Raw genomic sequence first — 72,089 nt, 5'->3', positions numbered from 1 at the left:
TGTGATGTTATTGCTTGATAAAAAGTCTATAATATGATGCTACTGTTTTACTTCATTTACTGTTTTGCATCATTTTGAGATATTTCACAAGACTTTGAGGATAACTGATCTACTTTTTTAATTTACCTATGCATGGTATTATTAATTTTATTAATGCCTTAAAGTTGCTTTACGATTAATGATTTATGCTATAATTGAAGTTATTCATAATTTCTCTTATGATGATACTAAGTTAAAACATTTTTCACTTAAAAATATGATTAGAAAAATATGGTTTTGACTTTCATCAAGGGGAGATTGAAAATTCAACTCTTTTAAATGATGGTAATTCAAATAATTTATTTTAGAAAATCGAAAAATAATTTTAATGATTATTTATTGGTTAAGTCGGTTTTAAATAAATTATTGGACTTCGGAAAATATTATAAATACTAGGTTATTGCTATTTTTAGAACGAACATTGCAGGGTTGAATTGGTCAAAAAAAAGCCAAAAATTTTAATCCGCTATACTCTCTCTTCACCCCTATTTAGAGAGTTATAGACCTTCTATCAACCTTCAATAGGGTATACTTTGAATTGCATTTTCAGTTTTACTACTTTAATTTTAAATCGTTGATTAAGCTCTTTTTATATGCTTGTTTGGTTGCCTTCATGGGTTTTGTAACAAATGAAGTACCCATTTTTATGCAGCATTGCAGCTCATTTTGGCATGATTTATGATAGCGTTGTGCATGTTTAAGGATTCATACTTGTTACATAGCACACTAATTTCAGTCTTTACCTCAAACCATGCAATTCTGAAATCTGGGAGTGAGACCAAGCTAAAATTCAAAGAATAATATCCATAAACATTCTGTAGCATTCAGAACTTCAGTATACACTGTGATTTCAATAACATTCATATACATTTATATATATATATATACACTGTGCAAATGAACTTGAATAGCATTCTTATTTACGCATTTTGATTTAGACATTCTAATTTATGTACGTACTTTTGGACATTTAGAGTGGATAAGACCTAGAATATATATACTACATACTAAATATAGTAGTGGGACAATATGCAATAAAGAGCAAGTCCAAAATATACCTAATAAGTAAAAACACGAATTGAAAACAGTGAGAAAGTAGCGACTTGTCGCCGCTTGTTGAAATCAGGGACTCAAAATGAGACAGAACCCAAAGCCAAGTCGACTTTTGGAGGAAAGCCGAGTCGGCTTTCAGGCGACGACTCATCGCCATCCTGTGGCGACTCGTCGCTTGCCCTTTGTCTAGCTTTTTGTGGTTAGTTTATTTCATTAGTGTTGTTTGCTTTCAATCATCACTAATGATGGATAACCTCTATATGGTGGTTAAATATGATGAAACATTCATCATGTTTCATTGATAAGCTTTGGTGAATCATCCTTTTGGTTCATAGGCTTGTTTGATGAAACAGACTTATTTCATAAAGAGGCATAGGTTGATACTTTCCTCTATAGATAGAGGAAGTATGCAAGGGACATTCCATCCATAATCTCATAGCAAAATTTTGAATTCTGTTTGAACATTTCTTTTGTTCTTGCTTCTTCTATACATGAGATTATAATTGAGAGAGTAATTAACTTTCATTATAATCAAAGATCATAATCATTACAATACTTGTCTTTACTCTTGCAATATTCTTTGTGCTAGAATACAGTTATATCTCATTTTAAGTTTCATCATCATCCCATGCATCCTTGTAGGAAAAATTTCACAATAAAAAAGTGCACTCACGCCTCCTACAAATATCGAGTTTCCGAGCGACTTGAATTCTTTGTTGCAAACAAATCTTCATTGTGTTCTTTTGGTGATTAGAAGAGTTTTAAGGCCAACTTCAAGGGTTTACAAATAGTGTAGAATACTTTCTTGTAACACATTTACAATACACATTACTTGTTATAGACACCGTGTAGATAAATTGTGCAGATGAACTACATGTGAAGACTCTAAACTTAATTTATATACAAATCCGGAACATTAGCTACATTGCCGACTTCATATACATATACGTTGTGCAGATGAAATTCAATAGCATTTTGATTTTTCATATACTGCTGAAGAAAATTTTGAGTCATTATGGTTTTTCGTATTAGATTGGAGTCAAAAATTATTAGTGTTTTAATGTTTGATGAAGAAGAAGAAGGTAAATGAGAGATTGAATGGTTTGTTTACTGATTTTGATGGAGGAAATATCATGGGAAGAAGATTTAAATAGGAAGAAGAATTGCGAACTAAAGATCAAGAACTGACCTAATGTAACCGGTTGTTTAACCTGCAACAATGTCACTGAAAATAAGTAACAATACATGAGATTATTCATGGTTAATCGGTACTTGAAATTATTGTAGGGAAATTAGATAAATATTGAATTATTCTATGCAATTTTTCTATTTTTTTTGCAATATAATTTATTGTACAGCAAAAAGTTACTTTGGTATAAGCACCCTTCTGGTTGGGATTATATATGTTTAATTAGAAGTTACACTATGGAAATAAGTAAAATATTGGATTTTTCATTTAAAGAATTGGATTTGTAACTCTGTGTTTCTTCTCCTTGTGTTATTTAGAGTTTGAAGTGTTTAAAAAGAAGTCCCAACTCCTAAGAATAGAAAACCCAGAAAACAATCTGATCAACCATGGAAACTCCAGCTTCGGAGCATCACCATCATCATGAATCCACTACAAACGAATCCTGCGAACCTCAACCACAACCACCGCCACACATCTCTTCCCCATCTTGTCTCAAATGCGGAGCACCCACCGCTTTCTCTCCTCCTCCTCTACCCGACCCAAATTCCCTTCCTGCTTACCGCCCGATCCGTTTCCCCGCCATTAATCTTCCACCTGATTCTGCTACCAAAACTCAGCAATCCATCATTCTTTCCCCTGTTCCTCAACCTTCTCCTGTCCCACCTCTTTCTCCTCCTTTCAATTTCATTCCTCCTACCAAGCGTATTTCTTCTCCTAAAGATGCTTCCTATTTCGTCAATTCCTCTACCGGAAAGTCTTTCCTTGGTTTCATTGCTTTCCTTTCATACTCCATTCGTGGCCACAAAATATCCGATCCATGCCCAATTTCACATACCCTTTCCCAAATCATATCGTTCCTTGATTCCCTTATTTCATTGATTCATTCCATTCCTCCTGCTCAACAATCATCTAGGTATGGGAACCTTTCCTTTAGGGTTTGGCATGAGGAATTTTCCCAACTTTCCCACAAATTTATGCTTGATATTCTTCCCAACGAAATTAAGGGTTCTTCAGTTGAAATCCTCCCCTATTTCCTTGATAGTTTCGGCAATTCATCTCGTATTGATTATGGAACTGGTCATGAAACCAATTTTGCTGCCTGGTTGTATTGTTTAGCTAGGTTAGGATTGATTAAAGAGGAGGATTATCAAGCTGTGGTTTCTAGGGTTTTTGTTAAGTATTTGGATTTGATGAGGAAATTGCAGCTTGTTTATTGTCTTGAACCTGCTGGGTCTCATGGTGTTTGGGGTCTTGATGATTATCATTTTTTGCCTTTTGTTTTTGGTTCTGCTCAGCTTATTGATCATAAGTATATGAAACCAAAATCAATACATAATGATGATATTCTTGAGAATTTCTCCAAGGAGTATATGTACCTATCTTGCATTGCATTTATTAAGAAGGTTAAGAAAGGGCCATTTTCCGAGCATTCCCCTTTGTTGGATGATATTAGTGGTGTGCCAAATTGGAATAAGGTTAATAGTGGTATGCTTAAGATGTATCGAGCTGAGGTCCTTGAGAAGGTGCCTGTTGTGCAACATTTTCTGTTCGGCTCCATTATTCCATGGTATGGACTATTCAACTCTCTGTTTTGAGAATTGAGATTACTTGTTTGTTCAAATTGAAATTAATTATGAATTAGTTAAATAAGTGCTTTTTCTTTTTATTTTATCTCTGTGTATGTTTATCTTGTAATCTAGCATTTCAACTTTGGTTGATGATAGTAATAATCACTTTTTGCAAGTTGTGGAATTATTCTGCTGATATAGAATTAAGAAATCATTTGGTTGACATCTAGGAATTTAGAATTCCTCGGATATACATTTATACATACTTGTTTGGTTCACAAAATGAGAGAAAATGCAAATTCCTAAGAAGTTCTAATTTCTACAATGTGGGGGAAGTCAATCACCATCCCCCTTGCAATTAGTAGATTCAGATGTAGAGTATCCCGAATAAGAAATTAGTCCATTATGTACTATTGGACACCTAACTGCTAGATTGATGATTTTAGGATCCTTAGCTAATGGATTGGATTCGCTTGTCAGTGTTTAGCTTTAGTGGTTGTTAACTGCTTTTATGTGGTTTTAATTTGTATTATTGGCCACAAATATGAAAATGAGGCCTATTGCTCTTAGTGATTATTGGGAATATTATTTGCCACACAATTGAGCTTTTAGTCTAGTTGTTTATTTCTTAGTCATGTGGGCTTTGAGTGTCATGCATTTGTTGTGGGATTTGGACGTGGATACAAACTACTCCCTCATATCCTTGTGCAATGTCCCATTTAGAATTTGAAACTATTCATCAATTAGTTTTAGTTTTTATTTTATTATTTTGTTTGGATTTTAAAATATAGTCAAGCGAGGGCATATTTAATTCGTATGGTAGGATTTGTAGAAATTGATACAAATGGAAACACTTGAGAAATGCCAACAACATTGATAAGGATACTTAATATTATTTGTTTGAAAACACCTGAGGGTAAAGATCAATGGGAGATAAACACAATGATAACAAGAGGAGAAGAAAAATCAATTGTTATCGGGGGTGGAGGAGATGTAACAAATAAAAAATTAGTTTCGTACTTGAACTGGAATTAGATATTGATCTTAAAAAAAAACAACCGAGAATGGAGTTTATTTCTTGATTTCATTTCCAATCTTAATTTTTGGCAAACTAAACTTAATCTTTTTTTTTTTTGATACTTAAACTAAACATACTCTTAGAGATAGTATGGATTGAATTATTGCATTGGCAAGCGAGCAATCCCTAATGGGTTATTTAGCAAGGATAAGAGGTAGTATTATTTCAGGGTGGCCTAACCCGTTGGTATGCAAATGTCTTTTTGATATGGATACGATACACATATTATTTTCTTCGGTGATTTGAATTCGATCCATTTAATGATGAATGTGTAATGTAATTATAGATTAAAGAAAGTGCTCATTTTTCTCTTTGTAGTTGATATTGAGAGTTACAAAAGCTAACACATGATTATCTCTCTAAATATAAGATTGTGATGATTAATTTTTTTTTTTTTATGTTGTTTAGTTCTTTGGTTTAAGATTATAATAGATTATAGTAAAATAACTTATCAACTCATGTGTACTTATATATATGGACTTGCAGTTGATGTTTACTATAAAGTTTAATAAGAAACAATCTTTTTCATATAACAGCTGTAAGGTGGCTTACGTCAATTTTAAACATTGCCTATGTAAGAGTCACTTTAGGGCTTTGAGATATTGAAATGTTGTTTAGTGTAGATTCTTGGTTTAATATACAAATCATTAATTACTAGGAGTACTTGTTTACTTGTATATTTTCGCTGGAGCCATGGACTTAAGTTATTTACACGCATGGAATAAAAACTCCCCCGTTACGTTACATAACGCCCGTTATATAACTTGTTTGAAAGTTGTCGCGACGTTAAATCCCATTATATAACGCTGCATGAAATTTAACGGTCAAAATGCCGCGTTGATCGTTATATAACGTGTAATCCCCGTTATTTTACCGTTATAACGATATATCACCGTTACAACGTTATTTTTCTTCCTGTAAAAATTTTATTAGTACCAATTAACTTTAATTATTACGATTACTTAAAATATAATTACTCATAATTTTAGTTGATAAACAAAATAATTAATTAATAACTAAAGTTAATTAATTATACACTAAAACAATCTCAAATATTGCAATTATAATAGCTAGTTGCATATTATTGCATAATAATATTAGTTCAACAACAAAAATGCAATTATAAGTTTAAAACCCTTTATGAGATTTTTTTTTCAAAAATCACACTGCATCGGCCGTGATTCACGTTATTTCTCCGTTATAGCCGTTTTCCGCGACACCGTGACCGTTTCCGCATATGCATCCGCGACCACGATTTTTTTCCATGGCTACACGCTTACATAAACTGTTAAAGACATGATGTTAATCTGCAAATTTCGTAATGTCCTAAAGATTTTTTCGTTTATACATTCTATTTATGTAAATTGTGTTTGGTGGCTATTTAGAATTATACAGTGGTGTTGATGGTATGATTCTTTAGTTCGTGAATGGAGCTATGGATGTTTGAAATTAACCATCTGTTTTTGAGAACATGGATGAAACTGCTTACATGAAGTTTATCCTGGTTGGTTGTTAGTTGTACAAAATTTTAGGCGGTGCTGAGTTCTATACCTATTTTGCGCACATTTTTTTTTGATTTATGAAACTAACCAGGTTTCTTGACCATAAATCAGTGGGTCATGATCTGATAATTGACTCGTGACACGAAACGTGCACACCTGAAAAACTAAAAAAAATTGGGTAACCCGATTGAAAACCAGATCAACTGTTTTCACCCGTTTTCAATTTCACTTTAGTATTTTTAGTTGCACATCATCATTGTTAGTCGGGACCCACTACATTGTTGGTCAATTTTACAAAATTTTATTTTAATATTTCTTTTTTATAGCTCTAAATATGCATATTGGTCTTTTTTGAAAAAAATTAAAGATGAAAAAAACTATAGAAATCCTTGACTCGTTGGGTCGACCTGAATGCAACACGTCTCGACACAGAGCCGACTACACCCGACTTGAAAATGAGCAACCGAAAATTGACCTAACAGAAAATGACCTGACTCGGTGTGCCGATCAACCGAATGTTTTGACATTACATTTTGACTATTTAATAGTTACTACTTAGGTCATGCTTGTATTAATAATAATTATTTATGGAGTAAATAAAAGTCAAACTAAGAAAATATGGTATTGGAATAGAAAATTAAGAGAATATTATTGTTGTCAAATATACAAAACAATTGTAAAGTAATGTATAAGAGGAAATAGAGATATCAATCCCCTTATTTTGGGGGTAAATATTTACCCTATTGAAATGGAGGAGAAATATTTTCGTCCTCCCAATAAGGTTAATCCTCTTCCTTTTCCTCCATCTTCCACATACTATCATATTTTTTATCCTTCACCCCCTTTTAAATTCACCTCTACTTACCTTTACTTGTATAGCTTGACTTTTATTTTCTCATTAAATATTTACCCTCAATACAAGTATGCCCTTATTAGAGGTTTTATTCCTAAAACTCTTAATATATTTTATAGGACAACTTGTATTTGAAGGGAAAACTTTTGAATTCCTTTTCAACTTTGTAAAGGAACAAAAAAAGCTACTACATAATCCTAAAAGATTAATAGATTGAGGTACTCTACATGAACCAAAATATTAGTTCTAATGGTCGTTTATATGGATTCTTCTTCTCCGTTCATTCTGATTTTCTACCATCTCTATTTGTATATCTAGATCTTTCATATTTTTTTCACTCCTACTCTCCCAAGTCATCTTCGGTTTTTCTTGCCCTCTTTTTAAGTCTTTTGAGCTCTAATTTTCTATCTTCCATACTGCTTCGCTAACACTTCGCCTTTGCACATGCTGAAACCATCTTTGACGATTTTTTTCATTTTTTCCTCAGCATTTGCAGCTTCTAAACTCTTTCTTATATCGTGGTTTCGAATTCAATCCCTGAAGATATGCCTACTCATCCATTGAAGCATTCGCATTATTGATATTCCCACTTTTCTACTATGATTCTTTCTAAACGCTCAACATTTTGATTTATATAGTAGCATCAATCTAATAGTCATTCGATAAAACTTGCCCTTTAATTTAAAGGCACAACACAATCACATAATATTCCAGTAGCCACTCTCTATTTTTGCCACCCACATCTAATTATATGGGTCATATCTTGTTGGATGTCCTCACTCCCCCACTACTCTGAAATATGGACCAAAATCCATTCAAAGCGATTCCTTTCTCTTTTAGCTCTATAGTGTTGTTCCGACTTAATTTGAAACCTAGTGATTCCAACTCTTGTCTACATCGTTTTAACATTACTTTCGAATGATATTTACTTTCTAATTTAGTTCCTTTCTCATATTTTGGAAAAATTCGATAAATTGAGGAACCAAAAGCTTAATTTATCTACCTATTATGATTTCTTTTTCCGTCGGGTTTGGTTTCAAACCATTAAGAATGGTAAAAGTTGATGGTCTATGTTCATAATCTTGAAAATGGCCTTCTTGGGATTTAAGAAGGCATTCCCTGTGATGTTTCCCCTTTTAGGATCTTTTTTTTTTTTTCCTTTATCTTGTCCTTTCTTTATGTCATTGTATACTTTCACCTTGTCTCCCCTTACTCATATAGCCGAATTGGTAGTAGTTTGCATCTCTTGAAATATTTGCATCTTAGCTTGCTTCTTTTTGGAGGTTTAGGCATACTAGGTTAAGACTATTTTAGACTTGCTCTTTACTAGTAGAGTTGTGGTAGTTGATACATTTAGGTGTCAGGACAAATTGTATAATGATGTGCACCTTGCGAAATGACTGATGAACACTAGAACCCTGGAGATGGTAATTGCTGTTGGTTGGTGAGTCTCTGAAGTACCAGTGATTCTACCTCATAATAGTCACGTCCTCAATTAGAACAATGATCCTGATGAAGTTTGAATGATTGTTTGGTTAGGAAAGTTATTGATGGTTGAAACTACTTATCAATGTCTGAGGAGAATGATGGAGTTGCTCACAGGTTTATTTTTTCGCTTTTTCACTGCTTAGTGCTTTCTTACTGGTGCAAATTTTTTTTTCTAATCGTCCAGTTAGGATATCTTTTTCTTATTTTTTGGCTCTAGTTGGTTGGGTAAAGGTTTTGATTTTTTGTGCTACATCCTGAAAGTTGCCTTCATAGGGTCTGAGAGGACATTGCTTAATATAGAGTTTCCTTTTTACCATATTAAGAGTATTTTTCTGTGTACCGTGCAACTGTTCTCCCTGCATTGGTATTTGGACTATGGTTTAGTATATGCTAATCTGGGCTCAGATGGTTCTTTGTTTTGGAATGTGCTATGAACTAACTAATTGGATTAAACAGTTCAATGGAAATCAAATGCTAAAGGAGATAAAGATGAAATTATATTAAAAATATTGATGATAAAAGTATGATTACAAGCTTAAAATTATTATAAAAAAAAGATAGATCAAGCAATTCAAGAAGCTTAAGATCTCCCAAAATGAGCATAAAACCCACCACTAAGTGTTTATAATTTTCATGATGCATATAACTCCCTAATTTCCTTTATTTATAATAAAGACCCCTCTTAATACTAACTTATTCCCTAAGTCACCGCTATCATATTAATCACTTAAATTACCCCTTCGTAAACTAATTATTCAAAATACTAGTTCATTTCATTACTAACTGCTTGAAGTTCCACCTTGCCCCAAGGTGGGTGAAAATTAGCTTGGTCTTTCCACCGTAAAATTTCCCCAAATGCATAATGTCTAGAGCTTATAATGACTTGGTCCACTCTTAAAATGAATTTAACGAGTGAACATGGCCCTAATTCTGATTCCAGTGATGTTGCAGGATTAGCAAGTACGAGTATTAAAGTCAATTCAGCCGTCGGATTATGCACAACAACAACGAGAGCTAGACTTCCTCTAAAGAAATTTCCAACCACATATATGGGTTTATGTGGAGATGGAAACCGCGTCTTCGTCTTCATCCAGGCGCCAACCTAATTCTTTCTTTTCAAATCTTCGTTTCCCATGAGCCCTAATTCTTCCTTACCCATGCTCACTGGACTTTCACTCCCTTAAGCAAATTCAGCACCGCCACCACCACCTTTCCAGCGTCTCCACATCGTCCGATCTTCTCGCCGGTCAGCCACCATGGATGTCCGTCGATCTCATTTCTCTCTTTCTCTTGCACTCTTTTCTCTCTCATCTTCTTCCTAAGGTTACCGACAGTGTCTCCCTCCCACTGAAGGTTTGTGTTGCCGCCATTTTTTCCGACAACCCTTACTGTCTTCTCTTTTTTCTCTTGTTCTAATCCTTTCTTTCTCGGAAATACGATAGTTGTTCCTTTCCTCAGCCGAACACCTGCCCCTCCTCCACTTCCGCCACCACAACTTCTTAGGTAACCTCTCTTAGTTATCCTCCCACGCCATTGGAGGCACCCCAATAGCCATCTCTTCGCAACCCGATTTCCATCACACCTTCCATTCCTTCTACCGCCATTCTTGAACTTCAGTTTATTCTCCCTTTTCTCTTTTTCTTCTGTGTTTTCATTTCTTGGTATTCTATTTCTCTGGACTCTTCTCCGTTTTTTTTTCTTTTACCTCTTATTTGCTCATTTTTTCCATTTTCCGGATCTACATCTTTCGCCACTTCATTTTTCGTCTCTTCATGATATACAAATGCAACTAATTCATCCTCCCAACCTATATTTAGGATAAGAAATGAACATCTAGTTTCTTTACACAAGTGGCTAGAAAATTCCATTTCACCCACTTGTTCATCACAACATTCACAACATTCTTTACCCCATTTTTCATTAATTTAATCCATAGAAGTTAATCTGAATGAGGAGATGATGTTGCTTTTACAGCTAGTTTGAGTTTTCATGTGGTGATTTCAAATTCTAATCCCTCCAAAAAAGAGTAAAACCCACCACTAAGTGTTTACAATTTTCATGATGCATATGACTCCCTAATTTGCATTATTTATAATAAAGACCCCTTTTAATACCAAATTATTCCCTAAGTCACCACTAATATTGTAATTACCTAAATTACCCCTTTATAAACTAATTATTCAAATACAAGTTCATTGCAGAATGATGAAAGCCAGCCTTAAAAAGTTTAAACCTAAGCTCGATTGGATAAATGTTAAATAGTAGTTACCGGAGGAATTTGTGTGATATGTTTGTGTTGTCAACATGTTCAAATGGTAGCTGTCACATTTTGTTCCTTTCAGCTTAGTATGAAATTGATACTCTTATTTGCATGATAATGCAGGATCGTCTTCATTTATAAAAGAAACACTAAACTTAATTTGAAATTGTCTCATCAACTTTTCTTTGAGCTTCAATAAAAATTGATATGTGATGGAAACCGATTGTTTTCTGTTGGTAGGTTTTCCTTATGTCATTTGGACTCTAGATGTTGCACATCAATAATGTGCTATTGAGTGGGTTGAGATACTGGTGAGTGTCCTATCAATTGTTGGTATGGCAGTATCTCTTGCAATTGCTTGTTGGTGCTGGTTATTGCTGCTATAACAAGGATGACAATGATATGATAATTAAGAGATGTTTTATTAGCTGGGCTACGGGATTCTGATGGTTAAACATTCGTATGAGCAGGGTTGTATGGTGTGACAATTAAGCTGCCTGATGTGCAGTACCAAAGCTCATCCGAGTTTTTTAACCAGTCCATAAAAGCTAGGGAAAGTTGATCTCTTAATTTTTTCATTTCCTGTGTCCTCTTAAATAGGCGGCCAAAAGCTCAATTGGATTTATTTTCTTTTGTTTTATTTAGTTGGTCTGGCTAAAGGTTGGAGCTATAAATGACTTAGACATTTAGAAAAATGAATTCATTTTGGGCTCTCATGTAGTTCCTTTATTTGAAATTTCCTTATTCTCTCTAGTCTGTAGTTATATATAAGGTTTACTATTTATCATTTATTTTCTTTTAGTCTTTGGATCAGTATTAAGCTATCTTCTTGGCTGTCAATTCTGGACCAGTTGTATGCATTTTCACTTGCAAATCTTTCCGCTCTTTGGAGGTTTATGATATGTGCAAATGAATGTTGTGTGCTGTGTTGTTGGAATTTAATGTTAGTTTTGGGACAAATGTGCTCTTAAGGTTCACTCTGCAGATTTTACTAGTGAAATGTAGAACCTTGGAATTGTACTCTATAGATAAGATAACCAAGGGTTATACACAGGTTAATTAGCAGAGAATCTGTGATACATTGGATATGAGAGATCAGAATTTTGTATACAGATTTAGTGAGTTCTATACTCATGTCTTGAGAGAATGCAAGCCTCTCGAAAGCTTGTGTATCTTGTTTCCTCCTATTACATCAATGTACAATTTCATTTTAGTCTCATTTACATTTCTGAATTCTTTTAATGTTCGCAAAAATGGTAGAATTAGTCTATTACAGAATCATTAATGTGTAGAGTAAGTCTTGCCAAATATATGGATTGAGCCTTTATATGTAATAATTATGGATGTACCGAACATGATCATGGTCATTGAACTTGAGAGTGTGTTATACTAGTCCGGTGTAACATTTATTTGGTTGAAAGTGAACCATAAAAGCATGCTTGATCAGAGAGGGTGACAATTAGTAGTTATTTGAGAAATCTTTTTCAGAGTTCGTTCTTTTGATTTCAAAAATTAGTTTGTGGTAGGAACGAAGAATTATGACTTATGTTTTATTAAGATTGAATCAACAATGATGCAAAAGAATTACTCATTATTTGTGTGATGATGTGGGGACTAATTCTATTGTTAAAAGCACACAATAACACCAGATCCTTAATCACAAAAGACTAGGGTCGGCAATTCTATTGTCAAAAGAAATGCAAAATTTATTTGTAATGTAATTATTTATTTATATCTTTTGATTTCTTTGGATTTGTGATAAAGATTGATGTGTGATAGGAGTATCAGTTGTATCTTGATGTCGCATTGCCTGTAACTTCTTATGTAATATTGCCTGCTGGAGCCAAAATTGGTTGTGGTGTCAAATATATCTACAGTCTTCTGTCACTTTAAGTTGCTCAAACTTGTTCATGCAAAGCTCACTTTTCACATGTACCTGATAGTTATCTTAAATATTTGGCCCAGTTTTAAGATAAAAGTTCCTTTTATCCTACTTCTATCCTACAGCCTGTAGTGTAAGGTAGGGTAGACTTGTCACTACTAAAAGTATCTTTAGTAGGACTTGGAGGTGTGTTTACATGAAATTATTGCCTTCAAAAGATATGAGGAATGTTATTTTATGTTATGTTTGGCAGCCTTTGTTGGCGTTGCTGTACCTTTTCTCGAACTACTCATATATCATAGTGAGTGATTACATGAGTATCTTGACTTGTTCATATTTTTTTCCTACTAGCTGCCGTTTTTGTAAATGATATGTTTTTGTAGATATACCCAATTAAAAGTACCATTATTATTAAATTGGTGATAGGGTTCAATTATATAGACAAACGGTATGCTTAGCAAGCCATTGAAGGGGGGAGGAGGTTCGCAAATGACTAACAGCTGATTAAAGTGCCTGAACTGATCTAACCATCTTGTTCTGAACATGTTGGTAGGCTATTTACCAAAGACTAGCAGTAGGTGGTTTGACAAACCAATCATCTATTAGTACCTGAATAAGCTAATATTGTCCAACAAGCTATTTTGCAAAACACCCAATACCTCCGCCTGAGAAAAAAAATCAATTTAAGGTACATTTTGAGTGTTGTTCATTTGTTTTAGTTCATCAGATTATGATTTATGATTTATGATTTATGAACGTGTCAAAGTACTTTGATTAACCTATGTGACACACCTGGTTGAGACATTGATAATTTAGTAATTGTTATTTCTAATGTGACCTTGTCAGGATCTTGAGGCTGCCGCCTGTGATTCATATAGTAGTATATTGTTGCAACTCTTTAAATCTTTGTTGTTCTTCCCTGAATTCAAATTAAAATTTCAGATCAAAAAGGTGATTTAGATGTTTTCTGATATTTTGTTTTCTGGTTTGTTCAGGGAGTGAAACACCAACAACAAGAGGAATGGCTTGCCAAACATGTAATGGTTGATTTAGACCAAATAATAAAGTGCTTCTAATCTCTGGCTTCTATTTCTAAACTTGATAGCCCGTCGGTTAGAGAAGCTTCGGTTTTGTTGGTTGCTCTTCAATCTTCTTCAGCCATGGCCCATCAACTATCATGTTTTGGTAAGATGAAGAATAATTACTACAATGATTGTTGTTGTTTGATAGTTGAACATTTCTTGCTCTTTACAGGAATTTTTATAAAATTAGGAGATTAGTTTTAGTTCTTAGTTTCAATCCAACATGCTTTCTCTTAATTTTGTTTTGTTTATAGTAAAAGTATTATCTTTATTACTTTTTTTGTTGCAAAACAGCTGTTGAGTACTCTTAATTGATAATGAAATTATTGTTAGGATTAGTTGTAGAAGATATTGCTAAGAAACCCATTATTGGCAATTGCTTATTTGAGTTTTGTAGGAATCTACGCATTGAATACATTTTTTTTTGTTGATATTAATTTGAGAATTATCCGTGAAAAGATTTTATAAATGTTGTGTTGATGTTTAATCTTTTCACTGCTTTGCCTTTAACACGCACACACAGACCATTATATTTGGAATTTATCACTAGATTACGCGACTAAATAATATTATTTTTATTATTTATTTTGTTTTATAATTTACTCTTTTAGATATATCATTATTTTAGTTGACAAACGCAATGAAGTGTTGTTTATTGTTTGCCTTTAGAACATTAGGGTTTGTTTTATAATATTATTTTTGTTGACAATCGCGACAACAGTTAAAGTAATTAAACTTTGAAAATTTGAAATAGTTAAGAGATTTAATCAAAAAAAAATATGTAATAAGATACTTATAAACTTGTTTTCAAAAGTAAGCGTCTGACTACCCAAAACTAGATTCGGATTAGTTCGCACTTACTAACTGCGAACAAAGAGAAAAGGTCAAAAAAAAGTCAAGAGGTCTGTTCGTAGTTAGTAAGGGGAACCTTAGTCAAACTTGATCAAACGCTTGTTCGCAGTTAATAACTTTTTTTGACCTTTAATGTTTGTTCGTGGTTAGTAAGTACGAACAAGCCTGTTGACTTTTTTTTACTTTTTTCTTGTGGCTTATGTTCAAATTAGCTGTTAACTATTCAAACTAGTCGTTAATTAAGCCTCTATATATACTAGAACCTTATAACTTATTTCATTCCATCCAGATTCAATCAAAATTAGTCGTTAATCTCACTCCAGTTTCACGTACCCTAACCCTTGCGTGTGCTGACATGCAAACTCAGATTCGGTATCGCAGGGTGGTGGAATGCGTTGTACCAACCCATATTGGCGCAGAACGCGCTCAGGTTGATGAACTTCGACAATGTCGAAGCATATGAGTAGTACAGAAGCCCCCCACACACCCGTCTGAATCCCCGAGTGATCGGGCACAGCTGCGTACGCATCGGTGGGGTAGGGATCCCACAAAAACTATAAAACATTTTATCATAAAGTAAGCAATGTTGTTATGTGATTATAGTATTGAGAACTAAAAGTAAAATGTTTACCTGGTTTGGTTGTAGTAGGTCTAACTGGTCTCGGTAAAATTCCCGCCCAGTCCTAGTGTGTTTTCGCGTGTGGCGCAAAATTCCACCTCGATCCGTATGGGACATCTGGTGGTGGTTGCTACGGTTGAGCAATTTTACTACGACCAACACTTCTATGCGGTTAGCCAATCAAAATGTGCTACTAGGCCCACAGCTAAGAGATGCAAATGTAATAAGTATAGGATTGATTGAACATAAATAAAATGGTATGATTATTACCTGTAATATAACGAACGGTCTAGCAATCTCCTTGACGTTCTTTCTCGTAGCACCGCACAACCTCCTGTACTGGTACCCAATGGCTGCTGAACCCCAATTGTACTCGGCGATTATCTCCTAAGGTTAGTCGAGTAACGTCAAGTACAGGAGCTGAACTTGGCTGCTTGTTTAGTCAGCAAACAAGACAGCCCCTATCAAGTATAGTAGAAACACCTTGGCGTATCTCGAGACGGTGACCTCATCTGCACCTTAGGGGAGGTGCGAGAAGGTATGTACCAACCATGTGACTCGCAAGGTTTACCATACAAGTGTGTGTCGTCAATGGCGATAAGAGGTTTACAATGATCGGAGCCCTCAATGCAAGGTTTAAAAGCCCAAAACACACGTTGGAAGGTTCTAATATTAGGTCACACATATACACCCGCATCATTGTCTTCCTTAAAAAACCACTCAACTACTAGGCCCGGGTTAGAATGTTGCAAAGCTTTTAAAAAGCGTGGAAGGAGAGAGTAAGAACCTTCCCAAGTTCCATATATGGACAACAAGGCTTGTTGCTTAGCACACCACGCTCGCTTATAATTCACTTCTATACCAAAACGATCTTTAACCATTTGTCGTACGACATACCTTAATTGAATGGTCTTTATTAACACAGTTTCTAATGACATTGTTAATGACATAAGATGTCAAGTGAATGTGTCCAGCCGAGACAGTATCACTACCCAAAACACAAGACTCATGCTTACCATTGTACGTAACAATACGCCATAAAGATGAATATGAATCGAGGGTAGCCCTAAGTCTCCACGAACAACCCCGCTTACACTTCAAGGTAAGGACGGTTTGGTTTGAAGTCTCCGTTCTATACTCCGCATTTCTACGAATATGATGCACTCTTGTATCTTCCAACAAAGCTTCCTTACTATCGAACATCATAACCTTCTCCAACTCCCCTTCTTCGGCGTAAGTAGTATCACAAGCCCAAGTCCTCCACGAGTTGTCCTCCTCATACTCGTCTAGAGGTGGACATAGGGCATAGGGTGTAGGAGCAAAAATTGTTGGAATGTTGCCTAAGGTCATGTCATTTGCTCGGGCATCCTCATCGACATCCACATCATCCTTAGAAGGATCATCACTGAGCTCATTACTCTCATTACTATCATCCCAAGGTCCCATCTCATCACTCTCCTAAGTTAATCACTGCATCACTTGAAACTTGATTCGGAGGGGATTGGGAAGGAGTACAAGATGGGGAAAGAACAAAGGGATTTTGAGTTTCTTGAGTTGATATAGGCATAGGCGTAAGAGAAGGATTAGAAGCAACTACATTCCCTAAGGGTACTTCTATGTATAACTCCAAAGAGGGTATTTTGGTACACTTTGAATGCTCCCACATAGCATCTATAGCCTCATCTTCCTCAATCGGAAAGGCTAGCAATTGTCCACTCATGCCATATTTAAAGCTTATATTTAAGGTACTTCTAGTGGAGTCCAATCCAATCTTAGAACATATAAAACGTTTAAACTCATTCAAATCCATGTTCGAGTTGCATGTAAACAACCTATGTCTACCCCCAACATAATGAACTTTTCCACTACTTTCTCTAAAAGAACCATTCCAAAAACATACTATAGTAACACAAAATGATTTCATTTCTACATGAATACAAACAAATTCAACATTATCATCAACTTCATGCCAATATAATCTTTGTTTACAAAATATCAACTATATTTCTACTTTATCACAATGTCACCATATAAAGTAGTGCATATAAACCTCTAAACTATTGCATTATCACCATATAAACTAGTGCATTATATAATAATAACAATAACATATATTTAAGAATTATAAAACAATAACATTTATTTGAGAATTATATAACAATAACATATAAACTAGTGCATTATCACCATCAACAAGCATACTTCAAAAACCAACACAATAAAGTAATTAAAACAATTAAATATTACCTTAATTAATTGTGGATGACCTAGAAGAGCAGTGATTTGAGGTTTTTTGACCTACATTTTAATAAACATATAAGAACATCAATAAAATCCTAATTTTCGAATTAAAACTCACAAAAATTGAAAAAAAAAATTACCTTTGTGCAATCTAGGGTGTCACAAACATAATTTGAAGTGCTAAATTGGAAGAGAAAAGCAAGAATTGAAGGATTCAAATTAGTTTAATGTAGTTTTGTAAGACGGAAATGTCGAAAACTTTTAGAGCTTGTGTTTCTAAAATTTGGGGGAATGAGGAAGAAAGGGCAGCTTCTGTATTTAGCTTCGAGCTGGTTCACAGTTAGTAACTGCAAACAGACATTCTAGTCAAAAAAATTCAAACGTTTAGTTCACAGTTACTAAGTGCAAACAACCACTTCTTTTTTTTTATTATTAACAGGTATGTTCGCAGTTACTAACTGTGAACATGTATCGACCCTATGACTTGGAAATTTCACGCTTATAAATGGAATTAGGTTTGAAGGTATCTTATTACATGCTTTTTTTTTGGATGAAATCACTTATCTATTTCAAATTTTCTTGAACTTTTTCCTCCTCAAAACAGTTGTAAGAAGTGAGTAACGGATCCAAAAGGAAAAAAGAATTTTACCTTTAATAAATTTAACAACCATAAAAAGAGGGTTTATAGAAAATATGAAAGATCATTTGAAAACTATATAAAAGAAAGGTTGGTAAACCAATAGATGAAAACATTTTACAAAGGTTTCAATGATTTATTATTCCATGATTGTAATATTTGTTTATTTATCTGTTTAATAACATAGCATAGAATTGAGACAATTATAATTCTTATTACTTCTTAGATATTTGTTAAAGTCACGATCTCACACCCCTAACACTTGAATAATAAAACACATTCGTATAAGGAATTAAACCTAATGTTGCATTAAGTTTAATAACATCACTAAGAACAATCAAATTCAATAATATAAGATTTTACTAGTTGATTCTATTATTTTTCTATAATTAATTATCTTAATGTCGTCATTTATATAATTAACAATACCCAATTGACTAGTTATGGAAAAATGGGAAATGGTAAACATTTTGCTTTTGTATTTTGATCTCAAAGGACAACCTACAATAATAACAATAATAATAATAATAATAATAATAATAATAATAATAATAATAATAATAATAATAATAATTTTTTCAAAAATAATACTCCCTCCATTTCTTAAAGAAGTTCTCACTTTTCATTTTAGGGTATTTCATTTGTTGTTCATATAAGAAATTTTTCCATTTACATTAAAAATTTCGACTAAAATAAATTTACTCATCCTTATTGTAATATTTTAATAATGCTTATGGTCCCCACATATTTTGTACTAATTTCATTTTAACATTTTTATGTTCTCTATGGTCCACACATGTTTCCTACTAACTTTCTAAAAACATTTTTTTATTAGTTGTGATCCCCATATTTTTTTCCACTAACTTTATTTTGTTATTTTTAAAATATTTATGGTTCCCACTTTTTCTCTATCAAACTTATTATTCAATAAAATAATATATTTATTATCTAAAAGATTCTATTTTTCTTAATTCCCGTGAACATTCCTTATGGGAACTTCATTAAGGAACGGATGGAGTAATAATAATGAAGGCATATCACAAGCTTTTCATGATTATTATACAGACTTACTTGGAACTAGTTTGATGAATAGACAACAGTTAAATATGCAAACTATTCATGCTGGTCCTATTCTTGATGCAGACTCTTGGTCCCTGATTGATCTCAGTTTCTCCTCTGCCAAGATAAAAGAGGTTATTTGGCTTATTGATGACAACAAGGCCGATGGTTTCAAAATCAAATTTTATAAAGTTGTTTGGCCTATTGTTAGTCATGATGTGCTTAATGCTATCTAAGGGTTTTTTTAGCCATTGGAAAACTCTTGAAGGGTTGGAATAACACTGCTATAACACTTATTCCCAAAGTCCCTTGTCCCTCAAAGCCAGGGGACTATAGACCGATCTTTGTGTTGTCACACTCTTTATAAGTGCATATCCAAATTCATTTGTTTTAGGCTGAACAGGTTCTCGATGTGATTATCAACCACACACAAGGTGCTTTTGTGGCAGGAAGATTGATTGGCCACAATATCTTTCTTTGCCAAGATATTGTGAAGCACTATTCGAGGAAAGGTTCCACCCTAGTTGCCTAATCAAGGTTGATTTAAGGAAGGCGTATGACACTATGGACTGGTCGTTCGTGCGTGATATGTTGATAGTTCTTAATTTTCCTCCACAGTTTATTAGAGTCATCATGGTCTGCATCAACTCCTCCCACTGTTCTTTCATACTGAATGGCTCCCCTTCCAAAAAAATCAAATCCAGGATAGGGTTACGACAAGGTGATCTGATGTCCCCCCTTTTTTTTGTGATTGGTATGTAATATCTCTCTTGAACACTTTCGAGGATAGGATCTCACGAGGACTTTAAATTTCACCCTAGATGTCCGACCGAGGCTCAATTACTTGTACTTTACAGATGAGTCCTTTGCTGCTTCTTCTGGTCTGTGTGCAAACTTGGACAAATCTACCATTTACCTAGCTGGCCTTACAGCAGCTCTGAAAACCATGATTGCTCAGGAGGTCCATCTTCCCCTTGGCTCACTTCCCTTTTGGTATCTGGATATTCATCTTACATCTAGGAGGATCTCTACTACAAACTGTGACGTCTTGATAGACAAGATGACTTCTAGAATCTGGTCCTGGTGTTCCAAGAACCTGTCTTATGCAGCTCGTGTTCAACTCATTACATCAGTCCTCAAGAGTATTTGTAACAGGAGCAGCAATCTCGATACATAATTAACATTTAATAATAATGTTTAATACCAGAATATTGCGGAAGTCTCAAAATGTCGAACTGTTAAAAACTTTAAATCATAAAAATTGAAACTGTTTAAAACAAAAGTAAATATTACATCTGATAAGAAATATTGTTTGCTAAAAATAGAAAAAATACATCATCATCAAGTCATCAATATAGATACAAAAAGCAGCTACGTTCTCGATAAATAGTAATTGCTGCGGTCTGGATCGGAACCTAAACTAAATCCTGTAAAATGCTGCCATCCTTGATACAGATGAGAGCCGATTGAATCGGCCAGCGCTTAACGTCGAGCATAACTTCCTATCCAGCTCAAAATACGAAAATTATATGCTACATTTACAAAATAATAATTTAAGCACGAACTTAAAATTAATTAACATCGCCGTATACTTTTACCATATTCTTTTTTTGTTCCATACTTTTAAGTCATTAAGATACCATTCTCAATCCTGACAGAAGTACGTTACTGCCACTTATACAATTCGGTAATCTTAACACATAAGTAAGTTCATTTGGTTAATACTCATAACCGTACCATGCATCATAACATCAACACTAATCAAGTTTATCACTAATCAACAAGCACATCAATATGACACCTAATATATGTAAGGGTCTGGTTAGGTGAGGACTGTAGTCCTAAACCCTAACTGTGGTGGGAGTTGTCACCCCTCTAATACATTTTATGCTCAAGCTCTATAGGATAGGTAGCTAACCCCCTGTCTTACACCGCATTTTACGTGCCAGCCAACACGGGCGCTGGGATTTTACATGCCGGTCCATGGTTCGACACTACCTTACTATCAAGGTCATTCAATCAATATTCATTCACACAAGTACATCACATTTTTATTACTACAATTTGACATTGACTTTGACTTTGACCAACTTAGGTGATAACCTCTTTTATTTAATAAAATTCTAAATCATAACGTAAAATTAACCTTTATGTCTTTATACATTCATTATTAAATTTTTACATTTTAAATTTTATTTATAACTTTATTTTAATAGCTCGCTAAATTCACACTAATAACTTAATATTCTATCAATAGTCTCCAGATTAATATTTTCCACAAGTAGCTACTAAAATCTATCCCTCTTTAAATAAGTTCCCAAAATCAACATTTTCAACTTTACAATAAATAAAACTTTATTCTCTTCAAAAAAAAATCAAATATTCTAATTAAAATTCAAGTTAAAATTGCATCATTTGGATAAGTTTTCAAAATTCTACAAGTTCACCAAAAATCAATATTTCAAGTTTAGAAAAATAAGTAAACTTATTAGGTTTGCAAAAATCAACAATCTAGTTGTAAAACAAATAAAACTTATGATTTCATAAAAATCAATATTTCTTGTTTAAAAAACAAGTCAAACTTATAATTTTCATAAAAGTCAATATTTCTAATTATAAAACAAGTAAAACTTGTAATTTCACAAAATCAATATATCACACATAGTTTGAGTGGCAAGTTTACTAAAAAGTACTTTTACATCATTTTACATAAATTTTCGTCAAATCGTTAGCAAATAAAATAGTTTGTACTAAATAGTGATTAAAAGTTACTTTTATTATGAAATCTCATGTATTCAAGAAAAACACTTCAATATTTAATAACTTATAAAAATATCTCAAAAATATCTTTTTAAATTGTTATCTTATTAGTATGACAAAAATAGTTGTAATAATTTAAAATAGTAAATCAAACTCTTTTTGTTTTTATTATTATATGATAGTGGTCGAATGGCCTATGAGTGTTTTGGGCCCTTTTCACATAAAAAGAATGAGTTAATTTAACTTATCATACTAAATCCTAGATTTAAATAATTAATATATCCACTTACAAAAATAAAAACTTTGCGCAATAACATGGAAATTTACTATAATTTTAAGGATAAACTTAAATCTCAAAATAAAGTATAATAACAATATTCTTAATATAATCATACTTAGTAAAATACGTTCATAAAATAACTTACTACCTTATAAACTAGTTTCAAGGCTAACATAAACATATTAATAAAAATTCTAACATAAAAAAAGTAATAACATTCCTAATGTAACACTTAACTCATAAACATACTAGCACTAGTTTATAACATAAGTCATACTTAATATCACTAGAATATAATTTTGCACCCAACTTCCTAAACTTGTTCAAAGATTATTAAATTAACATACTAAAAATACTTTTAGTATAAACATACTTAATATAATCTTGATCATAATTTCATTAAACTAACTTCCTATTAAATACATATCAACATATTTCATACTTTGCATATTATAAAGTAAATATAATGTAAAATTCCACAAAAAGAGTAGGGTAAGAAGTTATACCATATTAACACCAAGGATTGATTAGTACTTAGTACTAATTCGAAAAATAATAAGAAATAAGACCCTCCAAGATAGATGATAATGCTTCAAAGATAATTAATCCAAACTCCCAAAATAATGATGATCTTCTAAGCTCCCAAAATAATTAAATCCAAACTCCAAAAATAATAACACATTAAGTACCCAAAGTAATAACCCAACAATGCTTTATAATGATGATGATTTAGCTAAATAAAGAGTGTTCTAAGCTCCATCTTCTTGAATTTCTTCAACTAATAATAAAGGTATTAAGGTAGTAAGATTTAAATGAAGTGAAAATATAAGAAAGAATGTTAGAAAGATTTAATGATGGTGGTGTAAGTGATCTCATGACTAAGGGGGGTATTTATAATGGGTTTGGACAATTTTGTAGTTCATTAGATTGTATGATAAAGTATTTTAGGAATATAGAAGAAGGTTAACTTGTGTAAGTGATTTAGAGTGTGTAAATGAACGTGTAAGAGTTAGAGTGTGTAAGTGAATATGTATGAGTTTGGAGTGTAGAAGAAGGTTAGCTTGTGTAAGGAAATGATGATAACTTGTGCAAGTGATGAACATCATGGGTTACTATAGAAAGGATTTTTGGTTAATCAAATTTTTTTTTCTAGTATGTACAAGTAAATATACTTTAAAATAATGGGTAAATTTGATAGTGAAAATATGTAGTTTACTTAGAAAATTTAGCTTAAACTATACTTAAAGTTAATAATAAAAATACGACTCATTTTTATATACAAAATAATTAAATCAAAGTTATAAGCTAAGGTTAAAATAATAAGTAGTAATGTTAGTTTAAGGAAGAAAGTTAAAACGTAACGTTTTACAAAATCGTGAATATAATAATAAAATTTTACTTTTCGTACTATAAAATCATAAAATAATATTTTAGTGCTTATAAAAAGATTTTAAACAAAATAATATTTTTTTTAAGTTTAATATTTGAAAGAAATTACAAAATCAGAAAAGGTTTAGAAATTAAAGATGGTTTGAAATGGATAACCAAAGGATTAGGGATTTGAATTGAAAATTCAGAATAATTAATCGGAAGATTATAATTAAAAATTTTGAGTCTGTTACAGTATTAGCTCTGTTCATTCTGCCGAAGAATGTAATTAAGAAGGTAAATCTCATATGCCGCTCTTACCTATGGCATGCTACGGAGAACAATCATTCCTCAGGTAACATAGGTTGGAAGCATATCTGCTGTCCGGAAAAAAAAATGGCTTGAGTGTAAGAAACATTGAAATTTGGAATCTAGTGGCAGTGGGAAAATTAATGTTCACAGTATGTCCGAATCTCTATGGGTTCGCTGGGTTCATGGAGTATATACAAAGGGTGCTAACTTGCTTGTTTTTAATCCTCCCCAACAGCAAGTTGAGTCCTAAGAAAGATCTGTAGTACTAGAAACAAATTGGTTAAGTGGATACAAAGCAGCAACTATAGCTTGAAAGAGGTCTACAAAGAGTATTTTGATCTGATTCCTAGAGTTTCGTGGAGCTCCTTTGTCTGGAACAAGGCTTCTATACCTAAATCTCGCTTTGTTCTTTGGCTTGCCATACAGGACAAACTTAAGACCAAGCACAAACTCTTTCAAATAGGGATTATTGTTGACAACCTTTGCCCCATTTGTGGAGATGCCACGGAAACAGTATAGCACATCTTCTTTTAGTGTACCTTTAGCTCTAAATGTATTGATGGCCTGAAATCTTGGCTAGGCGCCCATATTCAGACATGTTCTCTGAATGTTATTACAAAGAGAAGATGAAAGGTTTCCCGACTTCAGAGGAAAGTTATTATATCCTGCATTTGTAGCCTGTGTTACCATATATAGAAAGTTAGAAAAGAAGTCGTTTGGCATCACTATGTTAGACTTGTTCATTAGGTGATGCACCTTGTCAAGTATGAAATCAAGCATAAGATCTCAGCTCTTTACCCTCAGGAGGATCCTTCTAATAGTTGGATAGGGGTATAACTTACTAACTTGTATTTATCTTTACTTGGAGGGTTTCTCTCCCGCTTTGCATATAAAGAGTGATGGGGTGCAACCCTTCTTAGAAGGTAGGTGCCCCTTCATACTAATGCAGTATATAAGGTAGGAGTTGTTTCCCCTCTTTTTGTTTTGTATTGTCTTTGTTTTTTGTGAAATGAAATTCTTAATTTCCAAAAAAATTTATAATAACAATAATAATAACCACCACAAAATATTGGGGTATTACAGATTAAATAGACTCATTCAGAATTTTCTATAATTGTAGTTTATGTTAAATGATTTGAATATAATTGGAACTCCCAAAGAGTTTGAGCTAATGCAAAACATTCCCAGTTACAAAGAGATTAATAGATCTTAGCAAATTAATCAAAACATAACTGTTGAGATCAATAGTGTAAAATAAGTGTAGTCATGCATAGTCTCAACGGAGACTAGGGGAGTCTCAATCGTAACTATCGAACTTCAACTGAATCATCTTTGAGTCTCGCCCAAGACTCAACACACCGAAAACCATTGTATTTCACGATCTTTAATCTCAATCAAATCGGCCAACACTCTCGCACGACACTCCAATGCCCCAAAATTTATGTCTTTTCCAAATACTAGTCTCAACTGAGACTAATGTTAGCCTCGTTTAAGACCTCGTTGCTAATAAAATCTCTTCAATGATTCTACTTGTTTCTCCCTTTGTTCCAAACCTAGTTCAAGTCACCAAACATCAACTATCAACATCATATAGAGCTATATGGACTATGGTAAAACAAGATCTCTCTCGGTATCGGTAGACAAGAGCTTAAAACACTGGTTGTCTACAATTTAAGATTCATGATATGCTTTTTTTCTTCCGAAGTGAATAGTACTAATGGCACTATCCACTTTATGAACAGGATAAGATATTTTATAAGGTGAATAAAAGTAAGAATGACGTTGTAAAAAGAAGAAAAGAGAAAATGCATAGAAAGTAATAGAAAATTTTGTACCTTTGCCATTTTTCGTTAGAGAAAATTAGTTATTGAATCAACAACTTATCCAAATAGGGAAGCCAATATAGGGGGAGGAATGGATCCCCCTCAAGGGAGAAAATTAACATCTTTGGATATTTTAATTTAAATGAGTGAGGTTTGTTACATCTATGATAACTTCGTGGCAGACTCATTGAATCTTGGTGTCTCTTAGGAGTGCCTTTTCTAATTGATTTGAATAGGTTTCCTTAAATAACTTTGATGTACTTTTTGTACGGACCAGTTAGATAGGCATAGACTCCATACTAGTTATTATTTAAGAATGTGTCCATTCAAGGTCCTAGTGATCATAGATTGTCATACGGAGGATTTGTATATTTAGAAACCATACCATATTATCTCAGTTCTGAAGCTGAAATCATATTTAAGGGAGGCATGACTATTCTATGTGCGTTTATCTCATATTAGAGGTGTTTAACAAAGTGTGCCGGAGTTGAGAAAAATTGTATTCGTATCGATATTGAATTCTGTAATGTGTTTCCATATGATATCTCAAGAGGAGTTGAAGGTTTAGTTGTAGCAGTTATTCTTGTGGATTTATATTGGGGTATTTTATTTGTGATGTTTATTTAATGAAGTTCAAATTTTAATTTCCATTTTTTAAAATATGTTTATTTAATATTGAGTTGAGGTTTGACTAATAAGGGAAGAGGAGAAAGCAATGAGAATAAAACTTAATATCTTATTTGAGAAAATGATATATGCTTCAACTGAAATTAGACTCAATTGTATGTTTATTGAATTTGGTTATGCTACATAGTTAGTAAACATTTGACTTACTAACCTAATGAGCACTTAATTTGAAATGAGTATGATGGGATAATTAAATGTCTTCCTTAGTTTGCAAATTAAACAAACAGCTAATAGAATCTTTATTCATCAACAAAAATATATAAAAGAACTTCTTAAGAAATACGGTCTAAATAATGCTAAAACTAACCACATACCCAAGGCTAAAAGGTTAGATTAGATGAAGATTCAAATGGTATTGATGTTGATCAAACTATGTATCGAGGCATGATTGGTTCTTTATTATATGTAACTGCAAGTAGACCCGATATTGCTTTTAGTGTTGGTTTATGTGCTAGATTTCAATCAAACCCCAAGAATCACATCATACAGCAGTGAAAAGAATTCTGAGATATTTGAAGGGAACAGATGACTTGTCCCTATTTTATCTTAAAAGTGATGTCTATGATTTGAAAGGTTATAGTGATGTAGATTATGCAGGTGATCTTGTAAACAGAAAAAGCACTTCAGGTATGGTACAATTTCTTGGCTCTTGTTTAGTATTTTGGTGTTCCAAAAAACAGAACAATGTTCATTATCCACTGCGAAAGCAGAATATGTGGCAGCAGTAGCATGCTGTTCCTAACTGCTTTGGATAAAACAAAAGCTAAGAGATTTTGGTATTAAGTTTGAATGTGTTCCTATTTATTGTGATAATACTAGTGCCATATGCATATCTAAAGATCCAGCGCATCATTCTAGAGTTAAACATATACATATAAGACATCATTTTCTTAAGGATAATGTAGAAAATAAAAATATAATTGTTAAGCATGTTTACTAATGAGCTAATAGCAGACATCATGACTAAACCACTTCCAAGGGAACAACATGAAAAGATGAGGTTAGAACTTGGCATGATTAAGCTACACTAAAGTTTATAACAAGCATACTCCTCAAGGAAAAATGAATATCGGAAGGTTGACTCATCCCTAAAAACCTTGGTTAAGAAGTTAACCATTAAAAGGTTCATGTATGCAGTTATTTAGAGTACGTACTATGTTTGCTTTCTTGAATGCATGTTTTAATTTATCAAACCATAGCAGCATTTGTTTTAAGAAGATAGTCCTCGTAAAAAAAAACAAAAAAAAAGGGGAACATCTTCATCTATTTTCTCAGAGTTTATTATCTACATTATTATCATGTATTGATGGTCAACAAAACATAAATGAGGGTCGGATCAAAAATCGTTATTAACTACTCATTCCATGAACCTAGCCTCTCAAACACATTGTTCACACATGCACAATTAAATAACGTGTAATGCAACCCTTCATTAATCGTCCTTTCATCATCAATATAACCCCTCACCCTCACGTCACAACATCTCACATCATCACTCTTACTTTACCAACTCTCAAATCGTCGATTTCCCTCATTCACTCTCACTTCTTCTTTTTCACATTCACAATCACCATGAAAACTTCAAAATCAACATCAAGTAAAAAGGCGAACAAGAGAACAGCAAAATCCTCTCAACCGAAACCTCTCAATGTAGTCCATCCCTCACCATTAATCACCGCTCCACCATCTACCTCCAAAGAACCACAAAACTCCGACACACCAAGCCTATCTACGATGCATGCTGGAACCAAATGGCCTAACGACACTCCAAAAGGCAACTCATCATCCAAACCAACAAAGAGAGCCAAGCAAGTTGATCCTAATAGCGTTGAAGAAATCTCCAAAGAAATGTCAGTTGGGTTCGAGCTTGACAAATATTAGTATGATTCCACACCCTTTCCTCAACTACATGTTATTTTGCAAAATCAATGTTGGGAAACATTAATGTCTGATTTTTGCTGTAACCCTATTTATCCAAATCTGATGCGTGAATTCATTTTTAATTTTTCAATTGATAATGGGGTATGTTCAAGTATAGTTAAGGAGATCAAAATCGAGTTCAATAGTTTGATGTTAGGTGAATGGTTTGGTGTACCAGCAGTAGGTTTTGACACGTACTATGTTGGGTCAAAGATTGTCTTTTCTGGAATTACTGAGAAAACGGTTCATAAGTTTTTGGGAATCAATGAGAAGAAGGGGAGGATCAGTCACAACTCATTGTCTCCCCTCCACAAATTGCTTTATAATATTGCTTGTCGTTTTATCTTACCCCGTAATTCAAAGCGAAGTGAGGTAAATCTTCGCGACGCTACACTGATTTATTATTTAGCTAATCATATAAAAATCAATTTTCCTTCGTTAATGATTTCCCATCTGTCTGATTGCATTGAAAAGAAATATCTTGTTGGTTATGGAGGGTTGTTAACTTGGATTTTAGAAAATTTGGAGTACCTCTTGATGGCTTGCAGTTCCCCATGAGTCCCAACAATAAAATTGGTGCAAAATGTTTGAATAATTTGCATCTAAAATTGAATGATAACAAGATTCTTGAGGATGCCAATGAGGAGGTTGACTCTGACAAGGATGAGGAGGAAAAGAAGAATGAAAATGAGAATAAGGATCAGGAGACTGTTCCCACTACCACTCATAAGGAGGCAGAAGCTGGTTCCCAAAGGGAACAGGGGGAAGCTGTAAGGGAAGAGGAAGTCTCTAAGGAAGAAGAGGTTGAGGCACTGGATATTAATGATGATGATGATGACAGTGATGAGGAGGTTCGAATGCCAGTTAAGAAGAAGCATGTTGTGACCCCAAGCAAAAGTCGTAGGCTTGCTTCCAAAGGAAAACGTTCGGTTGTTAGTTTGGATGATGACTCTTCCTCTCACACTACACTTGAACCTCAAACAACTACACCTCTCTCACCAAAACCAGCCACATCACCCACACACCATATTCCATCACCTCCAACTTCACCTATTCTTGCCACACCACCACCACACACCTCACCTGGTTTAGGTTTTGCTGAATTCACTAACAAATCCTCTATTCCCACAGCTCCAACAGATCCTGTTCTCTCCCAGCTGAAAGATTTGCAATCCCAGCTCTTTGCTTTTCAAGAGGAGGTTCGTGTCTCCCTTGCATCTATCACTGATCAGCTTACTCTGATAGAAGCCTGCCTAGGAGCCAAGCTCGATACAGTGGAAGTGCAGACCGAATTCATAAACGAAGAAGAGCATGATTCTTAACTCCTCTCCTCTTTACTCTTGCTGACCAATCATTCAATCAATCAATTAAACATTTATTTTCGTTTCAATGTACCAAAATGGGTACAATGTCTGTATCTTGATACTATTTTAAACATGGTTGCTCACTTTCTTTTGGTTTGTGACTTTAATACATTGCATAATTAGATTGCTTAAATTAGTATTTGCTTTTTATTACTGCTACTGCCTGCTTATTCTTTTAATTGCTATTCTTAGGATTTATTCTTCAATATATTTACATTTTACTTGAAATATATGTTCTGATGAAAAATCCTTGATTATATGCTCTGATATGTTTACTAATTTGGTACTCAGTATTACTATTACTCTGGTACTCAGTACCAATGTGATAATGTTCTAATTATGCTTAGGTTAAGTATCTTAGTAAGCTATGTTATTTTATTTTAGATTTATTAAAGACTTAAGCAATAAACTTCTTCTAATGCTCTGATCATGCTTATGTTATTTTTAAATGATTCTAAATATTAGAGTAATCTGTTTTGTTATATGCCTTGTAAATTATATTGTAACAAGTTGATTTACTAAGTTATGTAGAGTAGCTTTAATCTCTGGCATGCACCATGATATTTGTTTTACTCTATTTTGTTTAAGTTTGTTTAAAAGTTTGTCATCATCAAAAGGGGGAATTGGTTGGCACTTTTAGGTTTTGATGATGACTACACTTTATATAAACAAATGTATTTTTAGAGATTGTATGCAGGTCGATATCCGGTCTTGTTAAGGATCGTTGATAGTGCCTATGACTTAGTCTATGAACGTGGACTCGTCAAAAGAATCCAAAGAAGTTAGATAAGGTATATCGCTTAGGATGTCAAATGTAGACAGGAGGTCTACTGTTCCCAAGTTTGATGATCTAACGTTACTGGAAAATAGAAACAGTGCATTGTTCCCAGACTGGAGTCTGGAGAAGATACGTCTGCTGGAAAATTCTAATTAAGTTATTTTCTGATTTTTTAGTTGATGTATTAGTTAAAATTAATTTGTTGCATTATTTAATAATTAAGTTAATTGGAAAAATAATTTTTTTTTAAATCACCTAAAATATAACCGTGTGATTTTCTAAATATGGAATATTTCTTTCCTTATTTTTCTCCTTTTAAAAAGGCTTTTATTTTGGATCTAATTTAAGTAAGTAACTAATCTACCTATTATTAGAAAAAGGGAAACTGTAGCTTTGCTTAAGCACCAAGCTTCCACTTATTTCTCCTTATTTATGAGAAAAGGTACAAGTGTTAAACGTGGGTTTTGACCTTGTAATTCATGTTCCATATTATTTTCCTATTTTTACGGATAAGGGAATAATGGGTAGTTACTTCCTTTTATTAGCTAAATTAACTCTATAAATAGAGGACTTGTTTGTTCCTCGAAAATTGCTGCATATAAGCCATAAAAATTCATACGAGAGATTGATAAAATTAACAAGAAATATTTTGTTCAAAAATTGCCAATTAATTTATATTATTTTCTTGTGCAACTCTTTAATTTTATCTTTAGAGAATTTATCCTTGTAAAGGGTTTTTGAGATAATTGTTGTAACTAGACTTGGGTAAGTCTAGGGGAGAATTAGAAAGCTTCTAGTGAAGCTAGAGAAGAGAATAGCTTTGAGTAAAGCTAAGAGAGAAGCTTCGAGTGAAGCAAGAGAAAGAGAAAGAGAAGTTGGCCTAGTTAGAGAAGCTTCGAGTGAAGCAAGTTGTTTATGTAATTGTAACGAATTACCTAAAACATATTGGAGAGTTTTGAAATCTCGAGGGATCGTGGTTTTTCCTTCTATTTAGGCCTAGAAGGTTTCCACGTAAAATTGTGTTGTCTCTTTTACTTTTTCGCACTAAGTTTAAGTTTTAATTCTTCAATCTAATTCCGCAAAAACAGGGCTAAAATACTTAAACTTATTAAAACAATAATTCAACCCCCCCCTCTTGTTGTCGTTCCCATCTCTAACACTGTCAACATTATCATTGATGATAATTCATGTGCATAAGGACATAGCTATACAACGATACTAAATTATATAAATCTTTGTGTCTTTTCGCGCACTTTAATCTTTTTATTGATGTTTTTTTTGTGGTGTTTTTGAAATATAGAAATCAACCTATAATAATGAATATCAAGTATGGGTGTTTGAAAAATGGTTATTGGATGTTGGCTTTTTAGTTGGCTTTTTTGACCAATTTGAAGTGTTGATTTTTTGTTTGTTTGCTTATAAGCTAGCTCGATCTATCAATTGTTCTAGGAGATGTTTGGTAAAATTATGTATTGATTTTTGGTTGTTTATTGAAGGAAAATTGGGTCAATAAGCTAACAAGCCAATGAAAAATGTCAACCAATTAACTCTTTTATTTTAGCTTAATAACCTAAAAAGCAGTCTACACAATTTTTTTGTCTTTTGACCAACCAAAAAGGCAAAAGGTAGACGTCATCATGATGAAAGTTTGGAGTTTTGTTATCAATTCAATGGTAAAAAGATATATGACATCATCACGGGTGTCGGTTATGCTAATACAATCAATGGTATCAAACTTATCACTATTTCAAAGCCACACCAGATCTAAGGACCCCCTTCGGAAGAGGCTGTATCAATCAGCGAGGTGATCAATAGAATGCTTTAGTGTTAGATTTCCTTTATAATGATTGTGGTTTTTTCTATTTGGAAATTTGTTTGATTAAATAGTTATGTATATGATTGATTGTTACTCTGTTGTAGATGTCGGATGACATTTTTATCAATGAATTGTAAGTTCCTTTAAAAAAAAAAGTCAACCTAAAAGTTATTTACCAAAAATCCCACTTAATTATTTATTGGGACAAGTGATAGGCAAATTTCTAAACACATATTTGGCTTATTTTGCTAATAATTTTGGAGGTAATATGAGGTATTTAGTCCAATTGTGAGCTTGATTATAAAAGATTTCAGTTAAAGTACTCTACAAGCTTCATTTAATTCTTTTGTATTTTTACTGATTTTTGAAGTGAATTGAACGAAAAATTATAAAATGCTTAAGGGAAGAAGCGTAAATACAATTAAATAGAGAGTTTTTATATGTTTGGCAAAGAAGAGAAGCAAAAAGAGTTTGGTAGAGTTATTTTGGTTGGAATGAAGAAGATTGTCAAGCCAACTGTATAATTAAGTTGTCAATCGAGATATATATTATGCACAATAAACTATTAATTGTTAATTTTTTATTAGATAAAATATGAATTACAAGCCAAAAATAATTAATTCAAATAAGGTTTTAGCTGTTTGGCAAATCAATAAGAGTTTTGAATGAAATATATTAGGATTAAGGAAAAAGTCTTAGGCAAAGCATTATAGTGAGTCTCTAATTTTTAAGTCTTGCGTAAAAACTCTTAGTCGATCTAAGGGTTTTTAAACAATAAATCAACAACTATTACATGTTTTAATTTTATAGAGATTTATTTTTAAATGATATAAAAAATAAATATGAAATGAGTTTAGGGATAAAGAGTAAATTATAGAATATTTTGTATGAGTCTAAATATAAAAATGAATAAAAATTAGTGAAAAATGTTGAATATAAAAAATGGTGACTGATTGAGACTTGAATTAAAAGAGAAACCTTGGAAATTAGTTTCTGTATGTTTCTGAATTGTATAATACAAAACAATATTCATTTTGCTTCAAAATGGTGGTGTAGAATAAGCAAAATTGACTCTATTTTGTTATGGTCTGTCCAATTTATATTATATATTTTGGTAATGGCATATTGATTTTTTTCATCTTATCTATTTTTCCTCTTTATCTTAATCACTCTTTTGTATTATTTATTTGCAGAACCAGTTCTTAGCATATTTCGGATAGCCGACTGTCTAGGGCCTCAAAAAGTAAACGACCTCAAATAATAAATGATACTACTCAGGCCCGATTTCGAGCAACAATTTTTAAGTGATTTGTTTGTAAATTTTTTTTATAGTTAAAGTAATTTTAGAATATAAATGTTACAATATATTTTGTCATCAATTATTTTTCTTGAAATGGAAAAATTTTATCTTTAAATACAATGAAGGGACTTATTTTAATAGACATAATAAAAATAAATAAGGTCTCCAAAATTTTTGTTCTCCCCCTTATTTATTTGTATTTTATCTAATTCACCAACAACAACATAATTTTTACTTCGTAAATATTGTATCCCAAAGAAGAGTGTGCTCTCAGCTGATCATCTAAGCATCATCAATCAAATACACTATAAAATCAAAAATGAAGTATTTGATGGTCTATCTTATTCTTTATACTAAATTACTAACGAATTGCCATTGATAGATATTTGTCAACGACATATATAGGAGGAAGATTAAAAAAAATAATAATAAAAAAAGGGGCTTAAAAGGCTATCACTATCATGAAAATTGTGATTGCATTAATTTACGCTAGAAATTGGAAATTGTGATGAAAATATACAAGTAGTAGTAGTTCTATATTTTTAATTCTAAATTCTAAATTCTAAATTCTAAATTCACGACCAAGTCGTCATTGCCTTCGTTTTTAGGTGGCGTTTTCAACTCCAAATTGTCATCCCCTTTTGACCATATTCTCCATATTAATAAAAAGACCAGTACTTATATATTTCTTGGATCCTTTATTTCTAGTAGACCTGGGAAAATTTGATCCGACTCGAAAATAAATCCGGGACCCGACCCGACAAAACCCGAACCCGACCGACCCGAAAGCGACTTAATCCGAAACATGACCGACCCGATAATTACCCGACCGAAAATGACCCGACCGGAAACCGACCCGTTTTGACAGATTTAATATCAATTTTTAGAGTAATTTCAATGTTAGAATTCATTTCAAATAAAATTTTAGTTTTCAAAGTATCTCAACATATTGAGTATATCACTTGAACCCTAAAACTAAAACTCATCAATAGATCTCAAAAAACACGTATTTAACGTCTTTTTAGCCATCGTAATTATTTTTCTTTAAAAACAGGACGTTATAATCATCTTAATTGAATACATGTATCTTGTTAAATCAGTCAAATGAGTTTTTAATTCTTCTACATTTCAGTAAGCAAATCAATATAATTTATACGAACGTTTCGCACGTTTGAATGAGCTTTTCAAAAAACGAATGTCGCTACCCTAAATTATAAAACAAGACCAAACAAGAGGTAATTTATGCTTGTCCCACATCGACTTAGAAGAAGAGGTAATTAGTAATGACTAGCTATAAACAAGACCAAACAAGTGGTAATTTATGCTTGTCCCACATCGACTTAGAAGAAGAGGTAATTAGTAATGACTAGCTATAAACAAGACCAAACAGCCTTGGGGCATATTTAAAAGGGTCAATTGGCTAATTATGCCATGTTTACCCTTTGATTATTTAATATCCTAATTTAGACTAAATATTTCCAATATTTTAAAACATTTATTTTTTTACTTATAATATCCACTTTTGTTATTTAATATCTTATTTACATCATTTAAAGATGTTTAAATTAAAATATTCAAATTTTGTATTTGGACTTTTTATATCGTCTATCTCATATTTCATACAAAAATTACTAAATTATCTATCAACACTTTCTAGTTCCTATTATAATGGGCATGTATAATATAAGTCCATTATCCTACAGATTATTGTGGAATGCTTTTATAATTTCAAATACTTATACATTTAATTAAATAACTAAAAGAAGTTTTTTTTTTAAACCTTTTCCAGATATAGAAGGATACTAGATAATAAGATTTTACTCACTATACCTTCAAATCAATCTATACAACACTTCTAATTGGCCCATATAAATAACACACTAGTGGGATTGCGTTCTTTCACCTAGGCGATGTGGGACAATGAGAAAAACAGAATTCATCTTGATTCTTGAATTAGTTGGCCATACATAAAAGGAACGAGCATGCATCAGAACTCAATGACCCAATAAAGCTACATAGATGTATAAGTGATGTAAATTTTTGGGGTTAAAAACTTAATATTTATATATTTAAATTTGGTGGATGTATAAGTGATGAATGTAAATTTTTGGGGCTTAAAGCTTGAAGAATTGGTGGAATCTTATTGGTTTATAGTTGATTTGCTAAAATATTTATATATAAACTTGTTTACAATCTTTCAATATTAGAAATTAGTTTTCAAATATTCAAAAAATCATAATTAGAAAACTGAAATTGGATTCGGATGTATAACAGTTCGATTAAGAATCGGTTCGGGTTAGTATCAGTTCGGGTTAGTATCAGTTCGGGTTAAAAACAGTTCGATTAATAATCGATTCGGATTTGTATCAGTTCGGGTTAAAAACAGTTCGATCTTAATCAGTTTTAGTCAGGTTGCATTCGGTTACGTGCATAATTCGGGTCGGATTTGAATCGGGTCGATCATTGTTCAGTTCGGGTAACATCGGTTAAGGTTTATATGTCGGTTATAAAATTCGGTTGCAGTTCGAGTTCGATTTTGGCCTTTTCGGTTATTAAACGGTTCGAGTGAAGTATCGGTTCGGGTAATTGCGGTTCGGTAAACCTAAAAAACTTACATTTTTTCGGGTCGGATAATTTTCGGTTCCGAGTCAGATTTCGGGTCGGGTTTGTTTTGAACAGCTCTACGCGTATCTTACAAGTCTTTCAAAATAAGTATTAATTCCCCTATTTTTCTTGCACTTAAATGAACCTGACATACCAACTATTTTTTGAAAATCGTACATGTAATTTCTCTAATGATTTTTTTTAGATATTTTAATGATTTTTTTTTATGTTGAATTAGTCGATTGGATATTCTGATGTTTTATGGTAACCCGTTGGGTCAATCCGAACCGACCCGAAACCCGGAGTGATCCGACCTGAAACTGACCCGATCCGAAACTGACCCGACCCGAAAATGACCCGACCGAAATTGATCCGACCCAAAACCCGACCGACCGACTGTTTTCCCAGGTCTAATTTCTAGTATGGTGTCTAAAAAATACTCAAATCGAATCAATTTAGATGTCCCATTTGCTTGGACACGGTTATTAAGAATGGTGTGGGGTCCATTAAAAAGGGTAAATAGTGAAGGGTAGTTAGGTAAGTAAAAGTATATGGAGGTATATTCGTAATTATGTGTGTGAACTAAGGGTATTTAGGTAAAAAAAATTGATAAAAATAGAAATGAGACAACTAAAAAGATTTTGCCAAATAAGAAAATGGGATAACTAAATTGGTTCGGAGGGACTACTTTATTAACAATAGTAATAATAATATATACCATAAGAAATAATTAGAAAATTGAAAACTAATTAGGAAAATAGATATGCATGGTACTAGTATTTACTAATGTATATATTTCATAGATATCCTTGAGTTTATTAGTCAAGTATTTTGAGGCTTCAATTTTCCTTCACTTGGAACTATATTTAAACTTGATTGGAAAATCTTTTTTCCTTTCCTATTTTCTGTATTTCTGTTTTTTTTATTATATTGAAAAATTTTGAAGAATAATATCAAAGTCTATATTTTTAATTGTGTAATAAATATATCATTGACCAAATACTCCAAAAATTAATAACGAAAATTAGTGCTTAGTTTATCATTAATTTCAATAAATAAACTACCACATCATAATGAAATTAGAGGCGAAAATTACAAGAGTTTTAATAGAGGGAGAAATTGCATTTTACTTTACTTTTCATTTCAAAATTCTAAGAGTTCAAATATAGATGAAAAGTAAAAATTAAGAGGATAATGTTGTTATAAAATAAAAATCATTTGATAATGCGTATTAATTTTTTCTGATATATTTTTATATGTTAGAAAATTAACTTAGGATACTTCAATTTTTAATGCGTATTAATTTTTTCTGATATATTTTTATATGTTAGAAAATTAACTTAGGATACTTCAATTTTTAATGCGTATTAATTTTTTCTGATATATTTTTAAATGTTAGAAAATTAACTTAGGATATTTCAAGTTTTATTGTACTTGATTGATATATATTTAATCACTTTTGTCCTTATTTTCCTTTGGCTTTCATATAATTTTTTATTAAAAAGGAGTAATATATATATATATATATATATATATATATATATATATATATATATATATATATATATATATATATGTACTTCTCACAAACAAACAGGAGTAATTTGAATTTTTGATTTCGGTGCCGGCATTATTATTACACATAATACATAACATAACTCATAATCTCCAGATTTGAAACGGAAACCATAAAACAAATTGAAAATTATAACAAATTTTTTTGGGGGAAAACTAGCAACTTTTCTGTAAGCAATTCCTCTGAATTCCACAAGACAAAGCCCAGCAAAAGCTGCTCGCTTCAACACGCCTTGGATTTCCTCACCTTTACTCTTCTCTTCACACACCTAACCTATTACTGTTTCTTGATTTTGCGCTTTCTTTTGAGTTCTGCGTAAAAGAATATTTTGATTCATTTTGGTTAATTTTGAAGCAGAAAGCTTTAAATTTGCTAAGAAACGCAGGTAACATTTAAGTTGTGGCTTTGTTTTTTCCCAACAATTTGGTCATTTTTAACTGACAGATTGTGAATTCTGAGATCTACTTCAAGGAATTTTTCTGATCTCAAGAAGAATTTTGCTTAAAAGAGTTCTTTTTGGTGGGCATATATTTAATCAAGCCATATTTGGGACTCTAATTTTGTAAGTTTGCAATCAATTCATTCTAGTGCTTATACCATTTTTGGAAATTTTGAAGATTTTTTTCTGGGTGTTTCAGATTAATATAATTATGCTTGTTTGTGGCTGCATCTGATTTGGGACTAATCTTGTTGGGGCAGTTGCCTGTATTTCATATTAAAGTGGGTCAATTGGGATGGAACTATATTCAATTTTATGTCATTTGATATAAAATTTGGCTACAAAATGTGGGGTTTAGTTAATGGAGGCTACTGAAGGATTGAAGAAGGTACATACTGCATAGGTCCCATACCCCTACTCCATTGTGCTTACAAGATAAGTGATTGAAAAGGGTCCTTTTTGCTAAAGTTTGATAGGCCCTTTCTGGAAAAAGTTAGTTCTTTTTGAGGAATTATTGATCTTTTTGCATATGGCGCCTGTTGGGACTCATTCCTTATCAGGATCCCGGAATTCTTCGAGTAAGAAGGTGCCTAAAGCTCGCGTGCCTCCCTCTTTTAATTCAATCAAATCATTGCCAGCTGAAATTAGGTTGATGGAATCATCACCAGCTTCTCAGTCATCTGAGAAGGATGGGCATTCAAATGGTGGTGTTCTTGATTATGGTAGTTTAGAAGGTGTTGATTATGTTGCTGGACAAGGGGATCAGGTTAATGATGATTCACCTTATGGGCAGAGGGCTGTACCGGTGTTAGATGAAGATTCTGATGTCGGTTCTTCGCCTTTGCCTTCAATTCCATCTATAGCTGAATCAAAATGGAATGACACTGTTTCGTATGCAAAGAAGAAGGTATCTTGCTTGCTCCTTCATATTTTCTAGTAATGGATTGCTGCTTATTGGGTTGTACTATTCATAATGACTTCCTGGATCAATTTTAGTGGTTCCTGACGAATTTAAGCTTTATTTGCGGATTCATTTTTTCTCATGTTTTGTATTGTAGTTGTAGTTGAATTTAGTAGTTTATGAGAGCATTTTCATATCTATGATTAAGTTGTTTGTGTGTCTTGCTCCTGTCCTGGACACCTTATCTGATTGTTTCTCCGTGTCACAAGTGGCAATGACATAGCTCTCTACTTCCTAGTTTTCGAATGGAAAAACTCTCTTTCGTTCTCTTATTGTTTTCTCTAGGCAGGTTTCATTGGTTGTTACTTTCAAATGCCTCTTTTCAAAAACCTGAATCTGTAGGTTAGGTCAGACCTTCTTAATGTTGGTTGATGTAATCATTTATATATGGAGAACTATGAATTAAGTTGGTTTACTAAGGAAAGAGAGAGGGTGGAAGCAATTGTTGATAGTGAGAAAGTTCTAGTGAATCTTGGTACATCTAATATTGATTTAAATTGTCTGTGTCTAGATTTATGGAGTGATAGTAAAATCATGGTACATCTTGTCTCGTTGTTGATTTTCACCGCTTTCATGTGTCATTTTTCGCAATGATATGGAGTTTCTTAGGTTTAAAATGGATTAGCCACTTTTTGGTTCTCTCTTTCTGTAAGTTGATGCAATCATTAACTTTTGGAGAATATGAATTAAGTTGGCCAATTAAGCAAAAGAGAAAGAGGGTGGGAATAATTTGTGAAAGTAAAGGTATTAGTAATAAACCTTAGTACATATGAAGTTGAGGGGTGAAAATTTTTTTCATTTGAGGGGTGAAAAAGAAATTTTTGTATTGATACTTTTACACATTCATATATGAAGTTGAGGATGCCATTTGCGCCGGAATTCTTTTTCTCTCCTACTTGTCTAAATTTTTGTCATCCTTCTCTTTTCCTCCAATATTATTTTGTTTTTTTTTATTCTCTTACTTTTTTATGCGCGTCTTTGACAATTGACATACCTTTCTTTTGAGCTAAATGCATGTTTCACTCATCATTTTTGGTTTTTATAAATTATTAACCACTTTATTATAGGGATTAGAATTGATAATTTAGTAACATATATTTTGTGGCACTCAATGTTGCTTTTCTTGAAAGAGTACAATTGTCTGCACTTGTTGAGAACATGTTGAACTTTTGGACATGCTCAGCATTGTAAACCCTTATCATATGTTTCATTGTAATAGTTTCATCCCATTAGTACTTCGTGGAAGTTGTACGTTGTGCAGGGAACTACATAGAAATTATAGTAGACATCTCAAGCACCGCCTATTATTGGTTGAATGGTTGTGCATCATAATTCATACATATGTGGAACTGGTTCTTTATTGACTTTTTGAGATAAGCCTCCTTAGTTCTTTACTCCTCTTTTTTCTCACACCACCTGTCGAGATCTTATTAAAAGATATTTTCTTTAGGATAAAATGATAAGTGAGTGTTTAATTGTTACCAGTGTGCTTGATGAATGACGAGAAAAATGCTGTGAAGACTATTTATTCATAATTTTGTGGGTGAAGGTTCGCAACAGTAAAAGCTATAGCCTCTGGGTTTGCAAGACCAAATTACCTCATTCACAATAATATTGCATTATCCTAATGCCACTAAGAGACTCCCAATCAGGTGGGATAAGGAGGGCTTATATGTAGACGGCTGGACATCCTTACCCTTGTAATAACAAAGAGACGATTTTTGCTTGACCCTTGATTGCAAAATTGAATGCATTTACCACTTCATATCAGTACGCACACATGATTTAACCACGTCTTTGGAAGAATATGAACGTTAAACCTTAATATAGTTTGGGCGATGCTTCAGGCGATCGGACTTTGGAGTAAAAAATGCTTTTTAGGATTATTTCTTTCCTCATACTTGGTAGTCTTCGTACAGAGGATTTTTACTTCACATGGCTTGGTCTGTTTGATAGCCTTTAAGTCGTGGGCATAGGCCTTAGCCATAAGGTTCAAATTTGTTTATTAGTTTCAAGATATTTACTTTAGTAATTCAAGAAATAAGAAACAATTTGCTCATTTTAAGGTTAAGAAATTAATTGTTTCGTGAACTCTCATAATAGATTTAGAGACATTGTTGACACAGATGCGCTTTTGGATGATTTTTTGAACACATCTTAATGGGGATAAGAAATTTTGTTTTACTGATTACTATGTCTTGTACATTTGTCTAGTCTATTCAAATCTTCATATAATCCTACAGGTTTTTGGTTATGGATTCTATATTTTAATGGCTTTGTGCTCAGTGCTCAATGTTTCCCTTTTCAGAGTGCTCAGACTTGGTACCAACTCCCCGATGGGAACTGGGAACTTGGAAAGATTATATCTGCTTCCGGAACAGAAAGTATCATTTCATTACCAGAGGGAAAGGTAACTGATGATTAGGAAATGTAAATGCTTTTATTTAATACCTTGCAAGCTAATTAATCTTCATTTGGATTTTCAACCTTAGGTTTTAAAGGTGCAAACTGATTGCTTATTACCAGCAAACCCTGATATCCTTGATGGCGTGGACGATTTAATGCAACTCAGTTATCTGAGTGAACCGACAGTCCTGTACAATCTTCAATACAGATATGATAGAGATATGATTTATGTATGTGCATTTCTTGTTAGCTTCTGGCTAAGTTCTTGTGGGTGTTCGTTTTACAGAGTAATATTATTTCTTTGTAAATTAGACAAAGGCGGGACCTGTGCTAGTTGCTATCAATCCTTTCAAAAAAGTTCAACTGTATGGAAATGAATATATTGAAGCATATCAACGCAAATCCATTCAGAGTCCGCATGTGTATGCAATTGCAGACACAGCTCTTCGGGAAATGAAACGAGGTGATGACTTTTTCCTTTTCTCTTTATTTTTTGGGGGTATATTCTTGTTTCTTCACATTTCTAACTTTGCCTTTTCTCTGGTTGGCAGATGAAGTGAACCAATCAATCATCATCAGGTGGGTGTTCTAACAGCTTATTTGTTCTTAGAACATGCTATTAGTTGAATCTGTTTTCTGCATTGCTAGATCATTGTTTACTACCTATGTTATCGTTTTTTCTTCCTCTCTGTTTGGTACAATCTTTATTGATGTTCTCCATTTGGCTTTTTGCCAAAGTTGACAACTTTTCACCCCATCCCTCCATTTTCGTGTCTCCTCTTTTCTCTCTCTTCTTGCTCCCACTACTGCTTGCTACGGTAATAGTTCGATTAGTTGTTGGTATTAAATAGTAAAATTGGTAATGGAAAATTAGTGTAATTTTTGTAGAAAAATTGCTTGACATGTTTAATGGGCATGCTTGTTTTACTTCAATCATCTCATTTTCTTCACAAAATCCATTCTTATGCATTATCATTTGGAGATGTGGTATTAGGTGATGATGGAAAATTTTGAATAAAAGACCTTTATATTATCAATATTTCTTCACTAAGGAATGACATGATACATATCACAATAATTTACATTACAAATCATTCCCATTACCACCGTCACAAAATCTCCACTGAGACTGCCGCATGTGTGCAACCGTACGACATAGCCCATTAAAAATAAAGTTTTTAAAAAAATTTACATACCAACTTTATGATTTGAAACAACCATTCTAAGACTTAAAATGCCCATTTTAAGGCCTATAGCACCTACTTTAAGCCATAACCTTCTCTAGAGGCTTAACTTTATTTTTAAGTAACTACTCCAACTGTCAAAATGTCTATTTTAAGTTTTAAAATCCCTACACCAAGGCTTTAAGCCCGTACTCCAAGGCTTAACCTTCCTTCACGGTGTGAATGAAACTTTCACATTTGAGCCCTCAACACAGTGTGAATGAAACTTTCACATGTTTATGCAGTGGTGAGAGTGGAGCTGGGAAAACTGAAACAGCAAAGATAGCTATGCAGTATTTGGCTGCTTTAGGAGGTGGTAGCGGTATAGAGTATGAAATATTAAAAACTAATCCCATCTTGGAAGCTTTTGGCAATGCAAAAACCTTAAGAAATGACAACTCAAGTCGATTTGTAAGTTTTGTTTTGATCGAGTGGATTTAAATTTTCCAAGCGTTGACTATACTATTAAGAGCATGCACTGGTACTTTCAATCAGGGGAAGCTGATTGAGATCCTCTTCAGTGACACTGGGAAGATATGTGGGGCCCAAATCCAAACTTGTAAGTTTGACCCATAGCTCTTTATCTGCAATTTCCTTTTCTATTTTGTATAATTTGCGATGTTCAGATTGACATGTTTATGACATCTAAATACTTACTCTTTTGTTTTCTCTTATTTCCTTTTCTACTTGTCACATAATTATTTTGACGATGTAGTCCTACTTGAAAAGGTTTGTTTTTTCTCTTCTTCTCCTTTATTTTATAAATTTAGAAATCCTAGAGTTTTAGTTTCTGATATAATCTGATTCACAAACAGTCCAGAGTGGTGCAATGTGCTGAAGGTGAACGTTCCTACCATATATTTTATCAACTTTGTGCTGGAGCTACTCCTGTCCTTAGAGGTTTATATGCTTTTACTATTTTCATCAACATGATCTTCTATGGTTTTCTTCTATTACTTTGCACTTTGAAGTTTACTAGATTTGGATGTTGTAACACTGAAAGTCTGTGATGGAGGTGATGAGATATATCTGCTATTTTTTTTATCCTTACCCAGTTTTAGGAGGTGCCTGCTGTCCTCACGGACCAAAGCCCAAATAGTAGTCTGTCTGCCAAAGTATCCCTTTTATAATGTCTAGTTGTCAATTGAAACTCTTGCTCTCTAGATTATTGTCTTTGCAACAAACATAAAAAAATAAAAAGAAAACTTTGGATTGAATATCTCATATTGCTGCGTAATGGAACCATTTTTCTCTTTTGGAGGGCATAATAGATGTATTTTAGTTATGACCATTTTTTGTTTTGGCAGATGCCATGATGTATTATGATGAGTTGTGTTCTATTGAGCTAATTAATATTTTTGTGACTTGATACACAGAGAAATTGAATCTGAAGAGTGTTGAGGACTACAAATACCTGAAGCAAAGCAATTACACCATTACGGGTGTGGATGATGCTGAACAATTTCGTAATGTTATGGTAGTCTTTCCCTCTGTGCACCATTACATATATGGATGATCCAGAACAACTCCGTTTAGGTTTTTGTTGAATTGTTGATAGGTCTCTGGACTTTCTCGTAACCTATGTGCATCTTTTTCAGGAAGCTCTGGATGTAGTTCATGTCTCAAAGGATGACCAAGAGAGTGCATTTGCAATGCTTGCCGCTGTCTTGTGGCTAGGAAATGTTTCGTTCACAATCATTGACAATGAAAACCATGTAGAACTTGTGGCTGATGAAGGTAAATTGACTGCTCTGGGATGTCATTGAGTCTTTAGAAGCGCTTTTTACTTTTTTCCTCTAGATATCTGTTACTGTTGTTTTTAATGGAATTTCAGTTGATAATTAAGAAAACTGAAGTGAGAAAGCATGAAACCGAGCTTAATTATTTGTGTATTTGAACTTTGTAGCATCTTTTCCCTATAGTAAGGTCATACTTCTACTGCTTGTGTTCCTTATTTACAACTTGACAATCTTCCGTAGTCTTGGATGAAATCATCAATAGGGAAAATGAAGAAAGGACAACCACTAACAAGGAAAGCAATAAATGTTAATAAGCCTTTTTGTGCTTTGCATCCTTATGCTAAAAATCTTGTTTTCTTTCCATCTCTGAAATTTAATGTTTGTTTATAGAGCCTTTGCATTTATTTTTTGTTTTTGATTGGTTTATCTTTGCTTTTCAGCTCTTCTTACTGTTGCAAAATTGATTGGTTGCGAAGTAAAGGAGTTACAACTTGCATTGTCTACCAGAAAAATGAAAGTTAGAAATGACAATATTATTCAGAAGCTAAAGCTATCTCAGGTACCCCTATATCATCTACCATTCCCTTAGATAGGATCAACAATGACTATGATAATTTTTTTTTTTTAAAAAAAAAAAGCAAACCGGTATGGTTTTATTGAAGTTATTTCTAGTTGGCTTTTGTGAGAAACCAGTACTTTCAGGAATGAAAAAGTTTATTGTGTCATTTCATTCCATTACCCCAATACCATTAATTGGCTCCCACCTAGGGTTGATTTTGGAAGGGTCTGATATACGCATTCTTACCCTTGTTAATGTTAGAACTAACAAAGAGATTTCTTTCAATTGACCTTTGGTAGAAAACGTCTTGTGCAACTTCACATAAATAAGAAGTGCACATGATTTTGTGAGTCATTTTACTTTAGTCCATTATAATCTGAAAACAAAGAACTATAAATCTTTGGTCTGTCAAAATATTGTAAAAGCTATTTGTAGCTTGGCAGAATAAGAAATGAACATATGTATTGGGTCATTTTAATCTAGTCCATCATAATCTAAAACCGTAAGAACTATGCTTCCCACCTTGGCAATCCAACGTTTCTCATCTGGTTATTTATACCACAATATAATCCATCTGAGGCTGCACTCATCTTGTCCTAAACAAAGGTAAGGGTAGGTTCTGACTTTTGACTTTTGTTCTGAGCAGAAAATAACATAGGCACAGTCTTGGAATTGCAATGGTATAGTTTATGCTATAATTTACAAGTTTTGAGAACTAAGAAGTAGATCAGAGTTATGTAAGACTCCTTTGTACTTTGAAGTTGAAATTAGCTAAAATGGTCCTAGTTGTAAAGCTTGACATGGGGGGTGGTGAATGATCATATTTTGAAACTTGGATTTGCAATGGTATATATTGTATGCTATATTACAAGTTTTGAGAACTAAGAAGTAGAGCAGAGTTATGTAAGTCACTCCACCGTACTTTGAAGTTGTTGGCTAGTATGGGTCGTAGTTGTATTGCTTGACATGGGGGGCAGTGTATTATCATATTTTGAAACGTGGGTCATCTATTTGTTTTTTATTAATGATTAAGAGATAAGCTCATCATTTTGCTGCTATTCAGTTAGTTCATACTAGAAACAAAGTACTTTTTTTTGAATAAAGAAACAAAGTACTTTGTCTCATAATGCTTGTGTTAACCAATCATGCATTTAGTCTATTAGAAAAATATGACATTCTTACTACTGTGTCTGTCATGTAGAAAGCATTAAATGCCATTTGATGTTGACAGCTCATTACTGTGGCTTCACTATTTGATACCCATTACAATAACAGGGTGGAAGAGGGGCGAAAAACTTCATCCAGCTTTTAGTCATGCAATCATTCTAGAAACAAAATCTCTAAGACGTATCTTTGCCCTGTAATATCATTATTTACTAAAGTTTTTTATGTTAATATTTTGCAAATGCAGTTCAATTTGAATCTAACAAGACTGCACATGATAAGTGATAACCAATTTAACATCAACATTCAGAAAATTTGTCCCAAAATTGAAATGTTGCATTTATTTAAAAGGAAAAAAACATAGGTAATGGTGGGAATATTAATTATATTAGGAGTTGGAGTTTTCAATGAATTAATGCCGGGTGACAACAATGGTTAGAGATATCATACTATACAAGAGGTTAAAATAGTATAGTTAGTTTAAATATGACGGGTGAATTCTTAGCTGATCATATTGATGTTAATAACCTTTTTTTGTCGATCAAGAACTTTAAATATGACGAGGAATCCACTGAGTTTCATCCCTGCACTGTGCATTCATTTGATTGGTAGAAGTTTTGCTACCTATGTTGTAGAGTTCTTGGATTTAGAGTTTTTGACATGACCAGTTGTTTGGTTGAACTACATAAGCCCAGGTATAAAGGAGTACCATGTAAGCCTGTAATGAAATAAATTTCAGATCATACATCTTCAAGCAATGGTTGAATAGCTGTTTCAGCTTAACAGGTTACATGGGATTTGACTTGTCATGCTTCTTAATAACCTTCCTGTTCTGGAGTTACTGAAGTCTGTCTTCATGCATTTATATAGTGGATAGAATATGCATTGGCAACAATAGCAACATTCCATTACCCCAATGTTGTAAGTAGTCTCACCTAGGCAGGGGGATTGATGTATGTAAGATTACCATTTGTAACAATAAAGATTGTTTTGATGGACCCTTGATAGCCAACATCTGCAACTTCGCATAGATAAAAATATGCGTTGTCAGAGCTTGAAAATGATATTCAACTGGCCTAAATGTGGTTTCTTTTTCAGGCCATTGATACCCGTGACGCCTTAGCAAAATCAATATATTCGTGTTTGTTTGACTGGCTTGTAGAACAAATCAACAAGTCTCTTGGAGTAGGCAAACGGCGTACTGGAAAGTCCATCAGCATTCTTGATATATACGGTTTTGAATCATTTGATGTACGTAAAGTTCTCTGGGTTTCCCTTCACTCATCAAATTGACTACAACTCTTAAACTATTTTTTGTATTAATCATGAGCTCTCTTTGTTCCAGAAAAATAGCTTTGAGCAATTCTGCATCAATTACGCTAATGAGAGACTACAGCAGCACTTCAATCGGCATTTATTCAAATTAGAACAGGAGGTAAGTTAGAAAAGTGTGAATTTAACAGTGTACAACATTGAGTAAATGAATCATTTATATAGTTTGGACATTACTTCTGTCAAGTATGTATAACATGCCCATATGTGGTGTTAAATACGCGATCAGCTGTGGAAAGTGTCCAAGTTATATTACTTGGAGCTTTTGGACATCCATTGCTTCTGTTATTCTAGCTTGTTTTAGATCTACAAATAATTAATGAGCCATCACTTAAAAGGGGGATTTTGCTTTATTGATCAATACATCAATGTTTATGTTCTTGGTGAGCAGTTGATGAAAATGTTCGTAGTGTTCTAAGATTATATTTGACTGGTTCTATATGCCATTTATATTATTATATAACAAACATGTTTATGCTAATTTCTTGATTTTTGGCCAGGAATATATTCAGGATGGAATTGATTGGACAAAAGTTGACTTTGAAGACAACCAAGCTTGCCTTAATCTTTTTGAGAAGGTAATGTTTGCATCCTTATGTTCATGAGTTTGAAATACTAAATTACTTCAATGACCGGTTGTGGAAGATCCTATTTGTCATTGTTTGATACACCAGCTATATGTGTTCCATATATTACTGGTGTGGTGGTGCTTGATTGAGAAAACCTTTTTCTTTTTGCAGAAACCCCTTGGGTTGCTATCTCTGCTTGATGAAGAGTCCACTTTTCCGAATGGAACGGACCTAACTTTTGCTAATAAGCTTAAACAACATTTGAAGTCCAACTCATGTTTCATAGGAGAGCGTGAGAAAGCTTTTACCGTATCTCATTATGCAGGAGAGGTAATGAACACTTATCTTCTTTTGACCCATAATGAAGGCCAGTGTTCTCGTTTAGCCAATGATGAATGTATGCTAGTATGTTGTTGATGATGATTGTTGAAAGGTGGAGCTTTTGTGAATTGATGAATTCCCTTCATCCGGAATTAATTTCCTTGAAGAACCTGTTACTCAAAATGGATCAAGTACCGACATTACCATGCTTTGCCTGACGATTTTTCTCTCGTCCATCTCATAAATCTTTTTATTTCACGATTTTAATGTTTTTTCTTCCGCTCTATCTTTCATTTACCTGAGGGTTTGACTCTACGACCTTTTGCAGGTTACGTATGATACAACAGGATTTTTAGAGAAGAACAGGGATTTGATGCACTTGGACTCTGTGCAACTTCTTTCATCTTGTAAAATGTCCCTTCCACAAAAATTTGCTTCAAACATGCTGGTTCAATCTGAAAAGCCCGTTGTTGGTCCCTTGTTCAAGTCAGGGGGAGCTGACTCACAAAAGCTGAGTGTTGCCACCAAATTTAAGGTAGATGTCCTGTTACTTAGTTGTTTATCCTATTTGCGGTTGAGGGTGATCAATCTGGTTGCTGTTTGTCTAGTCAATTAAATCATTAAAAGGGTTGTCCATGTATCTTTTGCTGAAAAAGAAGTTTTTCTGGCTTTTTTGTTGTCTGTTATCTATGGATTTACTGAATTTCTTGCTTGGCTCTTTTCTTACATCTGAGAGTGTATATAATGCACTAAAGAATTTCTAAAGAAGCAGCAAGTATGCTTGTTTCTTACAATGTTTTCTTATACTTATTTTCATTTTTTTGGGGTTCAACAATTATGTATGTCTGTATCTTACTAATGGTTTTTGTTCTTATATTCATTTTTTGGCTCGGGGGGTAGGGGTTGCTTGTTTAAGCTTCTTTGATTTGCTAAGTTTTACTTGGATGAATGGTGTATTCAGAGTCAACTATTCCAGTTAATGCAACGTCTAGAAAATACAACACCTCATTTCATCCGGTGCATCAAGCCAAACAGCTCGCAGTCTCCTGGAATGTATGAACAAGGACTTGTGCTGCAACAGCTTAGATGCTGTGGTGTCCTTGAAGTTGTTAGAATTTCAAGGTCCGGCTTTCCTACCAGAATGACACACCAGAAGTTTGCCAGAAGGTGAATACGTGGACCACTTGCTATTTTTGTTTCCCTTCCGATGTATGTCCCTCATTTCAAATCATATAATTCCTACTCTTTTAACTTTTTTTTGCAAATTTGTTGTTTTAGGTATGGTTTTCTCCTTCTGGAGAGTGTGGCATCTCAAGATCCATTGAGTGTTTCAGTTGCCATTCTTCATCAGTTCAATATTTTACCTGATATGTATCAAGTTGGTTATACAAAACTTTTTTTCCGAACAGGACAGGCAAGCTTTCCTTTCATCCAAATTATTCCGTGAACTGATATAGTTTATTATTATCAATAATAATAATAATAATAATAATAATAATAATAATAATAATAATAATAATTATTATTATTATTATTATTATTATTATTATTATTATTATTATTATTATTATTATTATATTATTATTACTGTTGTTATTATTATTATTATTATTATTAATTATTGCTTTTGTAATTTTGGATAGTGATTGGTTTTATATGAAAGAAAATAGTGGGAGGCATTATTTTGTGTGATGTTTGCTTGTTCTTTTACATTCCTAAACATAAGCAAGCTGTAGTAAAACTCAATGGATAGATTATATACATGTAAGTTATATTGATATGAAAATTTCCGAAGTCATTAAAACTTCAGTTAGTTTTGGATTGAATCTAATCTAATCTGAACTTTTTAGACTTTATTTGACTACAGCAATGCCAAAGCCTTTATCCCATTAGACTCTGTTTGAACTCATCTTATTTTTAAGAGCCAAGATGAAAAGACAACGAAGGTCTTTGGATCTACATGGTAGTGTTTTTGTATAATATATGTAGTAGAGCAAGAAATATGTATGTTATTTTCTGCTTTGTATTGCCATGTTATGCGGTAGTCACTCATATTAAAGGGAGTATATGTGATGCTCAGATTGGGGTGCTCGAGGACACAAGAAACCGTACATTTCATGGCATTCTACGTGTTCAAAGCTGCTTTAGAGGCTACAAAGCTCGGTGTTTTGTGAAAGAAACTAGAAAAGGGATTTTCACACTTCAATCTTGTAATATTTCTCTTCCTCGGCTTCGCATTAATTTTGTCTATTCCATGCTTTCCTGTTAACTATCTGTTTTACATATGAAACTGGTTTTTTCATCTGAATTTACAGGAAAACAAAACCAGACTTATGTTTGTTTAAAACACTAGGAAAATATTTGAACACCTTAAAGAACTTTAAAAATTGAAACATTGCAATTTCTTTTGGCAGTCATTCGTGGTGAAAAGACACGGAAGGAATTCGCTCTCTTGCTTAGGAGACAGAGAGCTGCCATAACTATACAGAAACAAATAAAGGCTCGGGTAACGAGACGTCATTTCTTGGAAGCTACTAATGCATCTATAGTGATACAATCAGGTAACCTTAATGTTTCTTGATCCTGCTCGCTATAAATATCAGTTTACAGTTCAAGCAGACCATTTAATTTATTCTATTTCCCATTTTATGATGGACATTGTTATGATATTTTTTTTGTTACCATTATCCTTCCTGGTTGTCCTTTTAAATTTGAAATAGAAGAAATATAGATTCATCTCGTTTTTAGCAAACTGCTGTTCATGAATCAGAATATCATATATTTTCACTGTGTCCTTCGACTTGAATATCTTGTAGGTATTCGTGGCTGGCTAGTCAGGAAATGCTCTGGAAATATTGGCTTGCTGCTTAATTTGGGAAACAAAGCAGTAAGTATTGATTTTTTTAAAAAAAACTTCTCTACCTATTTTAATTGTTTTTCCATTTTTATTTCCCCCTAAGTAATCATTTCCCTTGTATTTTTACATACAAGTATTAGCAAATGTGAGTTTTGCACTGGTCATTGACTTGTAAAGTTTAAATTATGGAGTTTGGCCTTGTTGCTGGTCATACTAGTTGGGGCAGGATCATCGATTGGGTGAAAACAACTAAAGTGTTGAAAACTGAAAACCAGACTGAGATATACATATTGTGACAAAAGGTGTACATACTATCTTATAGGGTGTACATATTTTTGTAAAGGAAAAAGTTTATATTATTGACAGAAATATCAATCGAATATGTACACCTTTTAAGCATGTATGTACAGCTTTTAGCAAATGTCCAATTCTTATACAAAATTGCCACTGAAATATGTACACCATTAAGCTTTGTTGTACACCTATTTTCAGTTTTCGCTACTTTTATTGGTTATCACATGATCCAAGTCCCATGTAAGTAAATTCCTTCAAATTTGTGTATATATTTATTAGTCCTCACCTTCGATAAAGAGTAAAATTTTCCGTACTTAAATGCCAATTCGATAAAGCGTAAAACAAAAGCTTCCAAGGTTTTGTAATTATAGTTTTGTATGTTTTTCATGAGCTCACTCTCTAAGATAATGACGCTGGCATACAATTGTATGAGAACTTGACTCTGAATTGATTTATGTGACAGGGCAATGAATCAGATGAAGTTCTTGTGAAGGCTTCTTACCTTGCAGAGCTACAGCGACGTGTTCTTAAGGCGGAAGCAGCGCTTAGGGACAAAGAAGAAGAGAATGAAATCCTGCATCAGCGTCTACGGCAGTATGAAAATCGCTGGTCCGAGTACGAGCTGAAGATGAAGTCTATGGAAGAAGTTTGGCAGAAACAGATGAGGTCGCTACAGTCAAGCCTTTCTATAGCAAAGAAAAGCCTTGCAGTTGATGATTCTGCGAGAAATTCAGATGCATCGGTGAATGCTAGTGACGAAAGAGAATATAGTGGTGATACTGGAGGTAATGTCACATTTAAAAGTCATGAAAGCAATGGAGTTAGACCAATGAGTGCTAGTTTAAGTGTGATTAGTCGTTTGGCCGAGGAGTTCGAGCAAAGAAAACAAGTATTCGGGGATGATGCCAAATTCTTGGTTGAGGTGAAATCAGGCCAAGTGGACGCTTCTCTGAACCCTGACAGAGAACTGAGAAGGCTAAAACAGATTTTTGAAACTTGGAAAAAGGATTATGGAGCAAGATTGCGTGAAACCAAAGTTATTTTGCATAAACTCGATAATGAGGAGAGTGTCGGTGATAAGCTGAGAAAGAAGTGGTGGACTAGGAGGAACAGCACGAGGATGAGCTAGAACTTAATTTTTTCGGTTCTACTTGTTGCGAGGTTTGTCACACCAAAGTTATATAAACTTATGTAATTATGATACATTTGAGTTGATTCCCAGGGCAGCATTTAGATTGCGTACGACGGAAAAAATGCAGCATAGAATCTAAGGTATATGTGTGTGTATCCTTAAATGTTATTTTACCTTGTTTTTTGAGTTATTTGTATGAAAACCTTGTAGAAGGCAATTACACTGGTTTTGTGTTGTTGTCTTGGGCCAAGATGAATTATTTGCAGTGGTTTGAATGTAGCTAACTAGAAATTGCTCATTGAAGACGCTCTATTTGCTACAATTTTCTCTCTTGGACTGTTGCAATAAGTTTGCTACATTTCAATAACTTTGCTACATTTTTTTATATTTTGTCAAGGTCGTACATATTTTATTCTGATCTTATTGTGAGGAGTTTGGTTTTGTAATAGAATGTGCTCTTTGGTTTTACAATTGTTGTACAACTGATGAGCTTCTAATGACGCATTAATTTAGTTCTAGAGTTTTAACGCTATACTAAATACTCCCTTTAATTTAATTTACTATTGTGGTATTTTGACATAATATAACCTTCAAATTTCAATCCATTATACCTATCACTTAGGTCACTTTTGTAATTATAAATAGTTTATGAGGACAATTTGGTAAAAAAATCTATGGCTTAAAATGAAAAGCGGACAATTAAGATGAACTGACCAAATAAAAAAATGGGACCATTATAGTGAATTGGAGGGAGTAGTAAATATATAACAAAGAATATAATCTGATTTTAAGGCTTTACGAATAATTTTATGTTTTTCTTAATCTTATAAAGAAGAACATAAGATCATAGATCCTAGAATATCTAGATTAGTTATAACAATATTATTTTCAATTATGACAATCATCTCCCCCTGAAGTTGAGTAACAGGTTCTTCAATGTCCAACTTGCTAAAGGTAGTTTTGAAGACTTCAACTCCCACATCCTTTGTAAATATTCAGCTAAGTGCTCTCTTGACCGAATATAAGGAAGGCTTATAATCTTTGCTTCTAGACTTTCTTTTATGAAATGTCAATCTACCTCCACATGTTTTGTTCTTTCATGTTGTATTGGATTTTCATATGTTACTAATAGTTGCTTTATTTTGCAATACACAATCTTTTTTTGATGAAAACCAAGTTCACTTAGCAGTTTTGTAAGCCATAATATCTCCGTAATCACTTAAGCTATTCCATGAAATTTCATCTTGGCACTAGATAGGGCTATATTATTTTGCTTCTTACCTTTCCAAATTTTTAAGTTTCCTCCGATAAGAGTAAAGTATTAAGAAGTAGATTTTCTTTCATATATGTCTCCAATTCAATTTGCATCTATGTATACTTGAAGTTGAAGATGATTATTTCTTTTATACATGATTCCCTTTTCTAGAGATCCTTTAAGGTATCTCAAGATTCGAATGATGGCCCTCATATGTTGGACTTGTAAATTATGCATAAAGCTTCCTTTTAAGGTATTTCTTTGATTTTAGTTTCTCAATTCCTAGAACATATTTTAATATTGCAAGATCCTTTATTTCAAATTCTTAAAATAGCTTCCTTTTTAGGTTCTTAATTTCTTCCCTTTCACTCTCTTTGATAATCATATCATCTATATAAATTATAATGCATGTAATTAAATCACCTTTCTTTTTTAATAGGAGTGTATGCTCTGAATTACTTGTTTGTATTCAAATTTCTTCATAGTATAAATGAACTTCCCACATCAAGCTTTAGGTAATTATTTTAGCCCAAAAAAAACTTTGTTCAATCTAAACCCTTCTCTAGTGCTTGTGAAAAACATGGAGAAGCTCCATATAAACTTATTTTTGGAGTTCTCCATAAGGAAATGCATTTCAAATCGTTAGTTGCTAAGAATAATACTCTAATTGTATCAATTTTTACATTCAAAAAGGATGTTTCAGAATAATCAATTTCCTAGTTTGAATATATCCTTCTGCAAATAGTCAGGCTTTATATTTTTCTATGGTACCATTATCTTTATATTTAATTGTGAAAATCCATTTACATCCAACTATCTTTTTTCCTAGTGATAAGGTACATTTGAGACATGTTGTATTCTTTTGATGAGCGTTGATTCATCCATTATTGATTTTCTCTATTTATTTTTTTTGAGAGCTTCTCCAATATTCATGTGAATTTTTTCAAAAAGTATAAAGCAACTTTAAAAGCTAGAGCTCCTTGTGAGAGTCTATCTTCATTTGGTTTTTTTACTAGATATTTCGATCTCTAGGACTCAAACTCAGGATCATAACATTTACATGACATGCCTCTTGTACTTCTAGGTGGTAATTGATAGTTAAGATTAGTGTTTTCTATTATAATGGATAAGTCAAATTTTCTTCATTTCATTTTCCTTTTCCTAAAGATCATGGTTAGACTATTAAATAATATTAACATGTGAATTTATAGATTCATGAGTTTGCATTACTTTAGGAGTATTAGGAACACCAGATATAAGTGGTAGAAATGGTTGAGTGACAAGCTGACTCTCATGATTGGAGAATGTTTCGGTAGCATTACCTATTTGCTTTTTTGAGTCTCGGCCAAATACTACTAGATAGACTAGCCAACTGAGATTGTCACTAATGTTCTCCCCCTCACATCAAAAGTGGGGGTTGAAGTATAATGATTCAAGAAAGTTACAATCCATAGTTTAATAGGATCAAGACACATGTACTCCTTTTGATGAACTTCATACCTAACAAAAACACATTTAAGTGCTCATGGTCAAATTTATGACAATGAGTTTTTGGAAGATAAACATAAATTGTATATCCAAAAATTCGTGGTGGTAGGGTATGAAATGGTGAGACAGGGAGATAAGTACTTAGTGTTTGTAGAGGTGTTTTGTAGTTTAATGGTTTTGTGGTTAGTCAATTGGTCAAATAATTAGTTGTAGCTATGGTCTCTGGCAAAAAACTTGGTGGTATGTGTGATTCAAACATGATTACTCTGGTTATTCAACTCCATTTTATTGTGGAGTGTTTGGACAAGTGTGAATAAGGCTATGAATAAGAACCATGTTTGCAAAATTAATAGAAACATTAAACACCTCATACTTTTATTTTACAAAATATACCCAATAAAATTTATTTGAGGCAGTAAATGTGGCTTTACACATCCGAATGAACTTAAGAAAATATTTTTTGGAATGAGTTTTACTTGGAGAATTAAGGGTTTTTATGACCTTAGCTAAAATAAAGGCTTCACAATCATGTTTAAGTATTATTTTGACAAAGAATTCAAATGTTCAAGATAACATTGAGATGGATGATCTAGCCATCGATGCCAAAGTTTTTATTCCACTAACTCTTGAGCAAGCGATGCGCAACCTTTGGGAGAGACCTCAACCAAATTTTTTTTTTTTTTTTTTTTTTTTTTTTTTTTTTTTGTTGAGTTTTAGGTTTCTTGTTATCCTATTTACAAATATGATTTTCCTAGAATATATTTACGGTTTAAAATTCTTTCAAACCTATGTGATGTTCCATATTTGTAACATTTATAGCTATGGATACTTGTCTTGTTTCACCTTTTGCATCTTCTTGAGATTTAAGGGTGGCAATAGCTTTAACCCTTCTAATGCCATCTTCACACCATTCCTTTGGTTGTTGATTTGATGGTCTTGTTTTGTTCCCTGTTTTTTGGCCAACTTTCTAGATATCCTACGATTTTAAAACAGTTTTCATGACGAGATTTCTCATAATGAGAACATTTCATATGTGCTTTATGATCTTAGCCACGCTTAAATGATGATTTTGCTGATTGATGTTTGGCTCTACCTATGGATGATAGGTTATCTTGAGGTGTTAGTTACTCTAAGCCTATAATTTCTTGTCATACTACCTCCTCTCTTCTAATTGTAGCATGTAATTCCTCCACTATTGGTAATGTCTCTAATAACAAAATCTCTTTCGTTTTTGTCAAATGTTTCCTTTAGCCCTCCTAGGAATTGATCACCTTATTTTTTTTTATATATAATTTCATTATACATGTTGGTGATATCTTCAGAATATTTTATAGAGTTTGGATAACACTTATGATTTTAATCACCTCGATCTCCGATTTAAACTAAGTTTAATAAATCTCATTTTAATAATTTTTTTATTGGCCATAAATAATTTGTAAAAAAAAAGATAAAAGTTACATTTTAAATTGTTTACGTAAATAGCAATAAAAAAAAAGTAGTGGTAGTTGTAGTAATATTAGTAGTGATAATAATCTTTCTTTTTTTTTAAAAAAAAAAAAGAAAAGAAAGGAAAAAACAGTAAAGAAAAAAAAATAAAAGAAAAAAGAAATACTAAAATTCCATAACCTACACGTATGAGTATATACTATATATACTACTTAGTACTCGTGTTCTTGATTAAAGAGGAAATACTTCCATCTTAAAAACATCAATAGAAAGAACTCACGTAAACACTTATCCCACTTCTATCCCTGAGCATCACCGCCATCTGAACCGCCGAAGTCTATCCACCACCGCCATTTGTACCGCCTTAGTTAGCCGGTCGCCACCCGCAGTAACCACCGCAGCTGATTGCTGCCCACTGCCAGTTTCAATGTTAATTTTTTTTTTCTTAAGGATGAAGGGAAGGTGAAGATAGGAATGAATTAGCCATGAAATTGAAAAGATTTTATGCTTGAGGTATACTCTCACTCAATCAAATTCAATTTCTTGATTTAAATCTTTAATAAGTGAAATTTTATTTGTATATTTAAATCATGTGGAAATTATTGAAATTAGGTCAACTAGTAATTGTAGGGTTTTAATTGATGAAATTGAAGATGAACATGACTCAAATTAGCAATTGGTGAATTGAATCTATAGTGGATAAATTGATTTTTGAGGTATACCCACCAAGATAAACTTTATTGAGCATAATTTGTATGTCTAGATTAAAATTGTTGGAAGTTTGATATTGTTGGCATTCTTGAAATGGATGATTGTTATTGAGAGTTGAGATTTTAGTTAGTATTACTTTAGTGTAAGTTTTATTTGGAAATGTTAGAGAAAAAAAAATGGGGAACCAAATATAGTTGTTCATGATAATCGTAGAGTATTATTCAATGTTGAATTGATTCTAGATGCGAATTGAGCTCTTAAGTGTTTGCTTTGAAATGGTTATAAATTGATATATAGATTTCCTCCTTGCTGATGTCGGTCTATTGATGAATAATGTTGAATTGGGTATAATCTAAGAGATAGTGACAAATGAATTGACTAGAATTGGAATTATGAATAAAAATTGAAAGTGAATTGTAGTTAGTAATTGGTTAAGAAGCGGAAAGAGTGGGAGTAAAATTTAATATGGATAGGGATTAAAGCTTAAATAAATAAGTATGAATCAAACACTATGAGTTGGTTTATTGTGCGAAAAAGGTCGACTTAGAATATGTAATGTAAGCTTGAATTTGAAGTTAACAAAGTAATCTGATATGTTAGGTGCTTTCTTGTTTGATTATAATTTATTATGCTTATGACGGTTAGCATTCTTTGGTTACGATTTTATGAATTGATTTTCTTAGTTAAGCTTATGAGGTGATTTGTTTAGTTGAGTTATGTATTGACCTTCATTTGTTGATTGGGGTGGCTAGTTTAGAAGTAAATTTTTTGTGTTGTTCAGATCTGAGTTAGTTTTATTTAGTTTGAACAATGAGTTGATTATCACTTAGTATCATAAAGTAAAGTATGAAGTTAGTCATATGGTTAGAATTAAGTTAAGTTGTTGAAATGATTACAAATTATATGTTAAGTGACTAAATTAAATAAAGGTTATGCCTACATTGTTCATAAGTATCTTTTTTTTTGTTGTTTACGAATATGTATATAATATTATTGATTATAAGTTAAGTATAAGAAAGATCAGAAGAACTTTGAATCAAGAACTAAGAAAAGGTGATGCTTTAGATAAAGGGGAATTTATTGTTTAAGTAAATAAGATATAAGAATTAATTATATTAAAGTTTGATTAAAGAAAATAGTTGTTTCATAAAATCAAAGTTAAGCAATATAAACTAGTTAAATCAAATCTATTGTAGTTATTATTAAGCACGTATATTTTTATAGTAGGGACATTTATGTCTTTCACCAAAACTTAACGGAAATTAAATGTTTTTACCCCATAATGTTACTATAGTTAACTTTCCAAGAGTTGAGTGCTATTTTGTGGAAAAAGTTTTAAGAATTGCTACCACTCGCCTTTTGCAATAGTTGGTGCTTACCATATCAAATATCCCTTAATTTTTTTAGGTTTTGTTTTTTCAAAAAATTAGGGCTTTTGACTTTTGTGTTCTTTTGATGATTATAGAATATAGATCATAGACGTAATTCAAATTAAATGATAGAATAATTAGATAATGGTCAATTAAAATTTGAATTGTGATCAATTAGTTTGATAGTTTAAAGGTTGAATTATTGTTGTATTATTCAAATATTATTATATTTATTAGTTTGATAGCTCAATCGCGATTAATGAATGTATTTACAGTTTATTTGCGATTAATTAGTTTGACATCACATTTTTTTTTCTAGATCCATCCCCGTTTCTTCCCTAGGCGCCTCTTCTCCGCCTCATCCATCATTTTTGTCACTGCTGCTCCCTTATGGTTGCTCCAGCCGTCTCGCCTGCTGGTCGCCTTACGTCTGCTCCGGCTACTGTTCTCTGCCTCCAGTCACCTGTTTTAGGTACTTTATTGAATATCTTTGACTCCATATCACTATTTATATTCAATCTCTGTTCTGATTCCAAATTCCGTGATTACATTTTTATTCAGGTTAGGTTAGTATGGTTCTAAATCATAATTGTTTGATTATATTTTGATTTTTACTATCAAATTCATTGGTATTTATCATAGCTGATGCATTTTATTTATCCATAATTCTTTGGATGTTCACTTGTTTGTTGGAATAGAATCAATTATCCAGAATTGATGCATTTCTTTTGGGTTTTGGTGATTATAGAATTTAAGGTAGTTGGATTTTTTGGGTTTTTTTAAATTTGGGCTCTAAACCTAGTGAATTAGAGTTATTTTGGGGGAGAACCACACTACTCAAACCACCCCGCTTTTCTAGATTTTTGGGGCTTTAGGTTTTGAAGTTTGCAACATCATAGTATTGTGGCATTAGCTTCTAATTTGGTTTGTGGGTTTTTCTGGGATTATGGAATTAGTGTTTAATAATAAATTCAAAGCTATCTACTTTATCGGGAGGAAGTTAAGCATTGTCAAATTTAATGAGTGATTAAAAGTGGGCAATTGAACTACAGTAGTACCTTGAGATCTAGGGAACTTTATAGATGAAATTGGGTTATATTAGAAGAAAAAGAAAAGAAAAAAAAAATTGGAGATCTAATAGATTTACTTGGAGGGGAAGTATTATTGACCATTATTCTTTTGCTGAACCAAGAAGCTAAAGAAGAAGGTGAAGAGCTAGAAAATGTTGTTGAATATAATTTTTATTCATGGATATTACTTATTTTTTTTGGATTTTCCACTGTGGAAGGTAAAAGGTAAATCTCCATTACTTTTTTTTTTCTTTCACTTTATTTTGAGTTTTGTTTTCCTGCATTTTTTCATGTCTTCATTTTGTTATGTTGGATTTTTTTTCCTTAGATTTTTTTATTTCGTTGGTTGAGGTTTTTTTTCTTAGATTTTTGTTCATTTCGTTATTTTAGGTTTTCTGCATTTTTTGGATTTCTTAGATTTCATTTTCTTCATTTGTTGAATTTTATCTTAATCTAATCATAAATTGTTCATCTTCATCTGATTTTCTGCATTCGAAATTGTTTAGTTTTTTTTATGTTTTTGTTTCATTAAATTTGTTCTTTTTTTGTTGTGTTTAATAGATGTTTGTTATTAGATTTGATTTTTTTTTTCTTAGATTTGTTATTTGCTTCTATCTACTGTGAAATTTGAATGAATGGTTTTGTTTACAGCAAATTTTGTTTTCTTGATGTTTTGATTCTTAGATTTTGTTTTCATATTTTATTTGTTTTTATGATGTTTTTGTTTGATTTTATTTGTTTTCTTGATGTTTTTGTTTTCTTAGATATTGTTTTCTGATCTAATGTGCTTTCTTGATGTTTGTTTCTGTTTACAGTAGATTTGAATTTTGGTTTTGGTTCTTGTGTTTGGTAAGACGTCAATTTTGGTTTTGGGATTTTGGATTTTGGGTCGGTTACTCATATCCTATTGTGATTGATACAATTGAATTTTTAATGTAATAGCTTTTAGGAACCATTGTAGCGGGCAAAAGGAGTATGCACTATGGGTTATATTGTCTATTGAATGGGGCTTAAGGATTTAGCATTAGTAAGCAAATTAGTGAATTTGAACTTTGAAGGGGTATTAGAAGACAGAATAGGCACCAATAGATGACTATTGGGGTGTAGACTGGCGACTGCAGACTAGGGAGGGTATAAAGTCTATTTTGTACCTTTTTTGGAATGATTCTGTTAAATTAACTTGTTTTTTGCTTGACTTGATACGGTTCTTAGCCTTAATAGGTGATTCCTTATACTTGAAAATCAACTTGATCTGTTTGAATCGATATTGAGCTAAATTGAGTGAGTCCATGTCTTTTCATTGATGTTGTTATTGATGTACTACCTTTGTTTTTGTCTAAATGTCATCTTTTTTTTGACATAATTCATCTATCACTCTTAATTTGTATTTTGCTCTTTATCTAAAAGTATAACTTAAAACATAACCAAGTGGGATCTTGTTTGATTCATATCAATGCAAAGATTATTAATATCAACATTTTATAATTTTTAATTATGTTAAATTAGAGATAATAAGGCTTAATAAGTGCATTGGCATGTGTGCCAAACTAAATGGGATACATAGGGTGCAATGGAGGGAGTATACTGTAATCTTTTAAAATAACAAAATATAAATGCCAAAAGAAATTATAAGTATGCAACACATAAACACTTTAGTAACAATATGGCTACACATTGCTGATGTATACTAATGCTTTACTGTCTTGAATGTACCAGTGCTGATAAATTGCAATTAACAAAGCAGAAAGAATGCAATCCTCTGAAGAATGGAAGTCATTATTTCCAATTTCATCGGTTCATTCCCCTCCCCTCCTTATCCAAAATTCTTCATCTTTGGGCCCACTGTTTTTCAACCCCATTCCAGAGTCTTCATCCTTAATATTCTCATCTTCTGATCTCTCTCCTCCTTTCCTCCCTCCTCCTCCTCACCTCTCCTTACATAGATTCCTCCAAACCTCCACTTCCCATGACTCCTCTGTCCTTCCTACCATTGCCTCTTCCATTTCGTCTTCTTTTAACTCTGAAGACAATCTTAGAAGCTCTAATGTCCCCCTACGCAATCGTCTTGAGCCCCTCTACTGCCCCAACAACCAGGCTCTTCTTTTCTTTCCAACAGGTGCTAATCTGGACTGTGTTGGATTTCTTGTGCTATCAGTGAAAGATTCGAAGTTGATTAGTACTGATGGTTCTGTTTTGACTTCCCAGATTAAGTTTGATCATCAGATTGTTCAACTTACAGCATGTCCTTCTAGTAATTGCTCTATACCCGAAGTGGGTGATTCTGCTTGTGTTGGTTTTTTATTGGCTTGTAATATGTATGCTGTAAATTGGTTCAGTGTTCAAATTAGTGGGCATTCTTTAGACTCTGAGAAGCCTGCTTTGGTTTTATTGGGCAGTAAGAAATTCACAACTTGTATGGTGGCTTATGCTTGTTGGAACCCACATATGCACGGGGAGTGTGTGGTACTGTTAGAAAGTGGAGCATTGTTTTTATTTGATATGGACTCTTGTTTGAAGACAAGATTTAGAGGGAAAAGAATTAGTGTTGCATGGGATGAGCTGAGTGAGTCAACCAGTAGTGGGTGGTTTAGCTGTGAATTCAGCTGGCACCCTCGAATTTTGGTTGTAGCAAACAATAAGGCAATTTATATGGTTGATTTAAGATTTGGTAAATGTCAGCAGAGGTGTATATTGAGACTTGGAGTGAATGACTTGAACGATAAGGATGAATTTGTTTTATTTTCGAAGGTTGGAAGTGATGATTTTTTATATGTAGTGGCTTCTGAGCAATGGTTATTCTTATGTGATATTCGCAAACCACTGTCACCATTGCTGAAATGGGCTCACCATTTGCTTGAGCCACGTTACATGAATGTGTTGCCTCTGTCTGAGATGAGGTCAATGCCACATGATGTAAGTGCTGAGGCATCCGCTATTATCCTAGGATCATTATGGAACAACGAGTTCAGTTTTTTCTGTTATGGGCGTCCCTTTGCTGCTACTAAAAAGTCCTCTGATGAAATTTGTAATTTATCTAATTCCTTTTATGCATGGGAGCTTCCATCACCTTTCTTGGTAACTGCTCATGATTGCTTCTGTGGTAAATGCCTTATAAAGCAGGAGTTTTCAAAGGATGATCTCCCTGAATGGATCAAATGGCAACATAAACGACAATTAATTCTTGGCCTTTTCATTCTTTCAAAGAACCTCTCTTCTTTATTGCCCAAAATTGGAGAGTATGGGGGTTTTACACTTGTTCGATTGATGTCCACTGGGAAGCTTGAATTGCAGCAGTATTGTGCCTCTTCGAAAATGGCCAGTATTTTGACAACACATGGAGAAATGATTCCTCTTAGAGATTCTCTGTTATGCTCCATGGGTGATGAGAAATATAAATATCGAAGGAAGTTTTATTACATTAAGCTTGAGAATCTCTATAGTCATTTCAGTGATAAAACTGCTAAATCATTGTTCAAAAAATTTTGCAGTTCGACTAGTGGAGGTTTGAAAGAATTTTGTAATGAGCGTTTTGAGAAATTCATGAGTGAAAAATTGAAGCCATTTTGTGATCCACCAATGTGGCACCTTGATGTTGTTGATGTTTTCAAGGATGTCAACATGCCTACTAGCTTATATGAGATCGTCAGCAGATTATTGTGGACTGCATTACCTATGAATGTTTTGAAAGCAGCTTTTCCAGAGCCTTGTGAAGTTCTTGCAATGAATTGCAAAAATGTATCCCCGGAATTCCTTGCCATTCCTGATGAAAGCCAGTTACCTCCCTTCTTTTTAAGAAAACCTTCTCAGTGTAGTAATAAACGGTCAAGCAAGGTACAAGATGATGAGGATTTTGTGGGTCCTGTTCTTCCTCTCCCTGCATTAATGGTTATGAATGAGATCTCAAGACGTGGTTATTCCTTTGTGGACGAAGTAAATGAATTCTCAACTGAAGATAAATTTACTCGTCAATGTGAATATGTTGTACATTTAACCAAGGAAATGCGTACTCTTGATGTCAACAACAAACAGAACAAAGTATATAGAGTCTCACTTAACAAAGACTGCGATGAGACCTGGGTTGATTCTGCCGTAACAAGACCACTGTTCATGTATAAGCCAACTTCATTCGTGGATGAAGTTAAAGAACAGAAGGGCTCTGTACTAGAGGAGAGATACAATACAATTGTTGCTAAGTCTGCTGAAGATGGTGATTTCTTTGCTGGCCTTTGTCCAATGGAGCTAAAATTTGATTTTGACAGTAATATTGAAAAGTTCACGGATGAGGAATCAAGTGCCTATAAATTGTTGAAGAAACAATTTTTACATTGGCAAAATGGCTTTATGCCTTATAAGAATCTTTGCACGCAACTTCAAGATCAATAGCCACATTCAAGACCCTGGTATGTACTTCTTGTGTCTGCCATCTTATGAATGTTTTTGCTTGTTTTTCCTCATTTATTGGGTTAGCTTGTATGCTGGTGTTTTTCAGTAGAAGATTAAATGTGTTTAAAAAATCTGAACATCACAAGATCACAATTTTTAGATTTAAGTATACTATTAAAAATTTGACTTTTGCAGATCTGAACCGATCATTTTTCTTAAAATTTTGATTATGCATTTGTTCCGTTCTTTTTGATTGTTTTTGATGAAGTCATCCCATGGATAATCTTGTAATTATCTGCATCTCTTTCAGGAAGCACTGCTTACTTCATGTAACAAAGGATGACTTAGAGTGCAATTTCAATGCTTGCCGGTCTTGTGGCTTGGGAATGTCTCATGATCATCTATTATAGAAGCTGTAGCGGATTAAGGTATTTTTCTGATCTTGAATATCAATCATATTCATTGTCTTTAATTGTGGTTAGTGTCTTCTATTAGATAGGGATGCTGTGAGAAAAGCATAACAATTCAGGTAGATCATAGCTTGAATAAGGAGACATTAGGAAAAAGTTTAGGGAAATAGAAAGGGATTTTATACAGGGATTGTAGACTAGACTGAGAAAAATCATCTAAGTTTTTGTTAGTGTTTTCAAATGCCTTCTCAGCTCTTTGGGAGATATCAGATCTCTTGAAGATTCAAGTATCCCTTAAAACACGTATTTATAGTTGAGTTTATTTTTTGTGGATGATGTACTTGGTTTGTTGATATGAACTTTTCTTTTATATATCACATTTTTAGTAACATAATTTAAAAATCATACATGATTTTATTTTGTCTTTGTTACTGTACTTTTGAACTCTTCTCGCTTCTTATGCCTCTAAAAAAGCAACATGAAATCAAACGTATAAGCATTGGCTGAAATGCGGATATTAATCTTAGAAATACACACATATTAAACATTATTACTAGACAAATAAAGAATGTTAAAAGATATTATTTTCCAACTTTATACAATATTGTTTTCATTCCAACTTCACAAAAATTATTATCTTCATTGATTTCATTTAGTATTTATATTATTTGGAAAAACAATAAGTAAAGCCTAATTATTTTAATGAAGTCCAATTAATAACATGTAAATAGTCAAAATCAAATTTTTAATTTCTAAATTAATTTTTTAGATATTGATCATTGTTGTTAAAATCGTGATTTGGAATGTAGAATCGTATGATTCTACGACCCAGATTGGACTCAATGATTAGGATCGTTAGTGGAATCGGAATCAAGTTGGATCGTTGGTGGGATCGTTAGAATCGACTAGGTTCGGCTAGGATCATTTGTAGGATTGTTAGGATCGGGTTGGATCGTTGGTAGGATCGTTCAAAACTACTAATTTAAGTTTTTTTTTTTCTACTATCAATGTTTTTTTTTGCTTACTATGGTTTATTATTATATCCTGATGTGTATGTGCTCTAAATATATTATGTGTAGTGTATATCTTATATATATTTTATCATTTCATCAAGAATAAAGAAAAAAAGGCATTAAAAACTAAGATATGTATGTATTTTAAAATTAAAGCAAAATTTTAAGAAAATGTATAAGTTCTTAATGCTTTTTTATATTGAAAATGATCAAACAATAAACATGGACATAATGCAACTTGTTAATTTTGCGAATTTGTAGGATCGTTCGATCCTACGATCCGATCCCATTAGTTGAATTCGATCTTACGTAGAATCTCGATCTTGACAATCTTGATACTGATTATTGTTTTGTTTTTAACTACACATATAAGACTTTAAATTACGATTGATACAATAATTTATATCTTTCTCCAGATAATAAATAATTTTTTATGTCTTATTTTGAAATAGGTAAACTCTGTATATTTTTTATTTAGATATATAAATTTGATATAATATAATATTTTTAATAACTTTACCTATTTAATTGTCATCTAATCAAATTTCAACCAATAAAATTAGACTATTTGTCAGACTTCTTTAAAATATGACATTTGTCATTTTTCAAGATTTTTAAAAGTGTTTATTTAATGGTGTTTTTGAACAGCATTTCATAAGTTGACATTGAAGGAAAGAATTGAAAGGAAGACAACGAAAAGAAAATGATCGATACTGGGAGCTTTTTCTTGTTTTACAACCTTATGAAAACAAAGTTCTTGTTTCGTGTCCAGTTCTGACAGTTTTAAAAGTATTGTTTTTTTAATGTTTTATTATAATATTTTCTTGGTCTGTGTCTCTTCGGGTTTGTTTGGTAAATAGTTGTTGATTGAAACTATTTTTAAGCCCGCCATTATGGATGTTTGGTAAAAATTATTAGTTGTTTATCAGAGAAAAGCTGGGTAAAATTATCAAACACTTTTTTGCCTGTTTGAACAATGAAAAGCCGGTGAAAAATCTATTTGCCAAACAACCCCTTTGTTATCAACTAATCTTCCTGTTGCAAAGTTGATTGATTGTGATTTGTAATTTGTGAAGTAAAGGAGTTACACTTGCTTTTACAACCAAATAAATGAAAGTTAGAAATGACAATAACAATATAGTTCAGAAACTAAAGTTATCTCTGGTAAACGGATCCTTTTCTTCAAGCATTATAGTCTCCTCCTGATTACTGCTCAGAATTTGGTTTGGATGTATACAGGTTAACCTCCACAACGATGAAGCTGTCTTTGTTGCTCGTTAAGAAAATGCAGGGAATGCCTACAACTTGCAATAATAAACAAGGTTAGTAAATGTTAGGAGTTAAGTTCATTTTTCATTTTATCAGAATATGTTTGCAACAAATTAGCCTAATTTGGGCTTTATTTTAATATAGGTTAGTTTTTCAGCAGCAAACATGAGTAGCTGAATTTTAATGCGACCCCAATTTGAAGAAATCATCCGAAGACACGTATTTACGAAAACACAATTTTGATTTTTGGGTTTACAAAATCTAAATTCAAAGGGAAAAAAGAATCATACAGTTTGATGGATTTTCAAGATATGGTAAAAAACTTAAAGATCTTTGACTCACTCATGGACAGATCAAGTTTATGTCAAAAGACACTTAAAATATTTGGTGGCCTCTCTTTGCAAATTTGTTGAACATGAGATCACAATTCTTCGAACTTGTAATTAGACCTGTTAAAATATCGATTGAGTGTGTTGTGAATCATCTAATGGGTCAAGGATCTTTAATGTATAATAGAGTATCTTATATTTTCATGGCAAATATTTTATTGAATTACATTAAATATTTTACTAGATTCTTTCTTATATACAGTCCTAAAGGTTATATATATCATTCTCCACATATATATATATATATATATATATATATATATATAGAGAGAGGGAGAGAGAAATGTTAACTCAAAATATATTTAGAAATATAGTGGGTTCTGACCAAAATAAATGACAAGGAACTGAATATAATGACGACTAAATGTAATGACGTGTAACTAAAAATGATGTCGTGGAATTGTGAATGACGTGTAATTGGAAATGATGTCGTGTAACTTTAAAATGGGTCGAAGCGATCGGGTTTAGATTTCGGTCGATTTAACCTTTTATTTTCTTTTTTTGGGTGGAGTCATTTTCGAATTACTCGTCAAAATTTTCGAGTTATAACCCATTAATTTTTGGTTGATTTTTGTGTCAAATTTAGGATAGGTCAATATTTGACATGTTTGGTTGACCTTTAATGATTAACTTTGATGTAGAATCACCTCTCTTTTCCTTTTTAAATAATCATTCAATGGATTGTGCCCTTTGTATATGAGCTTGAGTTTTTATTTAGATTGGAGGATTTAGAGAGGATGGAAAGGAATATATTTAGAGACATAATTTTTGTTTGGATATCAATTTCAAAGGATATGTACTTGGAAGGAAGGGATTAAGAGAATAAATCTTCTAATTTGTTAATAATCAAATTTCTCTAAATGTATAAATATTTGAAAGGAAAAGTATATATTTTTTCATCTATTTTTTCATTCTTTCTTAACATACGAGAAATAATTTTTCTATTATTCACCCTTTCTTTTTCCTTCTCGTCCCTTCATTTCCTTGTGATCATGATTAGTCGTATGACCATGAGATCAAAAATATGATATACATATTTAGTTTAGATTTTTTAGTCTTAGGATACATTATGTCGCAAGGAAAAGAGAATCTTGAATTAATCAGTTGTTTACAAAATTAAATGACAACGAGAGAAGTTATAATTCATTTTAAAAACTAATTAAAAATTAACAAATTATTAATCTCTAATAGAAAAATAAATAAGGTTGATTTAAATCTCAAATAGTATTAAACTTAATGTATTTTTAATCTTGTAGCCTAATCATGAAGATAAAATAAATAGGGAAATTATCAATGGTGCCCTTGTACTATTGAAAAATTACAATGGTACCCAACTGCATTTCAGTGGTACCCCCCAATTATATGGTAATTACAACCGTGACCTTAATGATGAATTTTCCGTTAAATGTCCGTTAAATTTGGAATTTAACCTAACCATGGTTAGTTTCTTCTTCTTCTTCCCTTTTCTCTTTCATGGCTGCTCTTCTTCCATGGTTAGTATGTGCTCCTTTGGCATACCGTTCCATCATCAGGAAACTCGAAATTTGGTTGAAAAGGTGTGAAGATACTGCCATTAGTGTGACTAATCCCTACTGATAAGCTATGTAGAAGAGTTCTATCATCATCAACATTTGCTCTTGTTTCATCAACTCCATCAGGAGCAAGTGTGAAACTGAGATTCATTGTGTGGATGATATCTTTGAAATTTTGATTGAATTTATTAATTTGTACCAAATGTTATAGCTGTTCCTGGTTTTTTATGGGGCTATCTTCTGCCCATTAATGATTTTGGTGAACAGTGAAAGAAAGATTGAGAATTGAATCTTGAGAAAATATTCGGCAAGTGAGTTGAGATTTTAATCAGCATAAAAGTCATGAGCAAATAAACAGAAAAATGAAAAGAGATCAAAATGAAGAACTTACAGAATAACAACATTTCCATCAGAGCAATAAACTCCAAACCAAAAACAATGATTTTTATCAGAATTCCAATCAGAAAGGGCATTAAAAGGATCTTCTTCCACCATTTTTTAAAATTCCAACAAAGCTATTCCTGTCAAAATTGTTCATCTTAATTAATTACCCATTAATCTAACAATTTATTCCCATAATTACCCAAAAAGAATCAAGCTTTAAAGAAGCAAATCAATCAATATTACCTTCAGAATTCATGGAACAACAAGGAAGAAGTTGTAGATGAAAAAACAGTAACAACAAAATGGGCAATTTCATCATCATTCCATTGAATACCCACAAATTATTTCTCATCTTGAATCACTAGAACAAACAAAGATTTACCAAATGTAGAATTTATAGCAAACCCAAGAAGCTGTAGAAATGTAGAAGTTCAATCATGTATCAAAATTCATTCTTGAATCAGTGAAGAAAGGAAGAACAGATTTTTGAATTGTTCACCAAATTTTTACTTGAAAGTTGAAACAGAGATTATTATACAGAAAAAATCAAATGGAGTTACGGATTAGAAGAGGGGATTAAGCTAAAGGGGAAGAGAGAGAATGAGAAGTTGAAACGCGTTCACCAATCACCAAAGGAAGGAGGGAAGCAATCAACTATCAACTATGGAGCAATATTAAGCCATGGAAGAAGAGCAGCCATGAAAGAGAAAAGGGAAGAAGAAGAAGAAACTAACCATGGTTAGGTTAAATTCCAAATTTAACGGACATTTAACGGAAAATTCATCATTAAGGTCACGGTTGTAATTACCATATAATTGGGGGTACCACTGAAATGCAGTTGGATACCATTGTAATTTTTCAATAGTACAAGGGCACCATTGATAATTTCCCAAATAAATATTAACAGTTAGCAGTGAGAATTGAGTTTTGTTTCAGTTGAAGAATAAATACCCCTTTCCAAGTCAGCCCTCCTTCCTTCAAATCTACTCTGTAATAAAAAATATTAATGTATAGATTAATAATTGACACTAATATTTGTAAAAAAAGAAAATTCCTACACAACATGGTATAATTCTAGTATATCTTTTTTGCCATACATGAAAGAAAGTTAGCATATTGGTTGCGCGAGATAACGCTCCATTTTATGAGTTTTGTCATAGTTTTCCCAACTTTGCAATTAAAACAAGGTTTTAATACTTTATTCTTATGTCATAGACTTATAGTTTATTTTGGTATTAATATTAATTTTAAAATCATTTAATGTACTATTAATTTGGAAATCAAATTCATCCACTATGTTATTTCCATATTTAATTTTAGTTTAGAGCCTTTTTTTTAGAGAGAATTGAAAGAGATAGAATTGTAATATCATTAATGCTATGTTTAGAAATGAAGATTTCATTTAAAAATATAAATTTAATTTAAATTTAGTGTTTGGATAACAAAAAAATTTCAAATTGAATTTTAGTTAAATCTGAAATTGTTATAAAAATAATTAAAAATGAGAATCTTACAATAATCTCTTAACCCTTATCATTTTCAAACTGTATGTTAATAATTTTATAATTAAAATTTATAATTTAAAACGAAATGTAACAAAACATTGAAAATTTAAGATATAAAAAATATATGTACGGCCCAAGAGTAATATGGTCATGTAGACAAATTATGACTTTCGGAATCGGAATATTCTTTAGAAGTCTATTCCCCTAATTTTTTTTGAAGCATATCCCCAATTCTTTAGGAAAAGGGCTTCTTAGAACCGTAAAACCCGAATCTGACTGGGAGGCTTTACTTTCACGCCAAGAGGCGCTTTTGCCGGCGCCACCTTCTAATTGTTTTTACTTTTCTGTATTTTGGGTTTTCGTCTTCCCTTCTGTTTTCCCTGTCATTTGTTGTTTAAGCAATCAGAGGTCAGAGAAAAGAACAAAAAAAAAAAAGGAAATATATTGATTTCATTTGAGGTAATTTATCCCTTTTCGCTCCGTCTAGCTTAATTGTTCAACAATTTGTTTAAACTTGGCATTGATTTTGATTGGTAATTGTTCAATTGTCTTCACTTTTTATTTTCTGTTCAAATTCGATTGAAACATCAAATTCAATTTTACAATTCATGGTTATGATCTTATTTCAATTTCAATGTTTTTTGTGCTTTGTTTGTACTGGATGTCGTTCAATGTTTAAAAATCTCATTGATGAACTGTCGTGGTTTAAAACGGCCAAAATTTGTGTTGTGGGCCTTGTTTTAATCCATCTCTTATCTCTTTAATTGATCTTTTCATCATTATCATCATCAATTGCTCATTGCTTTTGTTTATTATCATCATTGATCATGATAAGAGATTGCTATATAAATAAGGTTCAATTTGTTATTGTGTTATTG

General features: G+C 32.6%; 4 protein-coding genes and 1 long non-coding RNA gene across 11 annotated transcripts in view; 4 read left to right on the top strand and 1 right to left on the bottom strand.

Annotated features, from left to right (window-relative positions):
* Window positions 1–2,567: 2,567 nt before the first annotated feature.
* Window positions 2,568–15,716, top strand: LOC130805926 (uncharacterized). The gene is made up of 2 exons (XM_057670765.1): window positions 2,568–3,848; window positions 13,908–15,716. Exons 1-2 carry the CDS (start codon window positions 2,668–2,670, stop codon window positions 13,912–13,914), a joined length of 1,188 nt encoding a protein of 395 aa, XP_057526748.1. The 5' UTR covers window positions 2,568–2,667; the 3' UTR covers window positions 13,915–15,716.
* Window positions 15,717–38,022: 22,306 nt separating this feature from the next.
* On the top strand, window positions 38,023–53,657 carry LOC130806649 (myosin-1). The gene is made up of 24 exons (XM_057671809.1): window positions 38,023–38,552; window positions 38,629–39,336; window positions 41,699–41,800; window positions 41,883–42,026; window positions 42,109–42,259; window positions 42,348–42,375; window positions 43,265–43,430; window positions 43,515–43,578; window positions 43,735–43,748; window positions 43,835–43,919; window positions 44,396–44,496; window positions 44,618–44,756; window positions 45,199–45,317; window positions 47,580–47,732; window positions 47,827–47,916; window positions 48,314–48,391; window positions 48,554–48,712; window positions 49,032–49,238; window positions 49,665–49,870; window positions 49,982–50,117; window positions 50,784–50,913; window positions 51,118–51,264; window positions 51,520–51,590; window positions 52,318–53,657. Exons 2-24 carry the CDS (start codon window positions 38,959–38,961, stop codon window positions 52,981–52,983), a joined length of 3,534 nt encoding a protein of 1,177 aa, XP_057527792.1. The 5' UTR covers window positions 38,023–38,552; window positions 38,629–38,958; the 3' UTR covers window positions 52,984–53,657.
* A 3,737-nt stretch (window positions 53,658–57,394) lies between these two features.
* On the top strand, window positions 57,395–68,013 carry LOC130806648 (uncharacterized). 3 transcript variants are annotated; one of them, XM_057671807.1, is made up of 6 exons: window positions 57,395–57,688; window positions 59,576–59,728; window positions 62,043–64,726; window positions 65,020–65,137; window positions 67,372–67,454; window positions 67,551–68,013. In XM_057671807.1, exon 3 carries the CDS (start codon window positions 62,076–62,078, stop codon window positions 64,707–64,709), a length of 2,634 nt encoding a protein of 877 aa, XP_057527790.1. In that variant the 5' UTR covers window positions 57,395–57,688; window positions 59,576–59,728; window positions 62,043–62,075; the 3' UTR covers window positions 64,710–64,726; window positions 65,020–65,137; window positions 67,372–67,454; window positions 67,551–68,013. The 3 variants fall into 3 exon arrangements, with proteins under 3 accessions (XP_057527790.1, XP_057527789.1, XP_057527791.1); XM_057671806.1 differs by having other exon boundaries at window positions 67,546–68,013; XM_057671808.1 differs by lacking the exons at window positions 57,395–57,688; window positions 59,576–59,728 and having other exon boundaries at window positions 62,154–62,442; window positions 62,532–64,726; window positions 67,546–68,013.
* A 1,612-nt stretch (window positions 68,014–69,625) lies between these two features.
* LOC130806325 (uncharacterized) lies at window positions 69,626–70,611 on the bottom strand. Its single transcript, XR_009040301.1, has 3 exons — window positions 70,267–70,611; window positions 69,950–70,067; window positions 69,626–69,843 (listed from the first exon to the last, which is right to left on the bottom strand). It is a non-coding gene; the product is annotated as an uncharacterized LOC130806325 (long non-coding RNA).
* Window positions 70,612–71,373: 762 nt separating this feature from the next.
* The window catches only part of LOC130806150 (uncharacterized), a 5,288-nt gene continuing 4,572 nt past the window's right edge, over window positions 71,374–72,089 (top strand). For 4 of the 5 annotated variants that reach the window (XM_057671101.1, XM_057671100.1, XM_057671102.1 and 1 more), the window contains exon 1: window positions 71,374–71,670. The gene's annotated coding sequence lies outside the window, so the exon portion shown is untranslated. The remainder of the gene's footprint in view (window positions 71,671–72,089) is intronic. The other variant, XM_057671099.1, reaches the window with a different exon arrangement.

The sequence above is a fragment of the Amaranthus tricolor genome, chromosome 2 (assembly GCF_026212465.1).
Source record: "Amaranthus tricolor cultivar Red isolate AtriRed21 chromosome 2, ASM2621246v1, whole genome shotgun sequence".
NCBI lineage: Eukaryota > Viridiplantae > Streptophyta > Magnoliopsida > Caryophyllales > Amaranthaceae > Amaranthus > Amaranthus tricolor.
Note: the sequence above shows the minus strand (reverse complement) of the source record. Positions and strands in the feature narration are given on the sequence as shown.

What these genes read in the sequence shown, in the direction of transcription:
- LOC130805926 (XM_057670765.1), top strand. Translation starts at nt 2,668, where the DNA reads ATGGAAACTCCAGCTTCGGAGCATCACCATCATCATGAATCCACTACA.
- LOC130806649 (XM_057671809.1), top strand. Translation starts at nt 38,959, where the DNA reads ATGGCGCCTGTTGGGACTCATTCCTTATCAGGATCCCGGAATTCTTCG. An exon ending in ATGATAGAGATATGATTTAT is followed by an intron (nt 42,027 to 42,108) that starts GTATGTGCATTT and finishes TTTGTAAATTAG; the next exon opens with ACAAAGGCGGGACCTGTGCT. An exon ending in AGAACTTGTGGCTGATGAAG is followed by an intron (nt 44,757 to 45,198) that starts GTAAATTGACTG and finishes TTTGCTTTTCAG; the next exon opens with CTCTTCTTACTGTTGCAAAA.
- LOC130806648 (XM_057671807.1), top strand. Translation starts at nt 62,076, where the DNA reads ATGCAATCCTCTGAAGAATGGAAGTCATTATTTCCAATTTCATCGGTT.